Source organism: Stegastes partitus, unplaced genomic scaffold (assembly GCF_000690725.1).
Source record: "Stegastes partitus isolate 25-593 unplaced genomic scaffold, Stegastes_partitus-1.0.2 Scaffold1930, whole genome shotgun sequence".
NCBI classification, from domain to species: Eukaryota; Metazoa; Chordata; class Actinopteri; family Pomacentridae; genus Stegastes; species Stegastes partitus.
The window spans coordinates 8,567-71,956 of record NW_007579661.1 but is presented as its reverse complement, the minus strand read 5'-3'; the positions used below and the strand labels follow the sequence as shown (position 1 = coordinate 71,956).

At 41.2% G+C, this 63,390-nt stretch overlaps 2 protein-coding genes and 2 non-coding genes across 5 annotated transcripts; all 4 read left to right on the top strand.

The window, feature by feature from the left end:
- The first annotated feature begins 6,126 nt into the window (after positions 1–6,126).
- On the top strand, positions 6,127–25,961 carry nt5c3a (5'-nucleotidase, cytosolic IIIA). 2 transcript variants are annotated; one of them, XM_008303064.1, is made up of 8 exons: positions 6,127–6,332; positions 21,626–21,724; positions 21,953–22,022; positions 22,143–22,275; positions 22,435–22,524; positions 22,639–22,801; positions 22,930–23,130; positions 24,156–25,961. In XM_008303064.1, exons 1-8 carry the CDS (start codon positions 6,195–6,197, stop codon positions 24,255–24,257), a joined length of 996 nt encoding a protein of 331 aa, XP_008301286.1. In that variant the 5' UTR covers positions 6,127–6,194; the 3' UTR covers positions 24,258–25,961. The 2 variants fall into 2 exon arrangements, with proteins under 2 accessions (XP_008301286.1, XP_008301288.1); XM_008303066.1 differs by lacking the exon at positions 6,127–6,332 and adding an exon at positions 19,195–19,257.
- Positions 25,962–26,710: 749 nt separating this feature from the next.
- On the top strand, positions 26,711–26,782 carry trnap-agg (transfer RNA proline (anticodon AGG)). The gene has a single exon. It is a non-coding gene; the product is annotated as a tRNA-Pro (tRNA).
- Positions 26,783–27,343: 561 nt separating this feature from the next.
- trnap-agg (transfer RNA proline (anticodon AGG)) lies at positions 27,344–27,415 on the top strand. The gene has a single exon. It is a non-coding gene; the product is annotated as a tRNA-Pro (tRNA).
- A 1,178-nt stretch (positions 27,416–28,593) lies between these two features.
- LOC103373226 (protein PTHB1) lies at positions 28,594–58,203 on the top strand (the record flags this gene model as incomplete). Its single annotated transcript, XM_008303070.1, has 13 exons — positions 28,594–28,674; positions 30,667–30,785; positions 31,561–31,711; positions 35,469–35,533; positions 35,635–35,748; positions 42,587–42,761; positions 48,745–48,829; positions 49,161–49,344; positions 55,216–55,345; positions 56,963–57,144; positions 57,653–57,729; positions 57,818–57,871; positions 58,101–58,203. Coding segments are annotated over exons 2-13 (1,432 nt in total), but the record flags the coding sequence as incomplete, so codon positions are not given.
- Positions 58,204–63,390: the final 5,187 nt, after the last annotated feature.

The following is a 63,390-nucleotide window of genomic DNA, read 5'->3' as shown; positions in this document are numbered from 1 at the left end:
TGAGTCACTTTGTACCCTGAAAGTAAACACAGATGTTTTCACACTTGAAGCATTATGAACAATTCTTTAGTAAGATGATAACATGAAGATTTTGACATATTTTCGAAGCATTTCTCGAGCAATCTTGAACTTTTTACCTCAGTTATAATTTAGTGCACGAAAATCAGATGTTAGCCTGCATCTGTTCACCAAACAGAAGATAATTATTTAGAGGTCTTACCTTCTTCAGCGAGATGGACGAAGCCTGTTGGAGCACAGCAGGACATCGTCTTATATACAGTTCTGAGCAGCACACCTGATGGTATCACAGCTTTGTCCGGCCCATGCGTTCCACGGCTGTCCCCACTCTCATTTGAATGATACTTTTTCTTTCTTTTTTAATCTCTACACCTATTACGAACTAATAATGACCAAATAGAATTTTCTTGCATCGCCAGTCTGTCCCAGTAACAGAACTGTAAGAATCAACTGATCCAAGAACTAATTAGAGAACCTTTAAGAACGCTGGAGCAACTCAAGTTTTGCCAACTCAAAACTTGTGTAATTGTAGTAATTAGTAACAATGCTTTAAAAAAAAAAATAAATAAATAAATAATGAGTAATCAACTTAAAAACTTGCATTTATGCTACCAGTGTTTAAGCAAGTGGTAACTGACAATACCTTTGATTGCAGTGGAGCTTCTTTCCCCAGCTTAAAGTAGTTTGTTAGCTGAACATAATTTCATAAGAAGTTGTCAAAATTCAGAAAGAATGATGCAAACTGTTGCATTAATTAGTTGTGTAGCTCTGCATTCTTAACCCTCATGCGCCCATGAGGACATTTTTGTCCTTAAGGCTTTTTTTAAATTGACCTTTAGAATTAAATTAAGCATGTTTTCCTCAAGGGCTGCAAGGTAGCTCAGTGGTCAGCACCGTACTGAGACGATGCACTAGTTTCAAGTCACGTCATGTAGTTGTAAGATACGTGTGTGTTTTTAAATGACATCATTTTTCTGGTTTCAAAAAATGTTTTGGCAAATGATTTTCTTTTTTGTTCTGTTGGCAGGTCATTTTGCTTATTTTAAGTTTCAAGGTTTTTTATTGGTCACAAACATAGTTATACATGATATAACGCGCAATGAAATGCGTTGGTAAAAAGTGATATATTTTCTTGTTTTGATAGCTGAATTCTGCATTGTGGTGTTTGCTCAGTAAATGTAGTCCAATCAGTAGATTTCAGTGAGCATTATTTTAATCTACAAGGAGAGACCTGCAGACATGAGACTGTAGCATTTCACTGACTTCATTCTGCCAACAAAACAACAGTAATACCCCTTAATTGGCTTTCGTGAGTTAGAAGCTTAGGCCTGCTATCATTACAATAAAGAGGATGGTGTTATAAAGTCCACAGTGCAGCTTGACTCCAACCAGAATATCTCAAGTTTAATCTCCAAACATCCTACCAGCTTCAACGTACTCTGCTTTGCTTAACACAGATGTCGATTTCAAACGTTATTATGAATGATGCAATAAATGATACAAATTCTCTTCACTGGAAACGGACAAAGATAATCATGTTGCAGAAGTCACTCGTGCACAGCAGTCAAATTCAGAGCTCATTTGAATATGTGTATTGATGAACCACTCAGATAACGTTTCAGTTAAACTTCCCCTTTTATGGTATTCAAACAATAGCTTTAGAGGACATTGCCAACAGCACCTGTCCTTTTAAGGTTTTGTTTGATGTCCTGAAATGATCTTTTATGATAAAGTGAAACTTGGCACAGTTATGTATTAATTTGTTTTGTGCGCAAGACGTGACAATGTTTTGAAAAAAGAGAAAAGTGAAATAACTTTGTAGGTCTTGTGCTCTCTAATCTAAGTGGAGCACTCCTTCTGCACTGACCCATCACAGCCATTTATCTTATGATCTAACAGGCCATGACGTGTCTGTGTTGTGTGATGATTTCAGTTCTGTTCTGCACAGTGACACACAAAGACTTGTTCTTTGTGAGGAAGCATCACATCGTTTAGGGATTTTAAAGCATTTTTTGCTGTATAATTGTGCATGATACCTGCAAGGTGACTCGGTGGTTAGCATTGTTGCCTCGCAGCAAGAAGGTCGTCAGTTCACATCCCAGTGAGGACACCCGGGATCTTTCTGCGTGGAGTCTCCATGTTCTCCCTGTGCAGCGTGGGTTCTCTCCGGGTTCTCCAGCTTCCTCCCACAGTCCAAAAAGAAAATTGGTGATTCTAAATTGTGCGTAGGTGTGAATGTGAGTGTGCTTGGTTGTCTGTCTCTAAGTGTAGCCCTGTGATAGACTGGTTACTTGTCCAGGTGAACCTGCCTTCACCCTGAGTCAGCTGGGATAGACTCCAGCTCCCCCACGACCCTAATGAGGATTAAGCGTTGTATAGATAATGGATGGATGTCTTTGTTTTAAGGACAGTTCACAAGTTAAATCCCATTCTGTGTGCATCATTTAAAAAATATATAGTTCTGGAATATTGCAGCTGTGGTCAGTTTTGCAGTATCCTAGCATAGCAGCATCCTGAATGATCTGTGACAAAGAAAAAGAAAAAAAAAGACACAGTCCATCTGGTTTATTACCAAGTTGTGTGTTGTGCACTAAATACTACATCCAACAGATCTGTCACTACATTAAACCTACTGACATATAAAGTGAATGCTTATATTGTTCCAATACAACTTCAGTACCCAGTTTCAAAGTACATTTTTACACCTTCAGGCTTACCCTGATAAGCACAATAAAAGATAAGGGAATTTAAATTCTTTTACTTGGAAATACCTCCAGATAGGGATGTCATAAAGGTCAGCAGAGACATTTACATTGTTCTGTCTACTGATACACGAGAGAGAGTGATACAGCAGTCAAATTAGGAGGCTACTTCAGTAAGCGTGTGAACAGATAAAGTTTTAACTCAATCTCCCTTCTTGTAGTAGTCAAATGAGATCAGTGCAGGACACGCTGCAGACACAGGGCTTTGAAACTTTCAAGCCCTCACTTGTTCTGCTATCTAATCTTCTCTAAATGATGTGAAGTGAATTCTCGTAGTTTAATCGTAGCAACTGGACATGCTTAAGTTTCTTAAAGACGTTTCACCTCTCATCCAAGAGGCTTCATCAGTTCTGACTGACTAGTTGGGAGAATATAAGTATCTGGAATTTCCACTTGAGACACTCAAGTGTTACTGGGTCCTTAAGGAACTAGTCAGTCAGAAGTGATGAAGCCTCTTGGATGAGGGGTGAAACGTCTTCAAGGAGGTCAAGCAAGTCCAGTTGCTATGATTGAACTATGAGTATGATCATGACCTGGATGACTGAGAATCTTCACAGACATGATGTGAACTAAAATAAAGTTCCCATAATTTACAAGAATTTTACCTTTTTGTGAAAATATGCTTCATTTATTTGACTTGAGGGACAATTCCTTGGAAAAACAACAACTAAACATTAAAGGGTATTTGCAGATGTAAATAAATGCACCCCAGCCCAGTGTAGAGTTTGTAGTTGTATCTTTAAAACCATGGCCAGCAATCTGGGGACCTCCACCAAGATGCATTTGAGGGAGCTGGGACATAAAAAACACAAATGTGTGATTCACAAAATTAGGTTTGATATTTCAGACTTGCCTCTGATTTTTGCTTTTTTCTTCTTCTTCTAGTTCCAGGATTGTTTTACCTTTTATCAACAGACCTCCAAAAATATTTGGTTGATATGAACATATACAATCTATGAAGAAGGAATTCAAATAAGCAAAGCTTTGGTGAAAAAAAGGGTTTGAACTAATGCTTTAAATACCTGGTTTGGAATGAAACACACAAGAGTAAAGATGAGGTCACAAGATGGAGGGAGCTTGAAACAAACTGACTTGTGTTTAAACAACTTATTTTACTATTCTTCGTTTCCATGTTCAAGTGACACAGGAGTTTTTGCAGCTGAAAAATAAATGGATTAAACTGCCTTCACTCCAGATCCAAAATGTCTTGCATCTGTGTTTGTGTGCTGCATTGTGTCACGTCCCTGTAGGGGCATTAGCTATTCTTACTTTCACTACAATGAACTTTCTCTCAAGAAGCGCTCTCTTATCTACTTTAGAATTCACCAACACGTCTTCCTATCACACTTTCATGCACACTTTCCTACAGATATCTGCATGTTCTGTTCAATCCTTATCGGTTTACAAGGACACACATGTAAGAAAGGAAAGGAGGAGGATAGCTCAGTGAGTGGCACAAATGAAGCAGCATGCACCGCTATCAGCAGGCTGAGCTGAAACTCATCAGCTTTCATTCTCATGTATGCTTCCATCACCTCAGACATAATAATGATTTTAAAAGGTGCTCAGTTCAGGCTGATGGTTGGGAGCTTCTCCCTCCACACTGAGGGCGGGGCCAGTGACGTCAGAGGCAGAGAACCAACTGAGTACACGTGACAAAGATTGTCTATTGAAGAGATGAGCAGCACGAGGAGGCTCACACTTGAGTTTGCGCTTTATCTCTTGCAGTTTGGTCTCATTTGACATTCTTGTACCAGTGGGAATTCCCAAACACATAACTCTTGGTAATTTAACAGTGCTGTATTTGAGGTTTAACGTAAAATATAAACCAAAGATTTCCAAATAAATTTGTCACATCAGCTCAATGTACAACAAATGCTATCAGTCATTTCCATATCAGTTATTTTTCTTTTCTTTTTTCAAAATCTATTTGTTTTGCATTGAAAACTTCGACACAAAGAGAAAGCACAGTCTCTTTGTGATCTGAAGCAATCCAGCAAATAAAAAAAAAAAAAGAATAAATGATTAATTTATACAACAAAAGCTTTTAGATGAATAAAATTTGGGAAATTATAATATGATATAAATAAACATCTTAGGTGGGAAGCCATATCTATGATTCAATATCAATAATTTAATTATTGACCCCGTAAAATGGGAAAAGAACAAAGTTTTCAAACAAAGGTGGTATTGGGGACACAGAGAAGGGTACGTAATGGATTTATCAGACATAAAGTCATCAGAAATAAAGTTTTTGGTGGACCTAATACTGATTTTTGAAGTCTCTAACATCAGAATAATGTGACATGTGGCAAATATGGTTTCAGTTCCAGTTTTGTGGTATTTTGATCAGGCCAAAAACTACCACAAAAACTACAAGGGCCTTAAAAATCAGTGATGTGTTGACCAAATAGGTAGTTTTAGTCGAAAATATGGATACTTTCATATATTTTCACTTACAGGAATTTTTTTGGGCCTCAAAAACACAATCCTTTGAAACTGTTGTACTTTTTTTCATTTTCAAGGGGACGATTATCAAACCCGTGGCCGTAGCCGGAGCCGTACAATCATTTAGATCTAGTGGAAACAACTCTGTCTGTGTCCTGACCAAATTTCATGGCTATATTAATATAATTAATAATATTAGATTGTCAAAATTTTCTCAAAAAATTCAGCTTGGTTTTTGATCTGAAACAACAAATTAAGCAAACTCTGAGAAAACTCTGAGATGGTGGAGAAACAGAGCAATCAGAAATGACACACACTGACTCATGATGAATTTTGATTTTAAATTTGATGTATGAACAGAAGTGTTTTGGTTGGAAAACTGTAATAAAACCAGGGGTCTAACGAAGTAGAGAAAAAATCCTGAAGCAGAAGTCATAGATACAGTGTGCTTGTGGATTTCTGATGTTTTTTTTTTTTATTGTCAAGTTGCTTTAATCTCTGTGTACAGCACTTTGACTGAAAGCTCTTTAGAAATAAATGTACTATTGTATTATTATTATTATTATTATTATTATTATTATTATTATTAATAATAATAATAATATTATTATTACATTTTCACGTGGACAGCTCAGATAGTTTTAGCTAGTATTAACTGTAAAAGTGCTCCGGCATTAGTGGTAACCAGGTCAGTTTAGTTTTAATAAACATATAAAAAGATGTGAGATTAGCATACGTGACAACTTTGCTAGCTTAAGCGCTGTTGCTAGGCAACGTACAAAACTAGGACCACTTGTTCCTGTTTTTATATTTTTTTGTTTTTGTTTTTTCTCAGTGTGACTGGTCCTGTTCTTCATAGACGATCTTCGGCCGCGTGTTCGCACCAGTCGGAAGGCGGCTGCAGACAGGAGGAAGGACGGGACTCTCCGGGCGGCGGGCTGGTCGGAGGCGAAGCGGCGGACCGTCATGGACAGGACGGCTGTGGTGAAGGTCGGGGCCGCGGCCAGCGCCAGCGTCTGCGCTCTGTTCGGCGGCGTGGTTCTGGCCCAGTACATTGTCGCCAAGAAGAAGCGAGCGGGCAAGAAAACCAGAATCATAGAAATGGTGAGTAAAACCCACGGAGCAGACACTCGAGTTGCGTCAAGATGGCAAAAGGCAGATAAGAAACAGGGAGTGGAGACACGGGAGCTTCAAAATAAGGTTTCACACGGTTTGACACTGTTGGAGCAACCGTCCTCTCTTTTTTCTTCAATCCAAACTTTATATAAATTAGTAGTGATAATCTAGGGCTTGAAGGCCTTTTGGGAATTTGATTGTTCGTAATATAAACTCTCTGTGAATTTACATCGGATGTTTGTACGTTTTACAAAATCGTGTCCGTTAGTCAATATTTGGGTTGTTTAAGATTACATACGTGAAGAGGTAAGCCGTTAAATACATTGCTTGTGTTTACTTTTGTAATTTGCCTACTTCGACGCCCACAGGATATTGGGAGCACATGTTCACAATTAGTTCGAAAAACACGACCGGAAATCAGGCGCCATATTCCGGGTAACTTTACTGTAGTGGGGCCTCCACGACACTCTGCGCATGCGCCTACGCTCCCCCAAAACAGCAGCTGCTTTTAGAGGTCACCAGCCCAGCATTTCTCCAAAAGAAAGAGCAGCAGTTTTCAGTTTGACAACAGGGTGCTGTGACAGCTGACCCTGTGATGCTCCCTACCGCTCTCTGACCGTGCTGGAAAATGCTCCGTGCTGCTGTTGTCCGTTTTTGAACAGGCAACCTGCAGGTTATGCAAGCTGCAGCAGCACATTTAGTTCTCTCAGTCCAGCTTCCTAACCAGTCCGACAGGAATCAGGATGGCCTGTCGAAGCATTCATATTCCACAATAACCACAGAGGAAAATAATGGGAAGATGTTCAAAAAAATGTTTGTAAGACATATTTTAGTTTTTCATTGCTAGACATTTTGGCCATTTGTATTGAACGAACCATCTTTAGGTTGATATGGAGCAGGTTAGTTTGTTTATATATTCATTTAGAAGCACTTGTATGGAGATTTGGAAATGTATTACATTATCTGTACGGCAGAAGAAATGAAACCATATTTCGGGTTCAGTGTCTTCAGTAAAACAGCAACAAAATTGTCAAATAACTCCAACCGAGGCCAAATTTTTAATTCTTGGCCTTTAAAAATGGGAAAAAACTGCATACATTTTTAAATTAAGGTACTATTGTGGCCCAATAAAATTCCTGTAAGTGCATATATGTGGATGTATCCATATTTCCTACTAAAAATACAGTCTTCTGTTGACATTTCACCAATTTTTGAGGCTTTTAGCATCAATAGAATTTAATGTGTGGCAAATATAGCAAACCAAGGTTCCATTGTTATACTACTTTGACATGCCAAAATGGTGATGTAGACTCATTTGTCACAACAACAGGTGTACATAGAGGTAAAAACGGCTATAAATGTGATGTTTTCACCTTTTTGACAATGTAAACAAAAACTGAAATTGAAGACGCTTCTTAAAGTGCAGTTTATGGGAGAAATGTTTTATTGGATCGCTTTAGATTTCACAGGTGTACTTTGCTGTTAGTGACAGCGTTTTGTATGCCTTATCTAGCTAAACAGACACACTAGACCTCATTTACATTGAGGGATTTTGTCAGATTTAACCATAACTTTTTACATTTTCAGAATTTACGATAGACACAGCTGCCTGTCTTCCACAGCAGCTGGTGCAGCAGGCAGATGGCTTTGGTCTAAATGAACATTTATGGTTTTGTTGCTTGTGATTTCCTCCCATCATTCCATAAATGCCATTTTATTTGTGTTGCCACCAATGTGTTTTTTATTTTTAACCATCTGAAAAAACCAGATCCATAAATTTTTGCATTTCTTTAGTTGCTGTGATATGAAATAATATAGTGTGTTGCAAGTAGCTACGTGATTTAATCCGTAGTTTGTGTTATGAACAATGTCAGCAAAAAAATATAGGGTTTACTCTGGATGGGAAGAGATGGAGAGAAAAGATGGACCCTTTGGTGGGTTCATGAGATTTTGCGGGCGAGGAAACATCTCGGCCAGTACCATCATTTGGGTTCATGAGCTGAAGCTGGTCGGTTGGTCGTTGTGTTAATTATTGGATAAAAAGTGACAGAAGTGCAGCATATAGACCAGAAACAGAAAACCAGGTGCTCAGTTAGGGAGGGTGTGTCGTTATGCTGCTGGTGTTTTTTGCGTAGTGTAAACAGGTGGCGCTCCCACGCCAAACAACTGAAAAAATGCATTGGCCTCAGGAAAAAATACACTTGGGTGGACACGCCCTCTTGGTGTCTCACTTCCCTGGTAAATGTTGGGTTTACAGCTTTGAAGCACTTCGTTCTGTTGTAATGGGTTTGAGGTGACAGTGACCTTTGAGCCTCGACTGTCTTAACACCTGGGTGTTTGCGTGTTTGTTAAATTAAGAACTGAAGCATTCAGTGCCCAGTTTGTAAGATTGGAAGTGTGAAATCTACCAAAGTAACCTGATGAGAAGGGGAGGCCAGAGACTGGAGATGTTACTGTGTTCAGAGACTTGTCAGTGTGTCGGATGAGCAGCTTCAGTCAGATCTTTAGCTGACTTCCATGTGTTGGTGTTATTCCATCTTTAGGGGCTTTCTGCTCAAACATCTCTAAAGTTCTTGAAACTGTAACGTATTTTCTGAGATATTTTAAAAAGAATTGCCCATCGACCCACTTTCAGCACGTTTTTTTTTTAGGCTATGTTTAAATGACAACATCTTAAAGACTCTTAAAAACAAAAGCCTGACTTTCTAACAGTTGATTCTCATCATGCCACTGATTCGAAATCTGTAGCTTTATACAAGTAGATCAAATGGATTCTGTGGGTGAGTTGAAATATGAAAAAGTCTCTGAGCACATTTTGTTCACACATTAACAAAAGATTTGTAGTGCAGATATTAACTAGTGATCATTTATTGACCTGTACATATTTGTACGTCACAATAGTACAAAACAAAACATATAAAATGCTTTTTTTTAATGAAATACTTGGTCATAAAAATGAAAAGATTAAGATATTTTCTTTCACTAGCTCTCCAGTAACCGGTAGCTTTCATTGGTGATTGAGCACTCATAGCTGATTAGAGCTACTTGTCCAGTATTGTAGATCCATCCATCCATTATCTATACTCCGCTTAATCCTCACTAGGGTCGCAGGGGGGGCTGGAGCCTATCTCAGCCGACTTAGGCGAAGGCAGGGGACACCTGGACAGGTAACCAGTCTATTGCAGGGCTAGTGTTGTAGATTCTAAATCAATTATCATGATGAGAAATTACAGTTTTACCTTTTACAGTTCCTGAGATACTGTCATTCTCAATGTGCTAAAACGTGCAGATTGATAACCAATTTATTAAATAGTTCTTGTCTTGGAAATAAATTGATATATCAAGGTAAAATTCTATACATATCTCTATAACAAATTCTGCCAAATGAGTGATGTTCAAGCAGACTTTTTTCTGAAAACGTGATGGTTTGAGATGGAACGACCCGTTTACTACACAAGTCTTGTTCTGTCACTGCTGATGTTCTGCTGCAGTTTCATTATCAGAGCTGTACAATTAAGGAAAGATTTGTTCCAGGTTTTTAGGCTTTCCCTGGTAAATTTAAATACAACTTTACTGAGCCCGTTGAAGTCACTTTCAGGTAGTGCTTCCAGTCGTGCTACTCATCAAATCAGGTTTTGATAGACAAAAACCATGAAGGAGAAGATTAAAAATACACACCCACCAAGTTACAAGCTCTTCTTTGGTGGCTTTGGTGACCTTTTACTCATCCAGTACTTACAAAACTGGATGTAGCTTTTTTTGGGGGGAGGATGTAGTCGCCTCTGTCGCTGCTGTACACAAACCATCTCCAGCTGTGACCTTCACATGGAAACTTGTGACCATCTGCTTTTGATGACGATACTGTGGAAGAGGCGCAAACATCCGCTGTGAATCCCAGGAAACACTAAACTACCGCTCAGTTATGCTTTCATTCTTCTGTCCTGGGACAAAACCTTTTTTTTCACCAATTTTTTGCACCTTTCACAACTTGCTACAACTCCAAAAACGCCGTCTGTACCATTCCAGAAATACTTTGGTATCACAGAACATCAACGTTTTCTTTTCTCCATTGCCGGAAGCCATTGTGGCTTTGGTTCCAAAATGTTTTTTTCTTTTTAGAGGAGGCCTCCTCACGAGTTTCACATTCTCTGGTTAACTGCTGCTGCTTCTGTGTTTGTTTACTCACATTTTCAATCTTTCAGTTCAAGTGTAGCAACACAAACATCCTAATCATGTGTTTATTTAACACGATAGCAAGGAGATGAAATCATTGCTGGGGAAAAAAAACACTTTTATTTTACAGAATACAGTATCCTAAAGCCCAAACACATGAGTGAGGCGCTCCATGCTACACACAGCGTAGACACTTGGACTGAAGCATTTCACACTCCATGTGTTTAATGCTGTGCAGACTGCTGACAGGTTTTGATCGAATGCAGCCTCCTTGAGAACTTTCACTTCTCTGCCTTTATTATTGCACACTCTAAAGTTGTGGATCTCTGTTTTAAAACTAAACCACCTACTATTGTGTGGCGGCTGTGGCTCAGGTGCTAGAGCGGGTTGTTGGCGGTTCGATCCCCCTCCCCTCCACAGTCGAAGTGTCCTTGAGCAAGACACTGAACCGAAGTTGCTCCCAATGGCAGGCAGCACCTTGCATGGCAGCTCTGTCACCATTGGTGTGTGAATGGGTGAATGAGAAACACGTTGTAAAGCACTTTGGATAAAAGCGCTGTGTAAGTGCAGACCATTTAGACCATTTAATAGAACCATTAGTTAGATAGAAGTAGTCAAACATGCTGTATGCAAGTACATTAAAGTCCTTCCAGACCTGTCTTTGTTTACATTGTGTTCTATGCTACATTCATTTGGCAGCCATGTTTGTATAAAGCACCTCATATTTTCCCCCCATATTTTTATATTAGAAGCAGTTTGAGGCGTTTCACTAAATAGACCCTGTGATTCATGGCTGTCTCCAGCAATTATAATATAATATGTTGGTCTTGTTTTCCTTTCCTCCTTTGCATGGATCTGTTTTGTATCAGTGTCCTGAAGCAGTTTTCTATTCAGTTCTTGGTTTGTTGTTAACCTGAGTATTAGATGATAGTTTCAATCATGTAGGTGTTGAGGCGCGATAAGTGACTAAACAGAGAATTTATTTTTGGTTTTCATCTGATGCTGCAAGTGGCTCGGTGATTAGCACCGCTGCCTCGCAGCTAGAAGGTCGCCGGTTCGCGTCCTGGTGGACACCTGGGATCTTTCTGCGTGGAGTCTCCATGTTCTCCCCGTGCAGCGTGGGTTCTCTCCGGGTTCTCCGGCTTCCTCCCACAAGGTCCAAAAACATGCTGAGGTTAATTGGTGATTCTAAATTGTCCGTAGGTGTGAATGTGAGTGTGCTTGGTTGTCTGTCTCTAAGTGTAGCCCTGTGATAGACTGGTGACCTGTCCAGGTGAACCTGCCTTCACCCTGAGTCAGCTGGGATAGACTCCAGCCCCCCATGACCCTAGTGAGGATTAAGCGGTGTATAGATAATGGATGGATGGATCTGATGCTGCAACTTGAAATTATTCACAATGACTGAGTAAAATCTTCAAACATCTATTGATCTTTGAAGCTTCTCTGTTGTAGAAGTTCTTACGGGTTAATACAGCCGTGTAGTCCGTAATTATGACTGGATTATTGCTCGACAAATGTGATGTCAGAGAAATGTGTTGGTCTTCCTGGATCCAGGGTTGGATCGGTCACTGCAGCTTCACATTGTCTGGAGATACAGTATTAACTTGTAACAGAGCACAAACGAGGCTGGAGCACAGAGCCTAATTTACAGCCTTTTATGTGCAAACGGACTGCTGTGCCTTCATCTGGTGAAGACACAGGAGCGTGGAAACGTTTGTCTGTTTGCAAGTAAACGGCTGTGAATTAAGCAATGTGCTGCAATCTCCTTTTGTGTTCTGAAGATTCGTTGAGAAACACCTGTTTCAGCTGCATTTTGCTGCACGATGAACAGAGAACTTTGTCTTAACTGTAGATATTTAAATCTTTTTCCAGGAGTTTCTTCATTTTGTTTCTGCTTAATCCAGTGAAGTTTTGATACACGTGAACATGATTAAAATGTCTTGTTCTTTACTGCCATTTATTTCTAGTTTAGAGTTGACATAGTTAAAACAGAAACATCATTGTTTGCAACAGTTAAAAACCTCGATCATTCAAATGTAGTTGCACTTCTTGTTTTTTTCCCCTGAAGTTTTCATTAAAATGATTTAATTTCTTCCGACTCAAGCAGAGGTAGTTTTTATGTCAGTGTTTTCGCTACACTGAGGCCGGCGGGAAGGCCGTGGTGCCCTTGCAGCTTTTTTAGAAGTGACTTTGACTTGTAGTGTTCCTGTGGTTCACTCTGTTGACCACTGGAGGGCAGCACAGAGCTTAATGGGAACCCATCTTTTGTGATGGGTTCCCACTAAAAGTCACCACTCTTCTCCAAAAGGGTCTTTTATGGAGATTTTTGCCTTCAATTCACAGGTATTGCTTTTTTTGTTAGGTTTTTTTTGTTTGCTTGCACATGATGGATTGACTTCTTGCTTAGCATGCAGAGAGACAAGTCTGTTGTGGGCAAGTTCATTGGCTGGATAATTAAATCTGCATGAAAAAAAACACCCTGATCATTCACAGGAAGAACTTAAATGTTTTCTCTTCTGTCCTCTGTAGTTTAAAAAGTCAAAAATGAGGGTTTGACATTTATAGAGCATTGCTGACCTAAACAAAAAAAATCTTCTTCGTCTTCTTCTTCTTCATTGTAATAATACCCTCAAAGACACTTTACAAAGTAGGTAAGAACACAGCAACATAACAAGCAAAAAAGTAATGATAAAAAATAGATATTAATGTATTTATATATTTTATATATAATTTTGTCAAAGTGTAGCACAAGTTGGAATGCATGAAAACATGCTATATATTTTTTTGTTTTTATATTTATGTGTCTGTCAATCATGTCATTGACCAATAGAGGGCGCATTTCTTTGTCTGCAATCTAAAAAAAAAAGGACTCAGAGAAAGCGATGCCTTGGGAAGAATTTTAAATGTAAAAAAATATATATTGCAGATGTTTTTTATGAGATTGACCAACAACTTCCTCTATAGCGGCCAGGCTTAGTTATCACTAGCAACAGATGGTAGTCCCCATAGCAACCAGAGAAGCTTCTGGTGTGGGTGTGGTAACAGGAAACCAGAAGAGTGCCTTGATGCTAAAGTAAGTCGCGCATTTATCACACTCAGGCCTTTCTTACCATGACAACATGTCGACAGTCTGTCGGAACAGAATGAGGATCGCTCACATTTATGCTCGTGTGCTCACTGGAATGTTTAAGGTGGTTATCGTTTGGACAGGCGTGTGGAGCTCTTATTAGTGACGATAGGGGGTTTTATGGCCTAAGGGAGGGTTAGAGTTTGGGTTGTACACACACTGGTGGCTGATAAGAGAGTTGTTCTGCTTCGATCGTACCTATTTATAGAGACGCTGATATTAGAATTAATAAATGCTTCCTGAGACCTCATCTGATGTAATCAAGGTTAGTGGTTGGTTAATAGATAGACAAAGGTGTCTGCCAATATTAAACAGAGAGACTGATGTATTAGGCAAATGGCCTGAAGCTAAACAAAATGCTTACTAATCATCTCCTTACAAGACCACAGCTGTCCAGTCAGTCTATACAGTTAAATAGTAGAGGATTAAAAACCAACACTCAAGCCAAAATCTAAATTTTTCTTGTCAGGGACGAAGAAGAAGAACAAGAAAAGGTAATAAAAAGTTACAGCAAGACTAGTAGTGACAAATATATAGAAGTACTAAGGATAGGCACAATTGTTGGTTATAGAAGTATCAATATTAGTAACATCAGCAATATATATATATAATAATAATATTAGTAGTTCTTGTAGGCTCTGCAGTACTAGAAGCAGTCGTAAGAGATTTCGGGGAGTAAATATAGTGTCAGTTACAAAAGCTGCAGTAGCATTATTAGCCGAGGTCGCACTAGAAACCAGAAACCACAGCGTCGTCCGTATGAGAGCAGTTTGTCAAAGGTGAGTCTGATCAGAACAACAGCGCTGGGATCAGTCGTCTCTCAGGGTTCGGCTCGCAGGTGATTAATTCACAGCTCATGAACGGTCACCTGTCAGGGTGGGGAAACACTCAGCGGGGTTCTGCACTTTATCCTTCGTGACCTCTGACCTCAGCAGACCAAGGCTGGGCCACAGCAGCCTGACTCGTGGACATCACGTCAGACTCCATGAATGCTGGAGGGATTTTAAAATAATGCTGGGAGATGACTTGCCAGGCATTTTGATGGCTGTTGAAGGAGTCAGCGAGGCACACCCCATCGTTTTCTGTGTGTTTTGCATTGACAAACAAAGCAGCATTCAAACAAGAACTTCGGTTAAGCTTTTATTCTAATTGCACTAAGCTTTGCTGCCACATTCTATATTGATCATCCACTCTGCTGGAGCAACCTTTAAGCCTCACTCTTTGTTCTTTTTGGTGATGCCATAGGAATATTGACATCCACACTGCTGTTATCACAGCAGGACCGTCTGTAGGAGGGCAATAGTTAGACCTAAAAGGCTGTCAGGACATGAAGCAGCCCGTATTGGTGTCGCCACTCCACGTTACTGCACTAATGTGACAGACTGCTGACTTTCTTCGTCGCTCACGTGCTGAGATTAAAAGTGAAGCTTTTGCTACGGAGCTCATTGCTATTTTGTGAGTAGAGAGAGATGAAAAAGAGCATAGCAGATGCTTTATAGCTGCATTTCTACAGATATGTGGTGGTTTTAAGAAAGCAGATGTGCAATTTTATAACACAACACATATCAAAAAATAAAAAATAAATTATTATTTTTATTATTTTATCTATTTGTCTTTGTATTTCTACTGTTATTAGCCTTTTCTTTTATGGATTCATCTTTGATTAATATTGCTTTATATTGCCACATTATTGTTTTTTTTAAATTTTATTTATTCTTCTTTTAATTTCCACTTTTATTTTGTTATTCTTTTATCATTGATTTATTTTTGTATTTTGGCACTATCACTACTCCGTACATATCAAATGGAGATTTTCTGGGGGGAAAATGCAGACAATTTAAATCTGTTAAACCACGTGGAAATGCTGGACTCACTGTTTATTGCTCAAACTGACGTTGTGATGTCAGTATGGAGACACTGGATGACTCGATACCTGAAACATGAGATGCACTCCAGTGAGTTTTTACCTTTGTGGCTGTTAATCTGATTATTGGTGTTTTTGCCAGTTAACCATTTGTGTTTTGAAGAGTTTCATTATTCAGGTAGTAGAAGAATAATACTATTGCACAGTTCAGAGTACAGTTAAAGCCACAGTGGTGGAGAGTTTTTACCTCCACAGAAGTGCGTTCTTCTTAAAGCAGGATTTAGTTTTGGTTTGTTTACACGGCTGTAATATTCAGGCACAAGTTGTATTTTAACAACAAAACTAAACCTAACGCTCACAACTCCGCTCATCCAACCACCACAGATTTGTGTGTCTCTCTGAGCCCGGTGGACCTATTATTGTGGCGAAGTGTAATCGGAGACAGTCGACCTAATTTTTGTCAGTCGTAGTATGCGAGGCAGCTCAGGTCGGAGGACGAGGCGGTCTCATGTTGTCTCACAGCAACAACACCAGCAGCACAGACAGCAGGGAGCTAAGACTGGTTCAGCAAAAAGATCGAGTCCAGGGCGAAGGTTCAGTGTCGCACAGACGTTCAAATGTGACACAAAATTCTTATAGTCACTGATCACACAAATCACTCAGTCTATGTCTGCTTCATAAAAGCTGCAAACAGACTCAAAGACTTCCTGCCTGTACGTACCTCAGGCTGCATCTCATTTCTTCTGTTTGCGTCCTTAGTTCTCTCTCTCTTTTTTTTGTTGTATAGTCTTACATGAGACATCCTTCACAGTCAAATATGAGCTAAAGGGACATCATCGTTTGGTAGCTGACATCTGGTCTATCTGAACGATATGATGAAACGTCTTTATCACATGTATCAGTACATTCTGTGTGATTTTTTTCATCTGACATGTTTGATTGATATGTCAGACTTTCCTTTACTGTCGACATTTATTTTGCCTTTACTGTTTAGAACAGTGGATATAGTCAGGTTTCAGTTTTAATGAGGCTTCTCTCTGTGTTTACTTCTTTGTAAAAGAAATAGATTTGTGTACACTGGACTGCACACGTCGGCTTGTTCTGACACCTTTCTAATTCATATTCAAGGTGTCGTTTATGTAGGAGTTTTTTTCGTTCTTTCACTACATATTGTTATGAAATATTTGAAATACTTTACTTTTTCCCCTCATCAATACCAGCTGTTGGCACAGAGCCCGCATAGCTCTTCCTCTTCTTATTCAAAATACTGTCTCCTTCTATTCCTTCTTCTCCTTCGCTCCAGTCAGTTAGCTTTTTGATATGGTCAGAGGAAGCTCACCAGTGCAAAGCCTTCACAGCGTTTTTGTTTTAATATATATTTTTTGGGCTAGGTCTGCAAGGTGGTTAGCACCGTTGCCTCACAGCTAGAAGGTCGTCGGTTCGTGTCCCGGTGAGGACACCCGGGATCTTTCTGCGTGGAGTCTCCATGTTCTCCCCGTGCAGCGTGGGTTCTCTCCGGGTTCTCCGGCTTCCTCCCACAATCCAAAAACATGTTAAGGTTAATTGTGATTCTAAATTGTCCGTAGGTGTGAATGTGAGTGTGCTTGGTTGTCTGTCTCTAAGTGTAGCCCTGTGATAGACTGGTTACCTGTCCAGGTGAGCCTGCCTTCATCCTGAGTCAGCTGGGATAGACTCCAGCCCCCCCGCGACCCTCTAGTGAGGATTAAGTGGTGTATAGATGATGGATGGATGGATGTTTTGGGCTTTTGCCTTTATTTTAGAGCAGTAGAGAGAGACAGGAAAGAATGGGGAGAGACCTGCAGCCAAGGGTCATGAGCGGGAGTTGAACCCTCGACCGTTGCATCAGGTGTCTATAGCCCCTGTTTACGGGTCACATGCTCAACTAGGTGAGCTATAGGGACATCCTTCACAACTGGTTTTTGTGGATAAATAAAAAGACATGGAGGAGAGGTGTATTGAAACATATCAAGCAGTTGGGGATGAATTTGTGCAAAATGTAGCTGGTTGTCATGTTATTTATCTATTCATGAACATCTAAAGTAGATCCTCCTTAATATTGTGGCAATTTTTCCCAGTAGTATTGAAAAAAGGTTTCAGAAATGTGTATTTTTCAAAATCCGTGCACACTGTAAGTGCTGTAATCGACCTGTAGTTGAAGTAAAGTACTGTTTTGAATTAATCTGATTTATTTTTGTGCTTTTGTGACTTCAGTTTACTTTTGTGGATTCTTTTAACTTGAAATTCCACTTTGTCCCTTTAAACCAGTATTATATTTTCATAAACATTTGAAAATGATGTTTACTGCTCCTTCAGCGTTGTGCGTCTGACGTCACGACTTCCACGTTTCTTCAGTTTAATGTTCTGGTAGGATTACAGGGTGAAGAAAAGGAAAGAAAAATCATGTTTCACATTTTACTTTTGAGTGAATCGAATATCTAAGTTGGAAAAATGGGAAACTTCAAGTTGACTTTTCCTAGAATGAAGTGAATTTAAGAGGAAATAAATGACTCAACCTTTACTCCATTGCTTGTTACCAGTTGAAACAGATTGTCTCTTTCAGTGTGTGATGACGACATTATTATGGAATGATTCTGCTGTTTGTCTCAGACACATATCAATAGAACCTAATGACAGTGCTGACGAAGTAATGTTTGATTACAGTGGTGTTATTGATCCCAAAGAAAGAGCCAACACCACCAACACAAGGGTCATGTAGTCAGAGCTGTACAGTATCTACCTAAAGTTAGCTAACATTCGTCACGAGTTAATTAGTTTGTAACTGGACAAAGGTGTTTGCGTTCATATAATCATGTTTTGAAATCTCATCTGCCACAGTCATCGGGTTCCTCAACCTGCTACCAGAGTCACTATTGGATTCTACTGATACCCCACAAACAAGCTGTCAGCTACTATGAGAGGCCTTATCGTGGCTTTGACGTCGTTTGGCCTCCAGGCGTCTTGGAGACTTCCAACAACAGGAGCTTGCTCAACCCCGATATTGACGCATGTGTCAGTTTGTGTGCAATTAAAGCACAATTTTGGACACGTTCAGACTCGAGATTCTGCAAGTTGAGCTGTTTTCTACGTGTGTGCGTGTACATTTAAAAAATTTAAAGCCGCAGCAGAGAGATAACTAGTCTAAATTATCTTTGTGTGTGTGTGTGTTTGCGTGCATGCGAGTCATCTCCGCTAACGTGTGTCATGCATGACTGACGATTGTGGGGTCGAATGCTCACACTGAGCCTTGACCCTTGTGACCTTTCATGCCAGCGTCAAGCTATTTACTGCCTGTGTGCGCGTGCGTATGTGTGTGTGTGTGTTGTGTGTGTGTTGTGTGGTTGAAATGTGCGTGCTCAGCAGCAGTAGTCCTGAAGCGAACCCGCCCCTTCTAATCGATTTTTAAAGGCTCATTTTTCAAGGGGTCAAAGGTGACATTACTGGAACAAGGGTCGGCCACTTTTCCTCCACCGGCCCCATTCCACATCTATTTATACCCAACCTTGTGTTTGTGTGTGTGTGTGTGTGTGTGTGTATACGTGGGTCAGCTAGAATTGTCACTGTATTTGTGTGTGTTTGACCTTCTCTTTATGGAGGGAGGGGCTACGTTGTCTAATCTATTTTGGACAACGCCCCCTCCCTCCCCGGCTGCCTGACTGTAGATATATAAGGCCTCTGCAGCCACACAATCTTTTCTTCACTCTTGTTTTGCCAGAGACTACAGATCCAAGGTAGGAGGGTGTGTGTGTGTGTGTGTGTGTGTGTTACTGCCGATGCTCAAGGCTGTTGGTATTTTTGGTTCATGTAGCAACTTAGAAAAAAACATACTTAACCTTTTGACTCGCTGCTAGTTCTAATAATTCACAAACTGTAAATAGTGTTCATTAAATTGAATCACATCTATTTAAAAAAAAAAATAAAAATATGGCACAGGAGTCAGATGCAGCCCGTTTTCAGAGGGGTTTCCTTGTCATCAGAGGCTTAAAATCTACTGCCTTTACGTATTTCTTTATGAAACACAGGTTTTAGGAGCCTGCAGATGCCACAGTGCGTTTATGTAGGTCGCCCCTTTGTCACTCCGACAGCTTTTCTTCATTTTCTTTCACAGACACATACACTTTTCACTCAACACATATTCAATTTAAGTTGTTTTGAGTCTTGCGCGAGGCTCGTCAGAGAATAGGTAATTCAGGAACCGGGGTTTATTTTTAGTTTGTGTTCTGAGTGTCATGTGTCTGCAGGGTGGGGGGTCATTTATGAGGTGTTAAGAGGGGAGATTCTGGTTATGTAAGTCCTAGAAGTTGTGTTTTGGGAGGAGGGGGGGGGATATTTTTGCAAGGCTGCTCTATGTTGTTTGCATTTGTGTGTTTTCAGTGGTGGAGCCAGATAATTTTTATCATCAGACAGAGTCTCACACTGACAGAAATGAATCACTCTTATCATTTGATTTTGGAGGCCAGACTCCACAGTTGATCTCGCTTTAGCTAATAAACGCATGTAGAGATTCTTTATTCACACATAGAAATAGATGTGTTTTCTACTGTCTATACACGGTCCAATCTTGACATTGCTGCAAGTGTAAGTGTGGTAACTACTTGGTTGAATGGGGTGTGGTTCCACCGTACTATGTAGTTGTAGAGAAACAGTGCTGCAAATAAGTTTAAAAAAACAAAAGGATGTAATGCTATTTTTATGTCGTGTGCCAAGTAACGTAGCGGCAGCCAGAAGCTTGGCTCTGCCCTTTGTGTGTTTTAATCATTTAGTTGTTTGCATTTCATAAGCACTCTGTGTACCTACTACTCACTCTGCCCTTTCTATGACTTTAGATTGTCAACATTACATAAGAGTCATTATGTTAATGTTAGGAAAACCATAGTAGCACAGTTTTTATAGCTGCTGCACCTTGTCCGATTGGACTGTAATTTTAGTGCAGAATGTGTTTCCTAAAATGCGTCTTTCCCCTCAGCTGACTACGATGGTATTCCTACACAGCTGAGTCACAGCCAGCTTAACATGCTTGTTCCTTCCCAAGGAATAATGAGTGTTCTAGTGACTTGACCGGCTAATGTACCGTTTTGACACAAAACACGAGCTTGTTCCGTGTCGGCTAAACTGAGCCTGCAGGCAGCCTTCTGACAGTATCGGAAACTCGTCTGAAATTGTGACTGATTGCAGGATTTTTATCTGTTATCAGTTGCTCCAGGAAAGAATATCAATACTTGAGTACAAACCACATTCAGCAGTGAAAGTTTGGACTGCATTGAATATTTTATCTTTGGAGAAGAAGCTTGCATTGCAGCAATGATGCACTTTTTCAAGTAAAAGTGTTGAAGCTAGACCAGGAGTTGTAATGCATAGAAACGTGTCGCTCGTTACCTTGCGCAGAGAAACGGCGAAGAAAGACCACCACCACCCTGACTGCTGGATGCAAACTCTTTTTAAACTTTTTATTCATGCAGCACGTCATAGAAGTTGTGGAGCAACTCGAGGTTTTGAGAAAAGTCTCGTCCAGTTTGTCGATGAGATGAAGTTACAAGAAGCTCCGCTCCCCTCTGCAGGGCGTTACTCTAGCTGTTTGTGTGTGTTGGGCTCGTTATACAACACTGACAGATTCCAAACATCAGCTGTTTCATGGCCCTGAACACCCCCCCTCCAGGAGTCTGTGTGTGTGTGTGTGTGTGTGTGTGTGTCTGGGAACACTGTGTTCAAACATACTGAAGGCAGTGTTGGAAAAAAAAAAAGTCAGAAATGTAGGTCAAGTGCATGTTTACGCAACGTATAGGTGGAGGCATGTACAAGACAGAACATGTGGCATTGTTAAAGCTCCCTACACACTTTAACATAGAAATAGGTCAAACTTTACCTCAATCCGGACCCTCCTCCTCCTCCTCCTCATACCAGAGCTCTGACCACAGATAAACTTCCTGCAGTTCGTTCTGCAGCCTCTCAGCAATCCGTCAAAGCTGAAGCATCTCCAGGAGTTGAAACAATCATGCCGATGAAATCATGTTTCATACCTTGTTTCACAGTTCTGCCGTTTGCCAAATCTACATTAGAGGGAAGTTTAAGCGTCTCTCCTTTTGTCTCTTGCGCTTCCAGATGCCTCAGTTTGAGAAAACGACGGTCCACATGAGGGACCCTGAGAGAGTGGAGCAGATCATCTGTGGCCTCATCAAAGGAGGAGCTTCCAAACTACAGGTAGAACATCGAGTCTGGTCGATGCCGCGCCGCTCTCTGTTTCGATGCGACGCCACCACCTGGTGTTGCTGAATTTTACAAGGCTACAGTAGAGAGAGAAAAAAAAAAGCACTTCTTACCAGATTACTACTCAAACTAGCTGATTAAATATTTTCAATCGGTTGCACTTTGCTCAGTAGGCTCCGTGTGAGCTGTTTCAGTGTCTTCTGTTGTTCCTCGCTGTTTCAGATCATCACAGACTTTGACATGACGTTAAGCAAATTCGCCGTCAACGGCAAACGCTGCCCAACATGTCACAGTAAGTACAAAAAGAGAAAACGCTAGATTGTGCTGTAGTCTGGCAGCAATCGATCTAGGAATTTGAATCCCCCTGTTTAAAATGTGCATTCAGTTATTATTGTTTTGTTTTTCTGCACAGATATCATTGATAACTGCAAACTGGTAACAGAGGAGTGCAGGCAGAAGCTGCTGCAGCTGAAGAATAAATACTATCCCATTGAGATTGACCCTCATCTCACCATGGAGGAGAAATATCCGTTCATGGTGGAGTGGTAAGACGCACACTGAAACCAGCACGTTTCATCAAACAGTCGTGTTGGTGTTGCTGCTCGCAAACAACTGAACACAACTATGTTTTGTCGTTTTTAGTGTGCGATTGATATCATGAAAGCTGTCTTCCTATAGCTGCATTTGCTTGTGTGTGTTTCCAGGTATTTCAAGTCCCACACACTACTTGTGGAGCAGCGGCTAGAGAAAGACAAGCTGCCAGAGGTGGTGAGAGAGTCTGATGCTGCACTCAGGTATCTATACGTAACAGAGCCAAATGTGTGGATCCTGTTTGAGCGGTATTCATTAGAGCAGAGTGGAGGATGAACTGAACATGACTGACTTCTCTCCTGTGTGTGTGCTCTCAGAGAAGGCTTTGAGCAGTTCTTTGACCGCCTGCAGCAGCACAACGTGCCTGTCTTCATTTTCTCCGCTGGCCTGGGCGACATCCTGGAAGAAATCATCCGCCAGGCTGGAGTCTACCACCCCAACGTCAAGGTTGTCTCCAACTTCATGGACTTCGATGAGAACGTGAGTGAAAAACAAACCTTTCAGTCCTGCATCCTGTCTGTCGTGTTTCCTGTTCAACCTGACTGCAGAGGAATGACAGTATTGTGGCTGACGTTTTTTTTTTTTTTTTCCTCTCCTGTGTCTTGTAGGGCGTCCTGAAGGGATTCAAAGGTGAGCTGATCCACGTGTACAACAAACACGACGGCGCCCTGCGGAACACGGAGTACTTCAAGCAGCTGAGGGAATACTGCAACATCATCCTGATGGGCGACTCGCTGGGGGACCTCAGCATGGCCGACGGCGTGCCCAACGTGGAGAACATGCTCAAGATCGGCTTCCTCAATGACAAGGTGCAGCCATGACACAGATACACAGATCGTAAACCGTACGGAAAATGTCCTTAAACGACGGCACTCTTTAAAATAAATGCATTGCGTAATGTTAGTTGTTTTGTTATATCACTGACAGTTTACTTGTGTTGGTGGGAGGTGCGGTGATAGAGACTCATGCAGTTCGAAGGGGAAGAGTTTAAACCAGGTTGTTTTCTGGAGCTGCAGCTTACAGATGTTCCTTAAATGTCTCAAAGGCATCCGTAGACGTTGCAAGGACTTTTTTAAGAAGCCTCTAGTCTCCACACAGTTAATACAGTAAATGCAACTCCAACAGATGTATGACCGAAGATTTAAAAAAGAAAAAAAAAAAGGAAAATAAGGCATTCTAATGTCAGATTTAAGATTTGAAACCATGTCATTTTATCTACCTGTTTGGGCCCCCCAGAGACACACAGACAGACCTGATAAAGCGTGAGCAGCGTGACCAGTGAAAAATGTTGAGCTGCATGCCGCAATCCAGAGCCCAGCCCTGTCCTCTCTGGGTTAGACACCATAACTGAAGCCTTCTGTTGAGCTTGGCTGCTGCTCCTTCAGCTACTTTGCATTTAGTTCTCATGCATCTTAATAATATTGCAAGTTGTCTTTGTTTCACAGCCAACACAGCTGGGAGAGCTTTGGTTTATAGAAGTTGTCTGTGAAGATTCTCAGTCATCCAGGTCGTGGTTATTCTCGTAGTTTAGTCGTAGCAACTGGACTGGCTTGAGTTCCTTGAAGACGTTCCACCTCTCATCCAAGAGGCTTCATCAGTTCTGACTGACTAGTTGGGAGTTCCAGATATCCTTAAGGAGCCATTAACACCCGAGTTTCGGTTTCAATTGGGGGGTTGTTGCTCCTCCCCCTCGTTATGTGGGTCGTTAGTGCTCCCCCTGCCACAGTGGGGTTCGTTAGGGTCTTTGATGGCTTCTCCTCCACTGGGCCTCCATGCTGCTTGGCCTGAACTGTGAAACCTTTCCTGACAGTTTTCCTGTGGTCTCTCTCTGCAGGTGGAAGAGCGTCTTGACAAATACATGGACTCTTATGACATCGTTCTCGTGAAAGACGAGACTCTGGAAGTGCCCAATGCCATCCTCCAGAAGGTTCTATAACTCCACCCTCCAGCTCCCCCCCAACTCCCCACCCCTCCCAGTCCACTCCTCTTCTACCACCAACCCCTCCACTCTCTCTGGATCTGACCAGAGATATCCTGTGATTTCCCCCCCAACCCGCCAACCCATCCACCCCATCCTCCTAACAGCCTTTTAAAAAGACATTTTACATCTCCTGATCTCCTGAATGAACTGTTTTAAAAGTCCACACAGCAGCAACAGCCGGTCTCTGGTGTGTTTTGTCTGTTTCAACCATTTCTTGTATTTTTTTCCTCTTGAATCATTTTATGATAAAAGAATAACCAAAAGTGAGTTTTAAAAAAAAACATCTCACACTATGTTTAGAATTTGCACATTATTATTATTATTATCATCATACTTATTCCTGGGATTATTTTTGATATGGTAGAATTTGCATACCATCAACCAGGTGCTCGCAGACACACTGTTTTTGTTTTTGAGCTATCCCAGCATGCCAGTCAGCTCCCTTATTTTAAATGTGTGACTGGGCTTTTAGATGTCCATCTGGTCAGTCTTTTATTGAACACATATCTGGAACAGCTATTGTCCAGCTTAGGGGTTAATGGAAGTAATGCAGTACACAGAGGACCTTGGAAAATGTAATTCCTGGCAAAAATTTAAATGTCTTGCTCGGTGACAGCAGCAGCAACACAATAGCCACTTACAGTATTTATTTTAATCGTAAATAAAGAAAAAAAAAAACATATTCACAGCAAAAGAGAGAAAATGCACTTTAAAGTCTGTGTACCGGGAAACCAGATCCCCCTTTACACGAGCACATGTGGCAGTAGTTTGGATTTGTCGATGTAGAAACACATTCTTGCACAGAAAAGCCATGTTTACACACAAGTTTTGGTTTTTTTATTTTACCCCTTACATGCTAATTTGGCTTCATCTTAATGCAGAAGAAGAATCTCTGCAACTCATGGCGCCATTTTTAATTTGAGATTCTCTGCATAGTTCATGAAGTATTTCCCCGCCCCAGTGTTGAAGGTCAAAGAAGTATTAATTAACGTGAAAGTCGACATCTAGCGACCGTTAACAGAAATCCCAACAGTGATAAGCCCCTTACACCATTACAGGGGATCCCTTTGGTTTCTCCTGTAAAATCTATATCACAGTATAACTAAACTCTAGTTTATTGAACATCCCGGTAAGCAGAAACACTCTGCTGTGTGCGGCTCCGTAAAACCCAGCACAAGACCCGTTGAAAGTCTATGTTTATCACCCTTCTGTGTATTCTGTGGACAAAATTGAGCACTACCTCTACAATATTCATCTTTGTGTTTTCGGGAGGTTCAAAACTAAAATATCGCTGTCTCTGTCTCCACATGTTGTGTTGAATGTTCTCTTTGAATTTTGTTTGTGTTTTAAATGTGCTGCTATCACCTGCATGTTGCCTTTTCTTATTGTTAAGTTTATGTCAAAAAATGGGATGCTAAAAAGTGTCTATATAAATATATATATATATCTATCAATAAAATGGGGTATAATGTCATACTGTATATGTGGGCGTTATATGGAAATGTATATTGTGTCACTGCATTTGGAGAGATTTCCAGAAGTTTAGACCGGTGTGTTTTATTTTTATAAGCAGATTGCTTTCTTTGATGGTGTGAGTAGAAAATGCAATAAAAATTCATTTTGCGAGGCCATGAGTGGCTCACAGACTGAACTATTGTCCATTCAAACTGGTGTTTGATGGTATTCAAACGTGCATGACAGAAATGTCGACTGAATGCAGAAATTAGAAGTGTGCCTCTTCAATACATACATATATATATTTATGGCTTTATTGGGTGTTTGCTGGCAATGCTGTAGACTACTGAACAGAGCTGATTTTAAATTGCAGCTACAGGATATTTGCATAAATGTGATCAAGTGCTTTGAGGTGTTTTCTGAATTACCCAAAAACGGACACATTTCCATTTGGTTATTTATTCCAGATGTTTTATTTACTGGTTTCTACACCGAACTGAAGTTCTAGAAAATGCACAGTTTTGTGGTACAAACGTCACTATATGCAAATTCCTTCTGTGAAATGACACCCGATGAAATAGATGCATCTTGTGATACAGGTTTCTAGTCTGTCTAATAACTCTAAAGCCCATCCATCCATCCGTTATCTTCCGCTTATACGGGGTCGGCTCGCGGAGGCAGCAGGCGGAGCAGGTCATTCCAGACTTCTCTCCCCCTGATGACTCTTTCCAGCTCTTCTAAACTTGATTTTGTAAATTCAACAGAAAATATATGTTAGTATATACAGTAAACGGTTCTAAATCTGGTCTTCAGTATTTGGTTGCAGTACCGCTGACGTCCTGTAGGTGTCGCTCAGGGACAAAATAAAGATGTGCAGAATTCACTGTTCAGAATCCTGACCAACGTGGCATCTTGTACACTGAAAACTTGGAGCTGTTTTGAAGTGTACATGTGGCTCGTTGGTCTAGGGGTATGATTCTCGCTTAGGGTGCGAGAGGTCCCGGGTTCAAATCCCGGACGAGCCCATATTTATGTTAAACTATAGATTTTCACATATATTTTTGGTGTTACAATTTTAGTACCAACAAGTTAGTTCATTTGCCACTATAAAGCTTTAATCTAAATCTACACCTTCTCTATACTAAACTTTTAACAAAGCACGTTTTCAAATTATGCAATAAAAAGTAAGAACCTAGCCAGGCATCTAAGGAAATTATTATAAATGAAATAAGCATCAACTCTAAATGTACATGCCATGAATATAAACATGGTAGAAACACTACTATGTATCATGAGCGCTTTTTTCTCTCCAAGCAAATTGTGTGAAACATAAGGATGAAAGTTGAAAATTTTCGGTATCCTGGCTGTCTCCTTTAAACACTCATAATGACGGTTTTTGTTGAGATAAGTGATTACTGCTGAAGTCTCTGCTGCGGAGTTAATTAATGAAACTTGCTGCAGTTACAACAAACCGCCGGTAGATGGCCCCCAGCCACCACACAATCTGGAGCAGCACACTGCAAGCTGAAGCCAACGTGGCATGTACAGTAAAATCTGAAAGTCAGGGTTCAGGGACATGTACACATGGCTCGTTGGTCTAGGGGTATGATTCTCGCTTAGGGTGCGAGAGGTCCCGGGTTCAAATCCCGGACGAGCCCTCAATTTTTGAAGTGAAAGTTAAACTATATAATTAATAAAGCAAAACATGTTCTTCTTGTGTCAGGTGATGACTACATTGGTGCATATAAAAAGATACAGAAACATAATTCAGCACATTTCTGCACTCAGGCATTCAAGGTAGATTATTTCTTCATGATAAACACAATTTTAAGCTGCACAACTTCTACCTTACTGGGTATGTTTGCTAAAAAAAGCTTGCATATACTGTACAATGTTTTTGAAATTCCCATTAATGTCATGCAGCTAATAGACTGTATAGTATTCAGACCTTTCTTTAGCTACGTTCACTACAATCTTTGTCTAGAATCAAGGGTGTGTTACCAGGCTTTATTAACTCCTTTAGATTTCATCTTATGTTTTCAAAATGACTCATTCTTTTACACAATACATGCAAAACCATGTTTTTTTCAAGCACTGTGCAATTTTGAGGTACTTTGCTTCCATAAAGTTGTTTCTTTCAGACTAGTTGAAAAAAAGCTAAAGACAACCATTTAATTATTGTTATTATTTTTTTTAATTATTATTATTTTATTATTAATTATATATTTTTTTAAAATCACGTTTTATCTTTTAGCTTCAGTTTAATGAGATAAAACCTAATTTGCATATCAAAACCTAAAACTTTCAGGAAACTCATAACTAATCACCTGGAACATATTATAAGGCACTTCAAAATACTAAAAACTAAGTGGAAATGAAAAAAAAAATGCAATAAATTCTGATAAAATAAAAGTTTCATCTTTCATATTAATGCATTTCATAGATTTAAATGAAAGCAACTTGTGGTTATATAGCATGCGTAGTTCAGAAATTACTTCAGCTGCTTCAAAAATTCCTTGTTAGTTTGCTACCGTACGCGGGAATAAATTGCCGTCCAAAAACTCCATTTCCCATCTGTCTGCCCATCTGTTTCCGATCATGCGCAGTAACGCCCGGCTTCTCCGTTGAGCGTCAGTGTCATGACAACAGGACGATGGCTGCAAGCAAGAGGGTGAGAAATGTGATGTTTGCGTGAAAGAGGAAAACCGAAGCTTCGACTTTTGCGGACTGGCTCGTTTTTGCGGAGGTGAGAAAAGCCCGGAAACAACGCTGAGCGTGTTTTGTCATCAGCGGGGAAGCTGGGAAAACTACAGCGACCTGCTAGCTAGTATCCAGGTAACTTGGAGAGCTAGCTAATTAGCCGGCTAAGCTACAGTTAATTCAGCCGGCTTGACGTTATCTGCAAGCTGATTTACCTGTAAGCATTTCCGGAATGTACCGAGTGTGTTTGTTGTTGACTAACTTTACTGTTTTTATGATTCAAACGTGTGGGAGGTTGTTGCCCAAACATGGGTCCTCCTGGGTATGGAACAATAAACCCACAGGTGTCTGGTCATGTGCTACCAAAGCCCAATAGTATACAAAGTTAAGTAGGAACGACTTAAACAGCTAATTTACTCGTTCACTCCCTTGAGAGTTGAATTGAATTTCTACTGTAGCTTTTGACTCAAGTTAAATCCGTTGTAGTCTCAATATTGAGGGCAGATATTTTAGACTGCAGTTCTCAAAGATGCAAGGTGAAAATTTCAACTTTGATTCGACTTTCCATCCCCCTATAACCTTGTGTGATTAATGTCTTGCTAATTTAACTAACACTTAGATGTCAATTTAAAAGAATATTTTAAGGGAATGTGTATGGTGCTCTGTTTTCTGTCCATACTGCTGCGCCATTGTATTAACTATGCTAAGTGTGCTCATCCAAACTGTGATATGACACTTAGTTGATACCTGCAGTGAAATATTTTGGAGCCACCAAATAGCTGAAATACACAACAAGACGATACCTTACAACACGAGACACTGAACCTGAACCCCTCCATCTAAAAGTCCCTCTCCTCCTACTTGTTTAACATGTTTTTTTTTATCAAGCTGGTGGTCAGATCAAGATGATCAAAACAAGCTGAGAAGTTTTGAGTTTAATTAATTTTGTACTGACTTCCGGTGCCTCAGAATGTGTCTTTGGTGGATGACTACGCATGGCAGTAAGCATGTCTGTGCTGCCTTATTTGGCAGAAATCTGTGCATATTTATGTTATTTCTGACCGTCTGACAGCAAACATGTCTGCTACAATGTATAGTATATTTACTTTTCTTATTATTTCTTATTATTTTGGCTGTGAAGACTTTCCTTCGACCCAAGCTAAAATGTCTTTGGAGGGCTCTTCCTTGCTTCCATGCTAAAAATATTTGTTCAGGAAACTTTTAAATACATTTAAAGCTATTCACACCTTGAAGTGGGTGGGTTAATTGCCAAAGTGCAGGTCATACACAACAGAATGTGTCATCGAAGCACAAAGCCATGCAGATAGTGACAGGATAATACTGTAAGCCTGTTAGATATAATGTCGTTATGCAGGTGAGATTGTGTAGCGTGGCTTATGGTCTTACTGTCCCCCACAAAGCCTTTTAAACTTTGCTCTTTTATGAAAAGTTTTTGCCGTACAAGGTGGTATGCTGCTTTAACCCTCGCACACAGACCTGTACGGCCCTGTACTGTACATAGGAGGGATTCTCTGTCTGGATTAGCTGCCTGTTCCACCTGCTCAGCACTTAGCAAGTAGAAAAGCTGCTTGCCCCACCTACCCCCCCCTCCTCATTCTTCCTTCATCGCTCACACGCACAATCCTGAGGTCATGTAACTGCCTGCCTTCTCTGCCATTGGCTACAGTTGCCAGCGTAATGAACAGCTTCCTGGGTTAGTCGACCAAATGGATAGTGGCCCAAGCTGTCGCCATGCCAATCGCTCAATATCTGCCTCTCTGATCGGACCGATTATCCAGCGTGCTTTTGCTGTGACTAGAGGGATAGTGGTTTGCTTCTGTGCCAGCAGGATAAATCTGGAAACAGACGTGAATAAGTAGTACTGATCCCTCTTCATTAACCACTGTGGTGCTCTTGAGCAAGTCACTTTACTATCCTATTACTCCACCTGGAGCTGCTCATGAATAGACGTCAATACCAGAGAAAGGTTTATGTTTAACGATTTAATTCCAATTGTTCTTTTTTTATATATACATACTTTCTTCATGCGTCTCTTTGCTCATGTGTTAACTGAGCAGTAGTTCCCCTTAAGTGTAATGCTACAGTTGGGATCAACTGGGAAAATGACAGAGCAAAGGGTTAACATCATGTTTAATGTATGTCTCATTTACAGAATTTAACCATTTCCCCCTTTTCTCTGTTTGATTAGAGGCAGCATGTCTCTGTTCAAGGCTCGTGATTGGTGGTCAGCAGCGCTCGGCGAAGGGGAGGAGTTTGACGTGGGATGCCTATGTGTTGGCGACGTGGATAACAGTGGTACTGGACATGGTGAGTGTGTAGTGCGAAACTGACCACCACACAGACTGCAAGACCATGTCTGAAATATGCCCATGTTTAGGTTTGCTCAATATATGTCATTTTTTGCACATTACTTAGAATTTGAAGATTTTAAATGGATAAAAATATGTTCATGCCATTACAAAGTGAGAGCTGTGATTGTATTCTCAGCACAAAGCCAAGCATGTTGTGCACACATACACAAATGTACCTTGATTTGCCCCTCTCTGAAACATTTTTGCCCACATTTCTTAATCTGAATACTAGCTGACTGATTCGATCACGTTACCAGCCAACAGCAGTAAATACAAACCAGTCCCAGCCAGAACGTAATAATTGATATTAAATTAAATTAGGATTATCTCTGATCCTGATTTTTATTTCATGGCTTCATGCAAAATTAATATAAGAAAGTAGACTTAAATACCAAACACAACACACAGCCAGTCAGGTTTCGGTAGTGCTAGTATGTAAGCAGCCTGGAAATGGTCAAAACATGACTCATGGGAGAAAGAATAAAACCTTATTCTCTTCTCTGCATGATGATATAATGTATTTGTCTTTTATCAGGTTTAATCAGATTATAAGACAAATTATTTAGTTTGTTTGAAAACCAAGAATTGATGTAACACTACTTGGACCATTTGATTTCTTGCTCTCTTTGCAGTGACATCATCAGCAAAACTTGAAATATTTGAAAGCTGTCAGTGGGTAATAACTTCCATTTTCACCACAACAGTCCTTCTGTGTGTTTCTAACTCTGCAGACAAGGTCGTGGTGGGCAGCTACATGGGGATGCTCCGGATCTTTTCCCCACACGGCAATAAATCCAGCGAAGGAGGTTCAGCCGATGCTCAGCTGCTAGAAATCCAGCTTCAAAATGCAATCATCCAGGTCGAAGTGGGCAAGTTTGTCTCGTAAGTATATCTCGCAAAACTGAGTCAAGACAACCTAAAGGTCAGAGAGGACATGTGCTGCAGCCACAGTGGATTGTCTCGTGTCATATTTTTCAGTTCTTTTGATTTTTGCTTCATGAAAATGAATATGTTAGTATTGAGACACTAAAATGTTCTCACTGAAAGTCACAAAAATGCTTCGTAGAGCTGCCAAGCTGGGAGTTATTCTGTTTAGGGCTGCACAATATGTTGTTTTTGCATCTACAGGGCAATGCGCAAATGCTTAATAGTAACATCGCATGAAGTGGGATGTGAAGTAACTTAAATGAACTCTTCAGGCTGCAACTCTTTTGCTGCTTGACACCAAAAGCAAATAATTGCATGATTCTCATTTTCTAATCCCACAGAGATAATTTTCCCCCCCAAATAGAGCTCTTCAAGTCATCTTGGTAAAACAAAAAATCCTGAATATATATTGCAGAAAAATAAAATATTGCAATGTCAGTTTTTTCCAACATCATGCAGTTCTGTTGGTACATCACTATGAGCAACTAGTAGCCTTTAATCAAGTGTTGTGTCAAGCCATGTCAAAAGAAGAACCGAAGTGGAATGGTAGCTATTTGACTTTTGCTTAGTGAGGCCATCAGAGGGCTCTGTTGTAAAGGACGCTGTGCTGTTAATAGAGACGCTGGTCTGCTTCAGGAACTGAACCTCAGAGCCGTCAGGGTGGCCAGAATGCACAGAGTAGCCGTCCTCTAATCGAAAGCTCAGTTCCTCTGCGCTACATATGTGTGCTTCTATGCAGTAATGAATCACAGGTCTTTCTTTAACTCTATGTCATGACCTTCTGTGAATTATAAGCATTCATAGTATAGCCTATAATAAAGCCTTTCTTTAAACTGCAGGGCAGAAACACCCATTCATAACTTATTGCGCTGCTTTTTCATTCATAGAAAAACCATCCCGGCTGTTACTTACCACCACATTATCATGTCTTTTTTTTCTCGCTGCAGTGCATGCTAACCCCAAACCCGAGATTGTCAGGAGTTTCTCTCCCTGCTTATGATTTACCCTGACCTATCAGCCACCCAGCAGCCCAAACATAGCTGTGCTTATAATATCAGGCGAACCACTGAGTTGCTAGCATAGCTGTTGGAAACCAAGGACCCCATCCTGCTTTGTTAATACATATTTGAATCTTAAGAGCTGGCCACCTCCAAGTCAAGGTCAAGCAAAACTTGCAAATGGTTCTAGAAAAAAATGACTCGTTTTCTTGGAGAACAGATGATGAAGTGAACATCGGAAACGATGTGAATGTGGGGAAAGGCGACAGATAATTGGAGTAAAGGAATGAAGTGAGTGTGTGCCGTGATTTTTCTTACCAGGGAGTCATTCAGAATTGGATCAACAAGTAGGACACAAGAAGAGAATGAAAGCAAGGGTATGCAGCTTTTGAAAGAATGAACACAACTTTTCTATTATAATTAAAAAGCCGTGTGCGTGATTAAGACGCACCCTCGCTCCAATCCGAAACCACGGATATTTTCAGCCGCAGTACAACTTGGTGTGCGAAAAGTAGCTCATAGCAAACTCCATATAGATGCTTCTGTTTTGAACCAGTTCACTCCTCTTCACTGCATATTAGAATATGACAGAAAGAAACATTCCAGTTGCTTCAGTATAAAAGTAGGAACACTTTAACGCATTTTAACTCATTGGAGGACATTTGTGGTGTCTTGCTTTAGGCCCCACGTAACTGAGAAAGGTCAATGAACTGACTGAAGAAAACCTCAGAGACTTGAAGAGAAAGTCAGTCTTCTTTATCTCGTAGTTGCTTGTAATTGGCATTTGCAGACCCAGCATTGACTAAGATGTTTAACTTCACATTGAGGGGCTTCAGATTGCTGCAGATTTTAAAACAGAGCAATTTTCCCCTAAAGGTCACACTAGTGCAACTTCAAAATAAACTGAAAAAAAAAGAAGTCTAAATCCTGGCTGTTGTCCAGTGCAGCAGAAATGGTGGTCAGAGATTAAATTTGCGAATCTTACTTTGCTCCAGACACACCTAAAAGTGCTGCACACAATAGGATCGACCAATATAAGTATTTCAGGGCCAATACCAATAATTATTATTCAGCGAGACTGATAACCGATATTTGGAACCAATAAATACTTGCAGTAAAAATGAAAAGCTTCCTGTCAAAGTTATAGTACTACAAACTCCAACACGACTGGAATTACTGAATTTATTTGTTTTGCATACATTTAATTGAAACAAACTTTTCATTATTAATCCTTCATTGCTGACAGGCTATTAGTCGTGACATGTAAGCCATCAGATAGTGCTGTGAGTCTTTACTGTAGCTACTGATAAAGAGATTTGGTGGGTGGTAGAGTTTCATTGCATAACATGCAAATGAAGAATGAGATGTGTAAGCTGTGCAAAATGTTGTGTTGCCACATGAGCACAAAAGCACAAAGTGTTCAAATGTGACACGAGCTCGGCAAGTATTCTCACCTTCCGTGAGAAGCAGCTCCCCTTGCCTATCACAGTGCCAAACATCTACTTACGCCAAGAATCTGTCACAAGTCTGTCTACAGCCAAGCACTGGGCCTAATTAAAAGAATCTTTTTGTGTGTGTGTGGTAATGTGCACACCTTGGCTTCAACATTTTGAGGTGCAACTGCATTTTAAAGTTTCAAACCTTCTTACTTGTTAAAAAAGTCTATGCAATCGGTGCAGTCATTATACCGCAAATTAGACATAAACACCTTCGTTTTTCCGTTAAGCTACACAGGGAATTGAACCTGTAACTCTGACAGGCTTGCTGCCTTGCTTTGCTATTAATCTCGACACTAATGCCTCACATTGCCTTACTGTGGCTGCACAGGAACCTCCTGGAAAACCAAGGTTTCTGGGAAAAGCTGTGGTTTGTCTCGAAGGCTTCCCACATCATCACACTGGGAGCAGAATCCAACTAAATCAGTCTGTTTGGAAGACGTCGTGTTTAGTTACCTGCGGTTTTTCGGCACAACATTCTTCAGAGCCTGGTGGGCATTTTGGAAGCTGGCCCCGACAGAGAAGCACGTTGTAAATATTGTCAGGGCAGACCGAGGTGGGCAGATGGTGAAAGGTTTTGTTTCAGCACTGACTGGCGTGGTTTTTCAAGGGAGAAAGAAAACTTGTGGGATCCAGTTTTCTGCTCCCTTGTTGTTGTTCTCACAACAAACATAACAACAGCGGTTGAAGGTTAGGCGGCATTTGCTCTGGGTACAAGAAGTGGACAGATTCCTTCTCCGTGGTTTTGTGGCGAAGTAAATAAGTGAAAATCTAGGATCAGCATCACTGGAATATCACCTACACCTCAACCGTAACCGATGTTTTAAAAAAAAAATGCACCAGCTGTTGCAGTAATTATTTTAGAACAAGGGTGGATAGCTGAGAACATGGATTCGACCACGGTGGCAGGAAACATCTGCCCCGCTGAAATGCCTGAGGAAGAATCTGTGTCTTCACCAGCTGCAGGGCTGAAGCTCTGCAGCAACCGTTAAAAGCTGTTATTGATTTTACAGCTTCTGTGTGAATTTAGAGAAACTTGTCTCCATCCAGTATAACGTACATGACATTTGTTTTAGAAGTTTGAACTCTGGCAGACGTAAAATGCTTCGGTTTTGTTGGTTGTCGCGTTACTGACCACCGGCTCTCGTGTGGTATTGTCGACGATGATTCGGATTGTGGCTGCGTTGTGTCAAATCGTGTTGTTTCCTGTCCTTGTAGGTGTTCAGAGCTTCTTCACCTGGCTGTTCTTCATCCCAGGAAGCTGTCAGTCTACTCTGTTTCAGGTACTAAATATGTACCACATATGAAAAAATAAACTTTTCCCCTTATGTTCAACTTAAATGAGCACACTGACTTTTTTTCCCCTGACCTGTTTTGTATGCAGGGACTGCAGGGAACGTGGAGCACGGTGACCAGTACCAGCTTAAGTTGGTTTACGAGCATAACCTCCAAAGAACGGCCTGCAACATGACGTATGGAACCTTTGGAGGAGTCACAGGTAGCAGCTTAAATTTTATGCTTTACACGTGTGCTTCGGCTGACATAACCGGCGGCCGTCATGACTTTGCTTTGCTCAGATTTGTGACATGTTTGTGAAAAGACAGATGACAGATAAAAGCATCCTGCAATCATACGGGATGTCTTGTGCACAATTACCTCTCTTGGTAACTCTGACAGCAGTGACTCACACATGTATGTCATTTACACCAAAGAACACTTTATGTCCAGTAGGAACAGTGGCTGGCAATAGAGAATACTTTCTACCAGTTGTGTGTGTCGGCTCTTGTGTGTTTGTCTTTATGAGGACCAGTTTTAGGAGAGAGGTCATTTTTGCAAAGTTTGCTTCAAGGGTTAAAGCTAGATTTGGACTCAGACTGGGACTAGACATTTATTTGTGATGGCTATCATTTGGTTTTAAGGCTGGGGAATACGATATCGCAATGGGTGTCCTCACAAATACATAGAAGTACATGCACTTAGTGTGAGAGCGAGCGAACATCTGTGCATGTGCCTTGGCAAATGTGGCGATTGGCAGCACGGCACAAATACATAAAACTAAAGTCTGTAAGGAGAGAGAGAGAGGGAGGTCATGTAGCTGCTCTCTCTTTAGTCAATTGGGCTTTTGGAAAAACCAAGTAGGGGAAAGCCCTCGAGCAGTCAGCATCCAAGAAAAACACACACACACACACACACACACACACACATGCACAGACGGGGAACCCCCTTTAAAGGAGAGAAAATGGCATTTCCAAATAAAGGCTGTATTGTCAAGGTGTGTGTGTGAAGAGAGAACTTGCCAGACTCTGTGGCCTGGCATGATGAACCCGTCATTCACTCCATGTTTAGAGAGTCTGTCTGTCTGTCTATCTGTGTGTGTGCGTGTGTGTGTACGCGTGCGTGTGTGTGCGTATTTGATTGATAGAAAGAACAGTGTGGGCTCATTAAAGCCAATACCTTGGCCTGCACCGAAAGCACGTGGGTAGCACATACCACGAACCAAGACTGTGTTTTCACGTGTTTTCTGGTAGTACCACACGGTGTGGCAGCCGGTCTTAGAGATGTCAAGCAAGCTCGAACACAAACTCACGGCGTCGAACAAGCGCCACAGACATGCAGTCTTTGTCCCGTGCGTCCACGCAGGTTTGCATGTCTTCGCTGGAAAAACACATAAAACTGTAAAATTTGATACACCCTTATGCAAAATGCACAAGTTTGCTTTTCTATCTTTGTGACGACAGTCATGCTGTGCGTAGCCTTTTACCCAACCTTTAAAAGTCAGTACCCAAATTCTCAACTTCACCATAAAACCAAGGTTTAACCTTCAAAAAGCCTCTTGAAGGTGTGTCAGAAAGTGAAAATCAAATCCCTATTTTCAAGGTCTAAAACTCACAAAGTCCTCACAAAGACCTGCACAAGTACACACACGTCACCTCGCACTCTCACACTTACATTCACACTCACAAACACAACACGCAAGAATAAACCCATGCAAACTTACATATAGACAAGCCTTTCAGTGTACCTCGCCTCCTTAATTGATGTCATCCTCTCTATTCCTGCCGTTCACTACTTGCGCCACTAGATGGCAGTGCAGGCTCTGGAATTGCATTGAAATTGCGCCCACTGTATTTCTTAAATAAATGAGAATCTGTATTGTTTCTTGTAGGGAAATTCCCTTTGTCCCACCTCTCAGCAGGGAGGTCAGAGTTCAACTGCAGAATAGAGCCTCTGGAACTAGAGTCAGTGTTTTGCTTACGTGCAAGTTGCCGCTGTTGCTGTTTTGCAAACCTTCTCAATGCTTTATCCCTTTTGCTTTAGCATTCAATACAAAGGAGCATTTACTCGAGACCCCTCACATTGGTTCAATAAAAGTAATTTTCACTTTTCCACAAGCCAGTGGATGCCAAACTGTATTGTATACGGAAAAAACAAATTAAAGATTGAAGAAAAATCTAAAAAACTAAAACATGCAGAATGTTGGGAAAGCAAAAATATGTGCATCTTTATTTTTTTTACATGGTAATAATCCTGCAACCTTGCGTCCAATCATCCAGGTTACTGTCTGTATCCTTTTTTTAAAATTTCAACCTTGTTTTTTTTATTCATGATAGAATATTGGAATATTTCCCCCAGTGTTAGACAGTAGAGACAGACTGGAAACAAGGCACAAAACAAAGTGGAGGATGACATGCAAATAAAATTCTCCAGCCATAATCAAACCAGACATGTTACGATTAGTGGTTTTAACCGCTAGGCTTCCAGCGAGCCCTTATATTTAATTAGCACGCTCTATAATTAAAACGCTAGTCTGCTTGTGTTTCATAATGTACCTTACTCTGCACGGCTCTCTATTGTTTTTGTTTCACTTGTTCACTGTTGCAGGGATTCAGTTTCAAAACCCAAATTACAGCAATAAAAGTCCCTGCTTCACTCATAACTCCAGATATGTTGTATTTGCCTGTACACACACAGAAACGGGTCGTTTTATTGGTCTCGCCCTCGTTAAGGTCAGATTAATTGCTGATCTGCGAGTGTTTGATTTGAGGAAGCCGCTCGTTGTTTGAGCTCTCCTCACTCTTTCACATGATTTACAGAGAAAAAACGAGCTGATCTCACGGCTACAACGCAAACACACATTCGTAATGATTAACACACACGCACGCCGGAGAGTGTTCTCTATGTCGGTTTGCTGAATAGAGAATGATGGTCGCAGTTCCCAGGCAAGACCCGCTGAACGTCTGAAAATGTCGTTTCCTCTGCGTGCGTTTCTTGCCCTGACGGTGTGTGACAGCGCTCCAATGTTCAAAGTGTGTGTTTGGGTATGGAAAGCCTCGACTGTGTGCGTACGTGCGTGCGTGTGTGTGTGTGTGGGAGTGTTTTTGCAAGCCGTGTCTGCTCTTACACGTGAGTGTGTGTGTGTGTGTGTGTGTGTTGGTCTATAATAGCAGCCATTTAGCAGTGCTGTAGGCACCGTAATAGCAGCTCTGTACTAATACTGCTCTAATAGCTGGGCTGCCTTTGGGTTTGGGTCACATTCAGGCCACACACACTCTGAGTATGGACTGGTCTTTTGCGAGCTTTGGTCAGACACACACATACGCAGCACACACAGACACATGTACATACACAAGCTGGCACACTCGCACGCCTCCGTGGACACGCACATTCACATGTACCGACAGACTCTCTCCCTTTCTCACACACTCTCACATTCTCTCGCTCACACACAGAGGTGAGGCGCTGCCCACTGCAGTGTGCGGCCAGCCTCTGTGCTTTGTTGGCCGCTCGGCGTGCTTGTTCAACATGTCTTATTAATGACACTAATACAGGCCTGTTTCCTCCACTGTGTCTGAGCAGCGGGCGCTCTCATACTGGGCTCTTTGACACGTTATACCTGGGTGTGGGCGTGTGAAATTACATGTGCACACTTGCTATTATGGCACAGCCTGGCTCTCATTTGCAGTACATAGCACTTTTCTATATTATTGATGATCCAGAGCGCTGTCAGGCCGTCTGAGCGTGTGTTGTTTTGACCCTCGTACCGCATTTCAGGGTGGGAAATGACCACCAGACACCTGACAAATCCGGTAAGTGTTTGTCTGGGAGGAAAGTCCGCTCCTCAGGTCGCCACCTGTGTTTGGAGTAGTGTTCTTTTCATAGGAGAGCAACAGCTGGTGAAACAGAAAACTGACTATGTTGGATGTTTTTTTTTTTTTCTGTTCTGATTTGCTGCTCTGAACTGATGTATTTCCAGTCCGAAATGTAATGAAAAAACGCTGTAGCGCTTTATTGTACTGTTCTCTTATTTCCTAAGAATTACCTGGTTTTGTCTTGAACATTTCCTTAAAAGAAATGTGTGATTTGATAGAGGTATTGGGAAAAGGATGACAGTGTTTTAGATTAGTAATTTGTGTTCTTGTTAGAAGTGATTTTTAGAGGAATTTCCTTGAAAGATCCACTCAGTTTAAACTAAACATTTATTATGTTAGAAATCTACACTTATTCTGTACATACATGTTGAACTGTATGTTTTATGGGCTGCAAGGTGGCTCAGTGGTTAGCATCGTTGCCTCACAGCACGAAGGACGCCGGTTTGCGTCCCGGTGAGGACACCCGGGATCTTTATGCGTGGAGTCTCCATGTTCTCCTCGTGCAGCGTGGGTTCTCTCTGTGTTGTCAGGCTTCCTCCCACAAGGTCCAGAAACATGTTGAGGTTAATTGGTGATTCTAAATTGTCTGTAGGTGTGAATGTGAGTGTGCTTGGTTGTCTGTCTCTAAGTGTAGCCCTGTGATAGACTGGTTACCTGTCCAGGTGAACCTGCCTTCACCCTGAGTCGGCTGGGACAGACTCCAGCCCCCCATGACACTAGTGAGGATGAAGCGGTGTATAGATAATGGATGGGTGTATGCTTTATGTTTTGCACATTGACCATGCGTACTGTGCACAGACTAAAACTCTCTTTGATATTTAGCAGGTTACATACGTTAAAATAACTGGACACATCCACATTGAAAACAGACTTTGTCTTATGTCTAAAAAATTCCAAATTACACTTCCTTTTAAAACACATCTAAGGAAATTATCAGGAATTTACAAACCCCCAAAAACAACACATTTTGGAACTCACCTTGGTCATACAAACTTTTCAAAGTGTCAGGTTATATTTTGTACATTAACGATAAAATGCAACGCAGAAAGTTGTCTCTGATGACATTTTTGATAGAGCCTGCATTCTTGATGTTACCTATCATTATCATAATACCCAAGAATAAGCAAATGCAAGTACAAAAAGTGGAAAATGGACATCATTTTACTTTTGCATGACAAGACATCAGATAGTCAATCAAAAAAAAAAAAAAATTACCAAAAAGACGAAAACTATGTTGTTGTTTAGAGGAAATTGCTGTTTTGGGCAGCCTAAATCAACAGACAGTAAAGCTGGCTTTAACTTTATTTTAATGACATTTAAATGAGAACCATCATAATTTAGGTATAATTTAAAATAATACACAACTCCAGTGTTGACAAGACGCTGTCAACACCACGACGGCCTAGAGCTCATCTATTTCCACACATTTTCCACATTAAGGAAAGTTGCACAGCAGACATTCATCATCGGCAATTTTGAGCCGAATATAAAGCGTTCAGTCTTCAGACGACTTTATCAACTTTACACACACACATACACGCAGAAACACACACTTGAGCCTCCCATATGCAACGTAGACATTCTCCTTTAACATTTGCTGTTGGCTCATTATCAAACATTGTTTCTAACACACTTGTATTCGAGAGGCGTGTTGGCGGCGTTAGAGACCTTGTCCTTCAGTGTGTTAACGGCCACCCTGAACGGCCGCTCATCACTCAGATGCACACAGACACACACACACACCCTCACGTGTTTACGCAGTATAGGTGTGTAGGAGTGTGCGGCTTTTCTGTCTAAATCCTCGGTGATAGATGTTAAATGTGTGTGTGTGTGTGTGTTGCGCTGTAGGTGGCTGTCTCCCTGACCTCTAGTTGATGGCAGTGTGAGTTTTAATAGCGCATTGAGGCCTAATTATAGTTCTCTGGTCACACAGCCCCACTGCTTTATGGCCATGTGTGTTGCTGTGTGTTTTGTGTGTCGGGGCTTAGTATGTCCTACATCAGGGCCTTTCCTAATAAACACACACTCTGGTACACATTCATACCCGGAGCCAGGTGTGTGTGTGTGTGTGTGTGTGTGTGTGTGTGCGGAGGTGTTAATGGAGATATCAGATTCAGCCAGAGGGAGAAACGTACCTCGCAGCACAACACGACATCACGGCTGAAATAAAACAGAAGCCATGAAAGACATCCAGGATTGTTGGTGTTTGAATATAATATTTTTTTTTTCTTAAACAGCAGAGTGAGAGCTGCCATACAGCAGAAAATGCCTTTTAAGCCACCAGTGATCCTGTTTGCTCCTGTTTCTCTTGCGTACACTGTCTTCGAGGGGGGGAAAAAAAGTACAGGAATGTGGGTAAAGCAGCATAAAAAGCTTCAAATGAACTAAGTTGTTTGCTATGCCGTCTGACCCCGTCTAAAGGCCAGAGTGTGTGGACCTGTTTCGAATGGTGGAGCTAAAAGCCTGCTGTCACAGAGAGCGACCAGGCGTGATGAATTGTGGATAATGGAGCGCACTTTGAGATAATCACTCTTCAAAGATGTTCGTGGTGTTGAACTTGGTTGTTCACACAAAAAGTGATGGAGGAGGATGAAGGAAAGCTTGGGAGAGCAGTTCAAACCCCGGCTGCCCATCACTGCACGAAATGTACGTTATATTGGATTGACACCAACCCATGTTCACGTCAATCTCCTACTTGTTTCATTACAGATTAGTCCGTCAATCTTAATCGCTAATCAGTCTGTGCAATATCAGACAATTAACATCTCAGAGTTCAAAGGTACATCAAACATATTCAGTTTTTCAGCTCTAAATAACACCGGAAAGCATTCATAAACATTCGGAGATGCTGTATTTGGAGAATGTTTGACACGCGTCCTTGATAAAGCACGTAACTTGTTGTTGTTTGACTAATCAATTAATCAGCTAAGTAAATGAGCCACGGGGGAGTGTGCATGTGGTATTTGGTATTCTCGTTGCCCTTATCTCTAAAGGAGAAATTACCGCGAGAGGCTAACGTAAGCTTTGATGCTTTTCAAAATAAATTTCTCTGTAGTTGTAAGACCGCAGCTACGAACACCATACAGGAAATTCCATATTGTAAATGGCAACGGTTTGTATAATTCTGGTCTTAATGGAATCAAATGAAGTGATCGTCTCCTTTCCTTTCTCCTCTTTCTCCGTCAGGTCACCATTCCCTGTGTATCCAATCTATGGATGGGATGCTGATGTTCTTCGAGCAGGACAGCTATTCCTTTGGCAGGTTCCTTCCTGGTTTTCTGCTGCCCGGCCCGCTGATGTACAACCCCAGAACTGACAGCTTCCTCACTGTGTCCTCTGCACGCCAGCTGGAGAGCTACAAGTAGGTTTTTCTTTTTAAACACAACCTTGAACTATAATATTAGCAACTTGATGTCACGCTCACTTGAAACAGAAAGGATCCGTAGGAAACACAGTGAGCGGAAGATGTTTAGCGAATTAAAAAGCTTTCAGAAGTGTGTTTTTGTGTGTTTCAATGTTGCCTATAATGTTTATTTTATCATAATGTAGGTCAAATGTCTGTTATCTTTGTTTTAAGAAGAGGTCACATGAGACATGCTCCCATTTAAAAGCACCTTGACTTGACCTACTTAAGTCATTAACACCGATGTTATTATAATTAAGATAACTTTATTTATGCAGCACCTTTCTAGAGCAAAGATAGAAAATGACTCACAATAAAAATGGATAGCGCAAGTAAATGAAATCCAATGCATAAAATCGTACAAGACTTACAATAAATGCAAACAGTTTGGAATAAACTGTAAAAGTGAGTCTTGTGAGTCTCAACTGCAGCTCTACCTAACGAGATGCAACAGAAATGAAGCACAACAAACACATTTAGTCATAGCAACACTTAACCATCTCTACAGTGAATGTGTCACACCTGGTCACCTTTGAAAAATGCTGCAGGTTGCATTTTATAACAGAAACAGGCTGGTCCCAGTGCAGGAACCTCCAATATGGAAGGGCTTAAGGTGAATCGTCTGAATGTCTTGATGCAATTAACCTCGTCTAAATGTCCATGTAATTTAGTGCAAATGCTATAAAACGCTGACGTTTTATTCTTGAACTGGACAAAGCATGTTATTAAAATGAACACACATAAATTTACAAGTATTAATCTGTAGGCTGTAGCAGCATAAAGTTATTTGAGGTTATCTGATGTCATTCCTCAGCATCAGCTGCCGATGGTTAGTGAGCTGCGCTGACTAAAGCTTCACCATCTTCAAGGCATCTGTTCTCACTGCAGAGCTTGTCTGGATGGACCAAAACAGACGCGCGTGCGCACACACACACACACACACACACACACACACACACACACAGACACACACACGTGCACACATGGTTTGATCGGAAAGCACTTCACTTTAATGTAAGCGCATGCACGCTTCCCATTCCCTCTGGCTGAGGCATATCTTTTAGAAGTCCTACAGACTGTGTGGGTGTAAGTTATGCATGTGTGCAGTTTTCTCTCCCAGCTGTTTGTTATCTAGGTGCCCCCCACCAGTAAAAAGAGACTCTCCAGACTAGATATCTTAGTGGAAACACTGACTTCACTACTCTCCCTGGTCGCACAAATGCGGCCCTGCAATGCACATACTGTAGTAAATTACAGAGCCCACCAGACACAGAGAACCCTCACATAAAAGATAACACTGCATCACTAATAGCAACCGTCTTGTTATTTCCTTTACATGCTTGCATGCATTGTAAGCAGTCCACCAAGGAGCACTGAGGTTAATTACAAATCGTAAATCCCTTACTTACCATTGCGTGTTATACGCTCGAGTTGGGACGGTCAGCCTTGTTCTGCTGTAGACTCAGTCATTGGTGTGTTCTAATTTATAAAGCTCGCTTTGGTCTGCTTTCTTCACATCTACAGCCAAAAAATATGTGAAGCTATTGTGTTTATTCCCAGGATTTATTATTGCAATTTGTTCCCAGATCCTGTACTGCATTGGAGAAAAAGGCGGCCATGGATTCAGTTGCAGAATTGGCTGAAAGAGCTGATTTCAATAAATGAATTTTAAAGCAAGCTGGAGGCAAAGAGGGCTGCAGGGTGGCGCAGGTGGTTAGCACTTTTGCCTCGCAGCAAGAAGGTTGCCGGTTCGGGTCCCGGTTCGGACATCCGGGATCTTTCTGCGTGGAGTTTGCATGTTCTCCCCGTGCAGCGTGGGTTCTCTCTGGGTTCTCCGGCTTCCTCCCTAAAACACGTTGAGGTTCATTGGTGATTCTAAATTGTCCGTAGGTGTGATTGTGAGTTTGTTGTCTGTCTCTAAGTGTAGCCCTGTGATAGACTGGTGACCTGTCCAGGTGAACCTGCCTTCGCCCTGAGTCAGCTGGGATAGACTCCAGCCCCCCCACGACCCTAGTGAGGATTAAGCGGTGTATAGATAATGGATGGATGGATGGAACATCTAAATGACTGCATCACAGTCTTATTTTTTTGGGATTTTGACCAGATGACTAACTCAGGGGGTTCAAAATCAACACACAGGGTCGGTGACTCTATCCTCCTCCTGTCGTCATGTCCAATGACGTGAAAAGCCAAATTACTCATGACATGTGCGAATAAGTGCAAACATGTTGTAATGACCTTCAGCGTTTATTGTCCTGTTAGCAACCTTTTCCAAACACAGGTTACTTGGCCTAAAAACGATCCGCTTAGAAAGAGCGCCGCATATAAGCGACTGTGTCGATGAAGTGATGGCGAACAATTGCAGCGATGCACGTGGATTACGCCAACTTTGGTGATAAACTCCAGGTCCCTCATACACAATAAATGCTTTTGATATGACAAAACAGCAGCAGGAAATGAGTTAGCAGCAAAGTAGCAGATGCGTTCACTGTGCCGTCCGAGGAAAGCATTAACAAATAATGTTTCAACTAAAATGCTTCAAGATGAGATCAAAGGGTTGATGGCCTTTGAGCTAAACACTTATCAATTACGCATAAATAAATAAAAAACAGACTGTTTTGCTTGGATTTTTACTCGGGTTGGATGTCGATTTCTAAGCGCTGTCATGCTGTGAATTAATACAATATTTAATCTCTGTGATGGCATTTGATTATTGTGATGTGTTTTTTCTGGTTCTCGGGTCTTTGCTTTGACCATGCAGAACCTCTCGATATTGATGGGAGTCTGCTTTAGATTTTTTTATCGTAACGCACTTAAAGGATTGGTTCACCCTTTTATACAACCCGGCACTGATGTGTTACGGCTTTACAGACTGTTATATATATATATATATTCCATATCAGATGACGGGGTCAGGGCTTCGCTGGCTGTTATACATTTAATATCATATGACTGGTCAAACTGTTCTGCCTCGCTCAGTTTATTTAGCCTGTTGGACCCTCTCCTGCTCTGATGAATGAGAGCTTGATTTGGTTACTCTGTGTGCATGTGTGTGTGTGTGTGTGTGTGTGCGTTGGCGTCAGCTTTCAGATTTTAGTTTGTGTTTATCCATGACACCGAGGAAGCATGTGCACGTAGTGTGTTTGCACAATTTGTGTGCGCGTCCGTGGGGGCGCGCGGCGTGTATGTATATGCTTGTGTGATGTATATGTTGAAGGTAAATGAGTGTGTTTGTTTGTGTTTTTCAGAGAGATCGTCTTTCATATAAATGAGGTGACTGTTTCCTCAACCTCAGTGTCCTAAACTCTGCATGATGACTGATACCACCTACACACACACTTGTACACACAAAGTCAGCCCATACCGAAATTGTCCATTGCATGAGAGTGCACACTATAAACGCCTTTTAAATGGACACACAAAAAAAGAGTATGTGTGTATACAACTGTCTATGATGATTATGTGTTTGTCTTCTTTTCCTTTGGGCATTCTGATGAATAATCAAATTTCTGTGGTTTTTCACATTTTTCTGTCATACACACAGGGCTTTGTGTGATTTTTGCCTTCTTTCATAATGCTTAAATCAACATCTAACCAAATACTGATGGATGGAGCTGAACACACACAAAGTCACACACACACCCACGCACATGTTCACTTTTAATTCATTAATGCTGCCTCATTCCCCATCATTAGTAAAACATCTAAATGAAGGGTGGAATTGAAATATCAAAACAGAATGAAAGAATACAGTTATTTCATAGTGTTGTTTTAGTATTATTAGGCTGAGTTTAAACCATTCACTCGAGCCTGCCTGTCGATCCATTGAGTGTTGCTTTAAAAGCTTAAAACCCCTGACATGTTTAATATATTTTTTAGTCCATTTTCTTCCCCAGGAAATGGTCACGGCGTGATGAAAAGGTTTCTTTACTGGCAGTCATCCATAAAGCTCATTAGTCTGCTCGCCGTTTCTCATACGAGCTCAGCAGCGGGTCCTGCTACTGTACGGATGAGTTCAAAACTATAAATCTGGCGTTGTATTGCAAAACTCAGAGTTTACAACACTTCATTTACTATTTATACACAAGTGTTATGTTGAATTAATATCACTTTTTGGGTCACATATGGTAATCAGATTTATTCAGGTATAAAATGTTGTTCAGGCAATTAAATGGGCAGGGATCTGATGGCTTTCTGTTCTGTACGAAAAAATAAATAGAATTTAACCAAAACAAGGAAGCAATAGTCCTTACAAGAACCCATGCGTGGACGGTGACAGCGCCTGAAATGTGATTTATTTTCAATTTCATTTTTAAAAATTTATTTATGTTTTGCTTTTCAGAAAATCTAAACTGTAATGGGCCATTCAGGAGACCAAGCAGCCTTCAGTGTGTACCAAAGCTGTGCCCTGGTTCTGTACTTCCTAATCCTCAAGAAAGTTTGAGGATGTAGCGTGTAGACACTAAAAGCACGACTAAACTAAAGTCATTCCTGCAAAACGATGATTGACAGCCAGTCCAGTGGCGCTGTGCTTATATGCTAACATGCTAATGTTTAGTAAATAAGCCTTAGGCCAATAGCATGCTGCCATTTGCTAATTTGCAGCACAAATAATGGCTGAGGCTATTTGGAACATCATTTGCATGCAGGTATTTGGTCCCAAACTAACATATTGGACAAATACTTTTTTTTTTTTTTAAGTTATTTTTTTGGCCTTTATTAGTTTCAATTACAGCTGAAGGAGAGACAGGAAAGTGGGGGAAGGGGTTGCAGCAAAGGGCCATGAGCGGGATTGGAACCCATGGCTGCTGCATTGGGGACTATAGCCCCTGTACATGGGTCACCAGGTCAACCAGGTGAGCTATAGTGGCGGCCCTGGACATATACATTTTTAACCTGGTGGCAACACTACAGGAAATACTGTCAAGGGATCACCAAAGTTTTTAGATATGTGCAACATTTTGAAGCAATTAATATAATCGATATTTTTCTAAATCAGAGTAAAGGACCTTCTCTAAAAGCCTGATAGCATAAACATCAGTATACATGGTAAAAAAGGTTTTATATTTGTACGTGCAGTCGATGTACGCTGTTGTCCCACGAAGGAAAACGAGCAGTCAGTCACAGCTCTCCCAAATAAAAACATAGCTGCTATGAATCACCAGCAGTGCCCATAATGTGACAGCCATATTGGATTATGGTTCTTGCGATTTAAGGTAGATTTCAGACCTGCCTGCCTTGATTAACAACAATTTTGTGGTCCAAATGTGCAACAGAGTGAGAAAACTGAGCGGATAAATCAGCAGTTATTTAGTGTTTGGTCTGCGGTTCGGAGTCGGGCTGGGTTTGGGGTTTGGTGTTCTCTGTTCATCCAGGTGTTAGAGAAGAAGGGTAGATTCCCGCCAAGCCGCTTTGACTGCCAGCTTCTTACTGGAAAATGCTTGATGCTGCAGATGCCAAGATCAACTGACCACAGATCAGTCCGACCGCTTTATTCTCAGCCAGTTGCCAACAGCTCACTGATTAAAACTGATAGACCGCAGTTCCGGGGAATGGTGGGTCAGCGGTGTGTTGACTGACCTGACAGAAGCTGTAAAGGAGAAGGGGGAGTGTTAGATGCGAGCAGAGTTTTATCAGTTTTGAACATGTTCTACAGCGTTCGACTTTATCTAAGTGTATGTAACTGTATCTAAACTGAAAATGAAAAGGCAGCATTCAATCATCTACTATCATCTGCTTGAATGTGTCTAGGTTTGATGCATTTGCATATCTGAAATAGCTTGGCAGGAGTTCACAAAAACAGCTCAGCAAACAACTTTCAACACATAAAACACGGAGCAACAAACGGCACTCTGACAGCACTTCAACAGGAATCCGAAAGTGATCCCCAGACACTCGGCGTGTTTGTATAAGTAGCTGTTTGTGTCTCTCCAACTCACAGGTATGAAACTCTGGCTGTAGCTACTGAAGCAGAGAGTCGACAGGATCCCGACTTACCCCTCAAGACAGGAGGCAAGAGGCTGGCGGTGAGTCCTAAACACACTAACATATAGAAATCTTTGGGATTTGGTATCCCCCAGTCAGATGTAAACAATTAGTGGGATCCAAATATACATACATGTAATGTAAATATCCCCAGAGCAGCACAAAAGAAAGAATCAAGAGGTTTTAGAAATATACAGTGTCAGTGTGTTTCGAAGGTGTCTTTTTCTGTATTTGTAATACTTGGATGTTTTCATCAATTTGTCAAATTAGAAGGAATTTGGCCACTAAAAAACTATTAAGGGTGTTCAAACAGTGCATGTTTCACTCCTGTATTAAAGAAGTGTAACTTTGCCTGTTTGTGTTCTCCTCCAGCCTGACTGGACCTTTGTCCTGGGAGAACAGGCCCTGGACCTCTCTGTACCCTCCTTCTCCCACTCCTCCTCATCCATCTTCATACTGGGTGAGAGGAACCTCTACTGTCTCCGTGACAACGGGCAGATTCGCTTCATGAAGAAGCTGGAGTTCAACCCCAGCTGCTTCCTGCCCTACGCCTCAGGTAAACCAGAACACTGGAGGTTTAGGGACTGCTTAGCTGAGGGAGTGCAGCAGCCAAAGCGACCCCTAGCTATAAAGGGACATTTCCCCTTTACAGTCCTTATGGTCCTCTGTCCTACAAGATTTTTTTCAGCCCTACTGCTCCACACTTGATCCAGTTAAGGACTTAATACTGATTGGCTGAGTAGCAGAAACGGATCTATTTGGAAAGGGCAGAGCGTGTAGCCCTTAATTGGGTTAGGTGTGTAAAAGTAATGATTTAACAGACATCTATTGAAGACAGATGAATGGAAAGGGATGGAAAACATTGGTTATAGAGTTTTAAAGAGGAAATAAAATTCCAATCATGTTTCTCTGGCTGCAGCAGAACAGTGTTAGTTGCCAGATGAATGCATTTAAGTCCAAATTAGATTTTACCCTGAAAGGTGGTGAATAATGTGGAGGCTGTTCTGTAGAAACACAAAGTTCAAGCGGTAGCATCACTTATGAAAGACAGCAAGAGTTCAGAAGTCACAGGACATGTTAAATCACTCTCAAGCTAACATGTCTTAACCCTTAGCATCTGGCAGCTAATCAGAAATCACCTGAGATAAAAAGGGAAGATAAAAATGGGAAAGAAAAGTTGTTGTTCTTCTTAAAGGATACACAATCTTGTCTTCCAGAGAGCTGAGTAGTTTCACATTTCGCCATTGCAGCACTGGCAAAGCTGAGATGGGTTCAGCCTGAAGGGAAGTACAGGGCAGACTCACAAAATTCAGTATGCATCAGTGCACCTGCCACAACCAAACGTCTGAAAATAAGTGAATGAAATACATAAAAACAAAGTATTTTGTGCAGTGGCACACTGCCACATGACTGGCTCTGCAAGAAGCTGCCTTTGGCAGAAAATGATGGAATAAATGGAGTAGCTCAGCTACATGCATTAAAACAAAGACTTAACAGACTACAGAACATTTAGTAGCACATAAGCATTAAAACATACAGCTGTGCAACTATGTGAAATAGTTATGTACAGAATATTGCTGCTGTGTTCTACGTTAAGAGTTAGTCCAACATAAACCTACAAAAGACAATTATCCTGAAAATGCATTATAAGGTTTAAAACCACAATAAGAAAGGCAAGTTTATTTGTATAGCAAATGTCCTATACAAAGGCAGTTCAAAGTATGTTATATAATGCATTACCATGTTTAAAAAAGCAAGAAAAACTGTGTAAATATTCAAATTCAAATTAAAAGAATACATAAAATAAGAGATTCAAAGATTAAACTTCAAATAAATGAATCCCAGATAGCCTTCATTAAGGTACTGACATTTTTAAACCAAATCTAGAAATATCTCAAAGTGTTGCATTAATTCAAAGCAGTGGGGAAAAAAAACTAAGATAAGTCTTCAGCTAAATCTTTAGCTTAGTTTTAAAAATGGCTGAACTTGGTTTATTTAAGTTTTAATGATTTCAGTGGTGGGCTTCACTAAAAGCCACTCCACCATGTTCGTTATGAATCAGTAACCGTATCACTGATGTATTTTGGGCCTTGATCACTGAAAGACTTACAGACTAGAAGTAAGGGTCTTCAGTTTAGTTCTATACATAACTGGAAGAATTTGAAGGATGTGATGTGTTCTTGGTGTTTGTCAGTATTCAATCAGTAGCCCTATAGACTAGAGTATCTGGCTTTTTAGCTGCTAATTGCTTCACTGTGTTCAACGGCTACTCTCTGTGTCTGACTGCTGTTTGTTGCTTTTTTTTTCAAAAAACGTGAAAATTACTGCTTGGTGCAAAATGGCTCAGAACAGTGAAGCAGAAGCTCATGAACTGTGATGCTGCGTGTGACAGCTCACCTGTCTCATGTGGCGAGAAGTGTGACCTGATATTTGATCCTGTCTAGTCGGTTATCAGTTTTAATTTTTAATAAGGAGTTAAGTTAATTTTGTTGTTGCTCATGCGTGCAGCTCTCTAGCTGTGGGGGAACTCAAATTTATGTAATAAAGTCAGAGGACAGACTCCTACAAACACTTTTAAGTATGTCAATTGTGTTTGCTGATTCGGAGTTCAGACTTGTGCCGTGTAGAAAGAAAATAATGTAGAAATGTTCCTAGGTCTTAACTATTAAGACTTATTGTTGCAACTTTTACAGAAAGTTGACCAGGGTGCTCATTCAGACATGACACATTTGGATGCCCTCAGACTAATGTAAAGGAGGGCATGTCTGAAGGAGGCTATAGACAACACTCTCATAAGTATGTGCATGTGTCTGCTGTATAGGAAAACAGCACAGCTACAGGCCTGTAATGGGTTCCAGCTTTGAACACCTCTCCCTGTCTTCGCCTCTGATGGGGAAAGAGAGGGAGAGAAAGTGATGGATAATACGGTGACTGTGGAGAAGTCTGCTAACTTTGCTGTCTGCTGTTAAAAAGGCCATCACATCTAAGGCGAGAAACACTGCTTCTTATACACACACAAATAGCACTAAAGGTGTATTGCTTGAGACTTCGAGTGGATCATACAAGTGGTTTTGTGAGTTACTCCGGATAAGGATCTTAAATGGGTCTTCAGCTTGTTAGAGGAAGGAGAGGAAGGAGGCGGGAAACCTAACAAACTGGTATTTTGAATGCGCACTCGGGGACACCTTTACTGAAAGCTTGCATCTGAATGTATGAATGAATTCAGTCTCCACACAAACATGAAGCCACATAATTCAATAATTAGCAATTAGCCAGGCAACTGTCTCAGATTGCAGCTTGATTGTGGTGATTTAGCACAGATGACATGAGAACATACACAAAAAACATGTGCACACACGTACTGTATACTAACAGGCAAATGTGAATTTATTAGTTTTAGTCTGCGCAGAGTGGGAAGAGCCTATGATCTGCACGGTCATATATCCATTTTAAGAGGGTTATTGGGGTTGCTCTAGTTTATGTTGTGGTTGTCTACAAAGCCGGTGTAGCTTGAGAAACCTTTCATTTATTTGTATAAAATCCTTTCTGCGTCCAGAAACTATTTTTCTGACTTTTCAGGCTCTTTTTCGTTTCCGATAAATCTTGTTAATTGGACAACAGTGCTTGCAACAGCACTACAAAATCACTCTCTTGGTTTGTGAGCGCTTAATTTAGCCTGGCATCTTGGGGGGGGGGGAGCTTTACTGTTGTATATAGTTTGTGCAAAAATGTGAGAAATATTACCCTGTTTATTGACAACAGTTGAACTTCCACAATGATGATTAAATACAGTAGAGGTAAAGTTAGGCGTATTACCCTCACGCAGCATGGAGCAATAAAAACATTTTTCTAAGTGTCCTTTACAGCAACAAGAGTGTATTTGTCTGGTTCAGTTTACGTAACAATGTACTGTAGACCCATTTAATTTGAAATACACTGACGGATGGAAAGAGAAAATAAAAAAAAAAAGGATGTAAAAAAAAAAACGAAGCAAAAAATAGAATAGGGGAAAGATCCAGGAGGGAGGATTTATGGTGGGATCGCAAGAATGGCCAAGAGCTTTCTCCTGATATCTGTTTTCAATTTAAGAATTAAAATATCTCAGCTTTCAAAGTGCCCTACACTATCTGCTATTTAGATTATTTAAATCGCTCTTGGAAATTGTCTGTAAGTTCAATGCGTGATGTGCCAGCGCAACAAAAGCAGCTTTTATTGGGACATGATTCCTGTCAACAATCAAAACCGCATAAAAATTCCCACATGGCTGGAAGATTACAACTCCCAGGAGCAGACTGCTGCTACAGTCACCGCTCTAAACCGAGTGCACGCTCGAGTTTATTGGGAAAAGGCTGATATTTAGTGACACTATGACAGTTGGAGCTGCCACCCAGTGTTCAGAAAGGGCTATTTGGTTATGCAACCCCATTAAGTGGATTTCTATAGAGCCTTCATTGTTGTGAGTGTAGTGCAGAGGAAGATAGACAACTGTGATCTCTTGAGTGTTTCCTGATGCTCGCCTTCTGGCGTTCATCCTCACAGCTGCCTCTGCTGGACCAGTGCCTGCACCCTCCCAGTCTGCCTCCCTCTGTCTGTCTGGTCCTTTCTTTCTTTTTTGTTTTTTTGTTTTTGTCTTGTACCTTTTTTTTTGGCTTCACTGCCCATCAGAAACCCTTAAACTAAAGCTAAACTCCTGCATGCCAGCCATAATAAGATGGACAGGTATGGATTAATTCAGATTAGGGCACAATCACTGCATGTTTCGGTTAGTGTGAGTCATTGTCAGATCTTAATTTAGCTGAACTTCTATGGGGAGTTTTTGAGATGTTTTGTCAGGCAGTGCTTTCCACCATCGTTTAAAAAGTATAAAATAAGAGAGGGACTAGTTTACGAGACTTTTCTGTTAATTTACCACTTAAATCTGCATCACAGTTTATATTTAAAACCCATTACGATGCAAAATCATAACAAAATAGGAACATACAAAGTTAAAAATATGGCTCTTCTTGGATTTTAGAAAATGATTCCTTAGTATTCTCACACTTTTTTAACAGAATGTAATAGAGACACATGGAAAATAGGAGCGAGCAGAGAGCGAGAGAGAGGGAGGGGAGTGACAGCTGAACATTGTGGTTACATGGTAGTGGATGGGAACCACTTTTCCTTTTCAAGGAATGAAAACAGGAGGAGGAGAAGTAAGAGAGGGATGAAGAAAGGGCAGAGGAGTGGAAAGGAGTGAAACTGGCAGATGGTTTAAAAAAAAAACTGAAAGGATCAGAGGGTTAGAAAAAGCAGGTGAGAATAGACAGATATATAAAAAACAAACAGAAAACTGAGGAGGGCTAAGACGAGAAGCAGAAAAGAAAAAGGAAAGTAGCAGATAAAGAAAAGACGAGGAAAAAGACAAGTTAGAGAGAGAATGCAGGATGTGGAGATAAGAGGCACTGAACAGTTCGAGAGAGAAAAGGTTGTGGTGAAAGGAGCCGACGTCGAGGAGATGCTCGGCTTGAAAACGAAGGCAGAACGTAGATTGGACCTTTTTTATAATTAGATTGTAATTATAAGGCTGATGCTGAGATATAAGGTGTGTATTTGCTTTGATGTGGCACCAACACACACTCTGTCATTTTGACCCCTGCACCGTACCACCCTGCTGACCGCTGTTACTATATTATAACTTGTGTATTCAACTGTGTGAGTGATTGAGGCGTGTTTGTTTTGCGTGTGGCCGTCACCTCAGATCTCTCTAGGTGGTAACTGCGCCATTGGTGGGACTCTGACTGGACATTTGTGTGTGCGTGAAACATAAGTAGTAAAACAGAAGTGGTATTTATATTTAATGTTTCTCATCATGAGTCACAAGAGAAAGTGTATATGTGACTTTTGTTGTAAATACACCTATAAAAGCCGACTTTGTCTCAGAGGGAAAGATCTAGTCGACAACATTTTTATATACAAACCAGATGTGAAATGTAAAGAGATGATTTTTCTTTACAGGAGAGTACAAGTTGCACTCATATTAAAGGGCAGTGCCACCCACCACAGGAATTTGTTATTTCTGTGCTCCATGGTTGTTGGATTTGTGAATACGCGCCACTGTTTTCCAAAATTAAAAATCAGAGACAAAACCCTTGAATTTGTGCCGCTATGAAACTGAGGTCGGGTTTCCAGCCGCAAGACACTAACCTGAATCATCACAACAAATTTGCTTTTTGGAAAAATAACAGAAAATAAAACTATACAGTGCAGTCTGAACTTTTCTCCCGGTCAGGTCCAGAATCATTCTCTGAGCTAGACTTTAATCCTCAGGGCAGAATTCAAGCTTTTTTTTTTTGCACTCAGTCTAAGTGGCTTTGCAGGGGAACTTTGACTAAAATGTGTAAAGTAGCTTGGTTCTTCTGTCTAACCATTTCTTTCTGGTCTTGTTTAGTGACAGATGGCACCACAAACCTGTTGCTAGGTAACCACACCAACATGCTGCTGGTTTACCAGGATGTGACTTTGAAGTGGGCAGCCCAGCTCTCCTTTGTGCCTGTGGCTGTTCGTGTTGCCAACTTCCCGTGAGTACAACCTCCAGCAAAACAAGACATCCGATGCCACTGTGTCCGTACTGCGGAGAGAGAACTGGGTTTGAGAAACCAACGAGGGGTTCAGATGGTTTTAAAAGTCAAACTTTGTCACCTAGCAGACAGCACATGTGCAGTACACGGAGCTGGACACACATGTAAACACAGCAGGTTTGTTGTCGTGTTTATCAGCTTGTGAAATCCAGTGTGCGACTTCTGACAGAAAATTGCCCCGACAATGTCTTCCAGCTGGCCAATCGGAGCACAGCGGGGAGGGGCCAGCCAACAGCCAATCCCTTGGCTCTTTCCAAACCACTCCAATCAAACTGCAATTTGATACAATTACAACGCAAGGCACAAACACGGTTGAAAAATGATGTGGTTTCTGATTCTGTGTGTGCACATGTGTGTTTTAGATGCAGGAGATAGTGTGTGTCTGGGTAGCTGTTTGGTTTAGTTCGAGGCTGTGTTGTTTTAAAGCGCTCGATAGTCATCGGGGGGGTTTTTCGGTGTGTCGCCGGGACACTGCACAGATTGTGGGAGAGGATCACACGCAAAACAAACACACACACACACAGTCACCCCAGATCGCTGTGGCTATCTGTAATTTACAGCTCTGGGAGTTCTTGCTTTGTATTTTTGGATGCAGTTTCGAATTTTATTACTTAATTCTGTTAACACTCGGATTAAATGATCTGGCTGCTCTTTGGCTAGGGGTCTTCACATGTCTAAATATGGGCCCAATCTGAAACAGACCTGTGAAAAACAAGATTTTGACATATTTAATGTTAAAAGATAATCTGGAAGAAGCTATTAGGAAACAATAATGAAGAGAAAATGCTCCGTTAGCATCAGCATGATTCGGGATGTAGCATTAAAGAGAAATGCCCTATCATGTAACGCACAGAAAATGTTTTGATAACCTTTATGCTAAGGGTCACAATGATTATTGTTCCATCTACGCAGCACTTTGTCTTTGTCGTACAAACGGTGGGAACTCATTTTCAGTGATCGTTGAAGGTGTGTGTGTTTTTAGCGAACTTGAGAGCTATCGTTTTTTATGAATGTGTGTGTTTCTGCCGCAGTTGGTCGTGTCTCTATGAATGTGAATTTATCAGAGAGAGAGAGAAAGTGTGTTTCCGCAGCAGTTAAAGTGAAAGTTTTATGCCCCCTCAGACACCCTCCTGTGCAGGTGTGGAGCCGGCTGCTGCTCTCGACCTGAACCCCCTCATGTGTGGGTCTGTGTGTGGGTGTACGTGTTACCGCCTCACTGGACTGGAACAGAAATCACACACATACACACTCACACAACACATCTGCAACCAGTTACCTAACATGCACACACACACACACACACACACACACACACACACACACACACACAGTTAAAACACATTATTGCATCACTCAGCATTTCTTCACGGTCTCACTCTTATCAACTTATTCTACATTACAAAGCGGTGTTGAACTTGACATCCGGCTGTACTAAAAGTAATAAACAACTAATGTTGAATTGCAAGCAAAGGAATTTTCGGTGCAGGTTCCTAACAGATAGCAAATGGCACACTGAAGTGGGAAACGTTAACCTCTCCTCTCCTCTCCTCTCCTCAGGGAGCTGAAGGGAGTCGTGATCAGTCTGAGTACAGATGGTCATCTCCTGTGCTCGTACATGGGCACAGACCCTTCGTTCTTTTCAACTCCGAAGGTGGACGCCAGGGAGGCCGACTACGAGCAGGTGGACGCTGAGATGAAGAAACTGCAGAAGTTTATCAGAGAGGCCACCAGGACCCAGGGTAGGAGACTGATGGAGGCCTGATAGAGACTGCGTAATGCTCAGAATGCTCCTTTTTATGCACAACTACTGGGCTGTTCACTGTCTATAATTCCTGCCAGTTGAATCTTAGATCAGTTGAATGTTAAATACTTTAAATACTTTCTTTTCAAGTCAATACAATGTCCACATAAGGTCCAAACTGATGTATTCATGGTGTATTTTAATGGTCAAACAGCCAGAAAAGTTTTGAAGTCAGTGAAAGTTTTAATTAAAGTAGCTGTAATGAGCAAATATATGCAATTTCTACTGTTTAAACAGTCTTGAAATAATTAATTCATTAAATATTTGTCATGACTTTTGACTGTTATCGAATGTTTGCAGACACAAGAAAGCACACGACTTCTTAAAATGTTTGCTTGCAAAGTCATTCTAGTTTTGTAAATCTAATCACTTGCATTTGTGAGATCTTAAAAAAAAGAAACATCTCTCGTTCAGCATTTTGAAATCTGTATCTGTTGTTTTTTCAGACATCCTGCCCAAAACTGACGCTGAGGAGGACCTGTCTGTTACAACTGCTGTGTCCTCCAGCATAGACAGTCCATCGGTAAACAAACACACTGGTACAGATGTGCGATCACGTTTACCAGCATGCACACACGCAGGCTCATCATCCTCTTAATCTCTGTCCACAGCAAGCTCTGATCCAAGACATCGATGGTCTGCCTGTCCCCTCAGTGACCATACAGGTGAGCCGTCCGTAGGTGTGAATGTGAGTGTGCTTGGTTGTCTGTCTCTAAGTGTAGCCCTGTGATAGACTGGTTACCTGTCCAGGTGAACCTGCCTTCACCCTGAGTCAGCTGGGACAGACTCCAGCCCCCCATGACCCTAGTGCGGATTTAGCGGTGTATAGATAATGGATGGCTGGATGGATACTCATCATAATCTCCACATCTCATCATTGTTGTCTCTCTCCAGGTGACGGTGAAGGCCAGTAGTGTTGTACAGTCCTCTAAGCTGACCATCGGTGTCCAGCCTCCTCTCGCCGTCACTCAGGACCAGTTCGTCCTTGAACCCATGGGTCAGTTAATAGCAGCTGTTCTTTGTGTTTATTGTCATTGTGTGTGTGTTTGTATATCTTTTTGAACCTCTTTTTCCTTCGCCTGTCTATTGTTAGTTCAGAATATTGTGGCTATTATTTTTTTTTAAACACACAGTAGACGTCTGATCAATGGGGGATTTTACGTAAAATAACAAAACATGCTATTTTTCTTCACCCCAGATGATATCTGGTGTATTTGATGTATCTGTCACTGGGGTCTCTGCCTCTGCTTATGATTTCCCACAGCGTTAAGGCATGACGAATGAGTGAATGCTCTTCCATCACTTCAGAGGGTGTCTGATCACTGCAAGTTTGTGGAAAACCAACAGGTTTTGAGTTTTTACATGTAAGGAAAAAGCAAATCTGACACACCAACTCCAGTATGTTTTGTTGTTTGGATCCCTTGTGCGGTGCTCGAGAAATCTGTAAATCTACTGAAACAACAATAAAAAACAAAGGAAAGAATTGAAGGGTGTATCTTATAGCAATACAGTGACTGCATTTTTAAGGAAAATCTTGCGTTGCTTTTTGCAGCTGGTTTTCTGTAACCTTTCATCATCTGATGTCATCAGTCACTTTTGTTCTTTCCCAGCCTCACTCAGTCTCACATGTACACACACCCATACGGTCAACACACAGTTTGGCAGCTCCCCTCCTCCTCCTTTCACGTTCTCCTCCTCCTCCTCCTCCTCCTCCTCCTCCACAGTCTGAGCAGACCCACACATTGGCAGCGATTGACTGAGTGAGTGAGTGAGAGGTGTGTGTCTGCGTTTATTTGTTCAGCTCTTATCAGTCTTTACACCATAAATTCTGTTGTCTAGCTGTTGGCCACCTCGACCAGACAGCGGCAACTTTGAACCGAGGCACCCAGACACTGGATACACACAACCTCGTAACCCCTTCGAACACCGATATCTCCTGTCGGCTCGTTAAAAGAACATCACCCATCCTGTAACACAGTGTTTGCCGTGCGCTTTGAGCTGTTGCACAAGTCTTCTGTTTTTTTTACACCTATTGTGTGCATGTAAACGTGGAAGCTTAAATTTACAGTGTGTGTAATGTAAGCCAGTTGGGGGAGGCTTTTATCAGAGGCTCCGTATAGCACCAGGAGAGCATTACATTTTTAAAATGTGTGGCCCCACTGGGAGTTGAACCTCTAACCCAGTTGGTGTCGGTGCCTTGCTCTGCCTGTTAGTCTACATATGGAGCGGGACTCCTAATCCGTACAGCGTTAGATCACGCCTAGAGATTGTGTTCTGTGGTCTGAATCACAGCGGAAAGGTTTCTATTCTTGCAGTTTTGTATTGGGTTCATTTTCCTTTGAAAGACAAATCAAGAGACAAATAAGCTGCTTAAATACCAGACAGTTTCTGTGACGTCTCACGTTAAAGAATCCGTTACAAACAGCAAACTACGTCCAGTCTTTTTTGTCTCTCTCGTCTGTGGTTTTTCAGCTGAGAACATGTTTCTAAGTAGCCGCCTGTAAGCACGAGTCCAGATTCTTCTTCTTGTAGTTTTGTTGTACGTGGCTTTCCAAGCAGCCAGATGTTACCATTTGTCTTCATGTCATCTCCTGCATTTTGTCACCTTTTTGGTGTAGTACTTGTCTGGACTGTCCTCCAGAGTTAAAAAGTCTTTGTTCTTCCTAGACTCAGGGCGTTTTCAACCTCCTAGAATTTGGTACAATTCCTGATGTGTGAAAGCTGCTGTCAAACTCAAAATTGGACTCAGTTCCTCCTAAAAAAAAAAAAAAAAAATGGTGCTCATGTTTCGCGTTTCGCAAGCTGCAGCTGGACAGAGAATGAAGTGAATGCTGATATAATTATAGCATCCATCAGTCACGATCAACAATCATTTCCTCATCACAAAATAAGCATGTAGTGAAGGCTCATTGTCAAGTATCTTCTCACACTAGAAATGCGGCTTATTTCTAGGTAATGCTGCATCAGATGGGTTATGTTTCCAGACGCTTCTGGTTTTAATTGCATTTTGCACGGTAGTGGGACCAAAACAGCATCAAAATGATGAAAAGTATCTTCCTTGTTTAAGAAATGCCATGTGTTATGGATATGACGTAAATGGCGTACAGTACTGGCACGGATACATGCTGTACCATCGGCCTAAGCCTCAGAAGGGTTCTTGTGTGTGAAATCGAACCTATAATAATGACTCCTCCAAATGAATCATGGGCCGAATTTAACAACACCCTAAAGGGGAAAAAAATGCAGCCAAGCATGAATAAGCTGCTCCAAACACGGTCCGTGCAGACGCAGCTCTAACATGGCAGTTTTATCTCAACCCAGAAAGCCAATGTTTCTGTTTCACCTACTTGCTCTCGGTTAGTTAGAATTTCATAATTTACAGTTTTGTTCAAACAACACACTGTCAGATTGTCTTGTAATTTACAGATTTGTCACCACGAGGGTGTAAATCTCACCAGAGATTATTCAATATAAGGTCATACGTCAAACGAAACGCTCCGCCATGTGCTAACACAGTGCGGATAGTGTTGGCAGTTATTTTTTTTGAGGTTGTGTACTCAGAAGCTGGATTACTACCAGAAAATTGTCCTTTTTAACTCCAAACTTGCTCTCGACATTTGCTGAAACCATCATCCATCACAGCGGAGCAGTCACTACGTTTTTTGAAAAGGACCAGGATGGATTGTGAATTTATGATTTCAAGATGTGAGCCGCGTTCTCAGGCGGTTGGAACACCATCCATTTATTCTGCGCCCTGAATCAAACTGACCACTGCTTTCTCATGATTCATGATGCGTCGGCGCAGAAATGTAATGCGTTTTACCACAGTGCATTCTTATCTGAACATACACTGTACATGACCTCCGCAACTGTTAATGCAAGCACGATGCAGTTTTTTTTGCACAACACACTACATTTCCTCCTCAATTCTCGTGTCAACTTCCATTTAGAATGATCCCTTTTTATACGTCTTACATTTCACCATATTTTATACTGCACATTTTGTTTTTATTATTTCTTCACTTTAATGTATGTAATATTATCCTTTCAAATGCCCTCACAGTTTTATTATATTGTTTTTTGCCCTATTTTCATTTATATATTTGACCGATCATATTATAATGTTGGAACTGTAGATTGTGTATGTCAGCAGAACCCTCATTTGCATTTTTTCCAACCATTAATCTGTAGTTGCTATTTTTCTGCTTGCACTGATCATTACTTTTTTGCCCTAAACACATACCGTGTGTGCATTTGCATGCGCTTACTGTCAATAACCACAACATAATAGCCATCATGTATGAGAAACCAGGCGGCCCAGTGGTTAATACACATACTATACATACTACTTCATGCTTTATTGTCCACAACTGCTCTGATTCCGGTTTGGCACCTTCACTCCCCCTCTGTCATCACTTTTACTTTCTGTAAACCCTCGTCTGCAGAGCGGCCGGATGAAAAGGACAATCGTTACACACAACAATACATCTTGTCCAGTTAAAACCAACTAACACTGGACACTTGCTAACTTTCAGACGTTCCAGCTGTTGGGATGAAAAAAATGATTAAAGATGCTCTCTGGAAGCTGCTTTCTGATTTGGCACTAAACGAACATAGCTGATCACATAATCGGTATGGAATGTTTTTTGGCATTTCTAAAAGTCATCATCATCATCATTATATCTTTTAACCAGCTAACATTTTGTTGCAGCAACATCGCAGGTGCATAGTCCATAAATGCCTTGTTTATAACTTCCCATGTCCTGAATAAACACAAGCCGAAGAAAAACTTGGTTTGGGAAATACTTTGCATGAGTCGTGATGACTTCCATGTCTGTGCAGACAATAGAAACTGTGCCAACAAAAGCTCAAACTGAATCAAAAGTTAATTCATTGAAGAAGACGCCAGAAAAGGATTAAAAAAAGAAGCTTCTGGATTGGTCTGGTTGATTTGGTTCTTCTGAGTTTTTCTTCTTGGCAGCAGCTCTCAACATTTCACTGTTTATATAGAAGATCAGAGGCCGTGAGTCACTGCACTGTCACGTTTGCACCACTAAAGAGATGCTTTGTTTACATGAGTTTAGGTAGCGGTCAAACGGGTCAGATTCAGAAGCCTCTGTCAAGCACATATGCACACACACAGACGGTAAGAGCCGCGCACACTCAAGTCATTTAAATGCTTACACATGCACGTGTCGCCACAATGCACTGTTTAAATATAGACACACACACACACACTCAGAGTCAAGTAGCTGTGTGTGTGTGTGTGTGTGTGTTTATGTCACGCTCTTTTGTCTTCCTGCTCACAGAAATCTGGCGCTGGCTTTCAGTAGTCATTCAACAGCTCTCCGCTGTGAAACTTGAGAGCTACTACACACACACACACACACACACACACACACACACACACACAGTTGTGTTTCCATCACTGCAGAGGACATTACACTGACTTATATTCACTTCCTGGAGACTTACCCCGACCCTAATCATCAGCGCTGCTTGTAGGGCCTTAATCCTCATCCTAACCTTAAACTAAACCTAATCTAACATTCCTAAAAACCAAATCTTCACTGTAAATGTAATGATTTGCATATGGGGACATCTTTTTACTCCAAAGTGGCCCTGAGTCCCCACAGTTTGACCGTGTAGAAAGATTCGTCCCCACACATGAGTAAAAGCACACGCGTATACAGTTCTGGTCTTTCCTTCTGCCCATCTCAGTGGCCCCTCACTGGCCTGCTTTGGCCTAGAATGGCATGGCTCAGCGTCGAAGGAGCCAAACAACTGTTGCTGACCCTTAATGGTCAGTTTTGGACGTGAATCGAGTGTTTCACATCCGCTACAGTCCTGGAAATGAGGAAAAATAGATTAATGTAGGCCTTGCGAGTTTTAATGAATGCTGGAACATCTCTTAGAGGAGCCGGGTCCCGGTCACACTGCCAGAGTTTACTCTGTGATTTTGTCCAGAAAATTGCAACCCGGTTTATGGATTGCAGAGGAAGTGGCTTCTGAGCTGTAGATGGAATACTGCCTGGTGTAAACAGTACAGTGTGGGTGTAGATGTAAACCATGTAGACTATCACAAATAAAAGGGCAATACAGTAAAAATGACTTCCACTACTGGGAAATGTCTACTTTATTTCAGTTTTTCTTTATTAAGGTGCAAACAGCTAGCTTGGATTCA

Excerpts from the sequence above, each read along its gene's own strand:
- nt5c3a (XM_008303064.1), top strand. The coding sequence starts at position 6,195 with ATGGACAGGACGGCTGTGGTGAAGGTCGGGGCCGCGGCCAGCGCCAGC. Across the intron at positions 22,276-22,434 it reads TATCCGTTCATGGTGGAGTG|GTATTTCAAGTCCCACACAC; the intron begins GTAAGACGCACA and ends GTGTGTTTCCAG. Across the intron at positions 22,525-22,638 it reads GAGTCTGATGCTGCACTCAG|AGAAGGCTTTGAGCAGTTCT; the intron begins GTATCTATACGT and ends GTGTGCTCTCAG.